At 39.6% G+C, this 60,948-nt stretch overlaps 1 protein-coding gene across 1 annotated transcript; it reads left to right on the top strand.

Annotated features, from left to right (window-relative positions):
* The first annotated feature begins 16,916 nt into the window (after positions 1-16,916).
* WDR1 (WD repeat domain 1) lies at positions 16,917-36,198 on the top strand. The gene is made up of 15 exons (XM_018067340.2): positions 16,917-16,963; positions 17,204-17,325; positions 21,119-21,209; positions 24,112-24,259; positions 25,627-25,807; positions 27,631-27,708; positions 28,474-28,554; positions 28,673-28,906; positions 29,730-29,817; positions 30,734-30,890; positions 31,502-31,589; positions 32,478-32,588; positions 33,057-33,230; positions 34,357-34,501; positions 34,804-36,198. Exons 1-15 carry the CDS (start codon positions 16,948-16,950, stop codon positions 34,911-34,913), a joined length of 1,824 nt encoding a protein of 607 aa, XP_017922829.1. The 5' UTR covers positions 16,917-16,947; the 3' UTR covers positions 34,914-36,198.
* The last annotated feature ends 24,750 nt before the right edge of the window (positions 36,199-60,948 follow it).

Raw genomic sequence — 60,948 nt, 5'->3', positions numbered from 1 at the left:
ATTTTCAAGGATTAGGTTTTTCATAAATCAGATATCACCAGAAGCTATTGTTCTCAGGGATCACTGCACCACTTGTAAGAAAAATTGCAAGTTATTTATCATCTGCTTAACAGGCATAATCTGCCAGACAGCTCTATGTTCAAATAAAGTGTATTGAGACATAAAACAGGCATTCTTCATCTGTAACAGTGGATTTCTTCATTTAGCCTTTGGATAGTTTTTCCTGAAACTGTGGCAATCCCATTATGCTTTTACTAATTTTTCAGAAGGACTCTTTCTTTCATGACTTTCTTAATGCTCCTTGGTCTACAGGCAGCACTAGCAGAACAGTATTTTGGCAGCATCTCTGACTATATCTTTAGTTTCATGGTGTTTATTTTTTATTCTCAAAATAATCCTTATGCTGTAGTGTACCTTTTTGTGTAACATTAAATATTGCCTAAAAAGGATATTTTCCTTTTGGTTCAGTGATGCAACTGGGTTTGATGTTGACCCATATAAGGATGCAGCACATTAACTTTGCTAGATTTGAAGTACTGGCAGTCTTCTTCACTCATTTCTGCAGCCAAGGGAAGGGATCTAGTAAACACCTCCACTCCAGCCATGCACCCTGTTTCCAGAAAGATACAAGAGAAGTCATCATGGGGACTTCTTCCTTTGCAGGAATGAATCAGCTTAACCAACAGGATTTGTTTTGGTACACTCTATCTAATTTGCTGGAGAGCTTCTGATTTACCAGAACAAAATGTCATAGTAACAGAGTTCGATAAACACTAGTACTTCCCTCTGCCCTAAACAAGAACGAGTCGTTGTCATCATGAACTTTCTTCTACTTCCTTCAGAGAGGCCAAAGAACACACCTTCAATGCAAGCCAAAAAGGCTACGTTTTCTGGTTTGGTTCCTGCGAGTGGAACACGTCAGCCCCTGCAGTGCTGCAGTATGACTGCAGGGAACATGACTGACCTGACTTCAACACAAGGAAGAAATCCTTGTGTTTTCAGCCTACTGTGCTTTGCAGCCAGGAGCACAGAGGTAAGACAGTTACACGCCTACTCAGGAGTGCCTACAGAAACCATGGTTCCTGCAGAAAAGCCCTAACCCAGTACATTGAGGGTAAACCCATTCCCTCAAATTTGCACTGGCCTCATGACAGAACTGCTGGTTCCCAAGCGGCTCACTCAGTTTTGTGTTCTTGGCTCCTGCCATGCTTCATGTTCTTGCGTCTTCTGCATTTCTCGGTCTCCTCACTCACATGCAGACAGTTCTGCTGGGTTGAAGTTAATATTGTATGACTGTTTTCTGTAGGAAAAAAAAAAGAAAGAAAAAAAAAGAAAGTTCTTTCTTCTTTTATTTTTAGACTATGGCACAGTTTCAGATGATCCTGGGCTCATTTCTACATAAACTGACACTTGCAATTAACCTCACAGTTCTGTAAAGAAAATAGTTCTTAAAAACTAAAAAACCTCCTTTACCTCTAGTAAAAAGGCTATGGAAGTAAGCTGAAACCCAAGCCAGAAGGGAGAGCTGCTTCTCCCTGATGCTTGCTTGCCTGCCAGCATCACTTCTGCCCACTCCCCCAGGGAAGTCAGGCTTTCTGGTAAGTGGGAGGCTTATCAGATGGTGTCTGTCTACATCAAAGATCAAAAAATGCTGTTACACAGAATACAGAGGTGTTTTGTTTTGGTCCTTTTCCATAATTTTTCCTAAAAAATATGCCATCACAGTAAGAATATAGCTTTTATAAATGCTCCTTTAATAATGGCTCATCATTCTTTGGGAAACCATAAACACCCTACTGTTTCCCTTCACTTAGGAAATTAAACATCTATTAAAGAGAGGTTGTTTATGCTTAGAAGTCTTTCAGAGTGTTAAGGCAGTGCTGCAATATATCCTGCCTTCAATATACTTCAGTGAATACAGACCAGCTCTATCATTTGAAAGCATTAGCATCTGTAGGCTAAATATCACTGTTAGAGGACAGTATATCATGCTGGATCTAACAGCCCCAGAGGTGTGGCTGCACCAGCCATGCCTCCAGATCCAACCAGTAGTGAGGCTTAGATGTGTTCCCGGTAGACCCATGTACGCAGAGGACACATATGTGAAATATATGCCTATAAACATGCCCAGACACACAGATCACAGATACACAGAGCACTCACTTGAACACTGAGAACCCATAGGAAATCTGCCTTTCTTCTTCCTTTCTTTTCAATACTCTATCCTCTTCTCTCAAGGTTCTTTCTCCGCTGGCAAACCACAGCACTGGTAACTGCCACACCCGAAGTGTCTGTGCACAACTTGAAATGCAACTGAAATTAGTGTTCCTCAAGGAAAGGCCTCATTATAAACTCAACAGTCTTCTGTTTGCCTGCCAAAAGCAGACAACAACACAGCTCTGTAAGGACTTAAAGAGCACAGTTGCCTGCCTCAAACACTTGTTAAGGCCACAGAAGACTTTGCCATGAGATAAGCACAGAATGGAGCAACAGGATGGTGCTAACTCCAGGCCTGATGGAGGCATGATCTGGTCAGCACCTCTTGGGTAATGCATCCAGACAAAAATTCCCACTGTGGCAAACTGTATAAAGAAGCAACTGCTTGTACACATATCACTGGTCAAACAAAGACCACCCCAAGTTATGGAAGAGATGGCATCTGTGACCACCACCAACCACCGAAGCCCCTCCAGTCCCAAATATACCTCCAGGGACACCTGGAACTTGGACTGTAAGCTAAGCTACCACAGTTAGAACTTGGTACTACTGTCTGGGTGTTATCACAGACCTAGGGGGAGGTTAACAAAGCTGGGGGAGAAGAATGTAGCACTGATAATGGACACAAAGATTGCAGAATCTACAGGCCACAAGGAAAGCCAACTCAGCAACTGTGCTGAAGTCAGCTCCATCATCTTGGAGTGGGTAAAAGGTAATTCTGGCAGGGGGAGATGGTGGCCACCAACTCACAACCTACTGACCCAAGAAACCCACTGACTCAAAAGAAGAGAAACACTGACCATGCAGACTAATTAGAATTAGAAGAAAGGGAATCATTTAGCCAATAGAATAAGAGGACTGTGTAGTCAATGAGCATTAACTATTTTGTTTCCTAAAATGTATAATGAAAAGTTGTGAATGACCTTGGGACCCCACCACTAAAAAGCTCAGGTTGAAGAAGGGCCATTTGGAAGACACTGGATCTGCATGTGGTGACTATCTTCTACTTGATATCTCTCTCTTTCTTCTCTCTTTTCTGTTTCTTTCTATCTCTCTACCTCAAATTCATTGTTAAATGAAATCCATACTATTGACTTTGGCATGTAGTCTTGTTTGCACCTGGGCAGAGGCATCTCTCAATAATGGGATCATAACAAGCTCTGTACTGGACACAGCTGTACTTAGGTAATGTACAGGAGACTTGGTGTGAAAATTATGGTCAGCTATCAAGTGAGGGTTAGTGGAGGCATTACAGGTGTGATGAGTGTCACAGGGGACAGAGCAGGAAAATTCCAATAAAATATAGTGAGAGGAGTGTATAAGGAGTACACAAAGCTTTAGAACTCAAGTGTTATTAGTTCCATCATTAATGTAATAAGTTGTTCTGCTGAGACTTCTGTGTAGAAAGTATGTCTTTTTCTTAAAGACACTAGAACCTCAATCTTGCCATTAGAGGAAACTTTTAATGTCATAATTTCCACCTCAGTATGCAAAAAGGGCTCTGTACTTGTGCTATCTCAGCTGGAATGCCTCAGGTAAAAGCAGACAAAAAGAGCACTTTGGATTAAAAAGCTTGCCTAAAGTATGCCTTGCTTCATTGATTGTCTTCAAATACTGAACTCCCTACTGATGTTACTAACAGGCACAAGGGTGTTGTCGTAGAACTTCTGGCAAACAATTGCAAATCCAAATTTCAAAGGTCCCCTGGTACATACAAAAGAAAATGAATAACAATATGAGTTTATGTAAAGTATTTCTTATGGGTGCATAAATGTAAAAAGCATTCTGTACTTAAGTCAAAATTGTGTCATGATTACAAGTTACTGCTTCTGTACTGCTGTGAATGAGCAGCAGCAATCCTGCAATCCTATACACAGAGTTTGGCTGGGAACCATTAGGATGCTTTCTGAAATTACTAAGATGTCAGTTATGAAACAACATTTATGCAAAAAAAAAGAAAAAAAAAGACAAAAAGGAGACTTGCAAAGCTCAGGAAGATGCACTTATTAGTCAGTGCCTATTCATGCACTGACTAATGTGAGATGTCACTTGTACAGAACCCAATGTGTCTCCACAGCCTGAAGCAGTGGAGGCCCACAGGTGGTCTCCAGACAGCTACAGACTTCCCTTAGATCAGAAAATATTCTGCTTAAAGTGGGTTGATATTTTTTACAATGCACAGTTCAAAATTATAACTGTCTTCCCTAGGGTGTTGTGTCATTTTCCTGAACTCATCACTCTTTGAGACTTTGCTGTCTGTACTCTTCCCTTTCCTCATTCTCCCATTTCTTGTCAGTATAAGGGAATAGAGGAAACCACAGATACACAATAATTGTGTCCTTGCGCTCTTACAACACAGACTGATGTTATAACCCAGAATCTCATGGTCTGGAGGCAAGAGGATCCAGATGTGCTAAATAACAAGATACTTCAGACTGAAGATGCAGGGTAACACTGAAAAAGCAAAGACAAACCTTGGATGTATTAATTACAGTATTTCAAGCAGAGACAGAAAAATATCAATGTTCCTGTGTGAAGCATATCTGCTATCTTCTCTGGGGTAATGCATATCTGGGGTAATGCATATCACTGAGACTGAAATATGGCCAGAATGACCCTGAATTCAGAGACCCTGTCACACAGGGATGGCTTGGTTTATTTAATTAACCAAAGCAGCACTGACAAGTGATATGATCATTGATTACAAATACATTGTTGCATTGTTATGAGAAGAAAATTCTCTCAGAGTGAGAGAATAATTTGTCACTACTAATTATACTCTCATAATAAATAGCTTCAGGGTAGAAAAACAGGAAAACAGCTCTGAATAAGAATTAAATTGGGTTTGTGAAACAGTCTTCCAGCTGCAATAGAGGATGCAAAAAAGATGTTAGGGCACACTTAGGGCAGGTGAGAGATCCCCAGGGGAGCCACCATGGCTCCCAAGAGCAACTGGGGGCACTAGGCCAGCCTCAGCCCTGGGAATCAAACACTTCCCTGGGGATTGGAACAGTGCAAGGCAAGGCCAGACTATGCCATCAGCCCATGGGTGGGTCTGGATCAGGGGGCCCCATGACTGGGCAAGGGAGCTGGACACCACCATCCTACCATGTCACTGGGGCTGGGATGGACCCCCAAGTAGGGGCTGAAATGGCATCCAGGGCAAGATGAGGAGAGTTCACCGTGGGCTAGGAAGGGACTACCAGGCCTCTTGGTGCCCCCAGGATCTGGTGAAAAAAACCCCACAACCTAGCTGTTACAAAATTGGGTTATGAAAGTCATTCATTTTACCATGCCTGTAGTAGTAAAGGATGATAACTGATGCACACAGAGTCATTTCCAGTCCTATATTCCCATGCAGTGTGAAGAAATGGGGCAGTAAAAAGACTCCTATGGTTAATTCTTCCCAAAATCAATACAATATCTGGATCAGACATCTAAGAAGAAAATTGGGCAAAAAAATTGGTGCCAAAATCCTCTTTTCTGCTTTCAGAATGAGTCACTCAGATGACAAAGGCTGGTAGGCATTTGTCAGTTCTGGGTACATTTGCCAGACTACACCTTGAGGACACAGACCACAGTCAGAGACCAGGCATAACATCTGCAGTTTCTCTAGAGATTCCAAAGTGCTAGTCTCCTTGATGCAGAGGAGCAGTCATCTTCTGTTGACTCAACTCTAAATCTGCCTCTGGACATTAAAGTATAAGCACTCAGTGATCTGTCAATAAATTTCTCAACAGCACAAATGATGCTACACCAGTTTAAGCACAGCCTGTCTGGAAGGTCCATTATCACCAGAAAGCCTTCCTTGGCACAGCTCACTACTCCCACTGGAACTGTACAACCACTAAGTGGAGAGGGCCCTTGGTACTCCTCACCTGACATGCTTATTTTTGTCAATTTTCTTCAGGCAAATAATATGCATGAGAAAGAGAAGAGGAAATCTACTGGCTAGTGAAACCCTGTGAAAATATTCATGACAAATTAATGAGCTGAAAGTCCTGAAGGGGGCACATAGTGGCTCATAGAACTGTTTACTCAAAAGACATATGTTCTACAGTTCCACTCTTTGCAAATTCTAACCAGACAGTCAAAAATATTGGTCATTGTAGCTCTAGAGCTTCACAGAGCATGTGTAAAAACTCTGACTAGAAAAACACTTTCTATTAAGCACGATTCTATTCTCCTGTGACAGTACCAGGTTCTTTAGAGACTCAATGCAGCAGTGTATTTGGCCACGGTAGGGTTGTCACTGTCATCGCACTGCTGAGTCCTGCAAAGCCTGATGTGCTAAATAATGGCTTTTAGGCACTGGAGGCCATGGCTGAGAATATATACAGTACCTATGAATTCCCTGTTCTTACACTGAGAGAACCAGCATCTGAATGATTTAACAATTCCATCTGCCAGAGATGCTTTTAGACCATAAAACCTACACATTCCTGATATAGCAAAGGAAAAACAAACACTCAAACCAACAAAACCCACCAACCCAAAGCTTTTAGCACATAATTTACTGCAATATATTGGGAGGCATAAACTGGATGATTTTAAAAGTTTTTTAAAATCCGTACTGGTTGCCCTAGATTATGAGCGTTACTTTAAATTTGAATGTGCTGCCTGAGTAATTTGGATTGAAGAGGAAGGGGGGTAAAGCACTCTTAGTTGCTTTCCTACATGTGTGTAAAAGCTGGGTAGCACGGCGCAAGAATGGAGGTACCCAGACAAAACTAACAGTTGATGCAAAGCCAGGTGAAAATTCAGCCTCTGAATAATTTATTAAAGTAACAAGATTCAATTTACTCTAAATTCCTTAAATGCTTGTGGTGTGATCCTGTATCCCAAGTCTCTGAGGTAGGTGCCCTCTGGACTTTGTCAGTTCGAGTTCACCAGGCTTTGACTGTTCAAATCTATTAAAACATAGGCTGGATGCAATATTACAAAGGTATTAATAAACATTTATTTACAACTCAGATGTGGTCATCAGCTTTGTTAGAACACATGGTGTTATTTATAATATCTTTTTGAATAAAATTGCAGGAATGAACATGGTATGTATATGTGCATATCTGTGCCTCTGCATGCAATTAATACATGGTTTGCTAAAGAGTAAAGAGTGCTGTTAGAATTTGGTGTCTAATGTGGATTAACGAGAGTTATAGTAGCTGACCAGGGAGGGTGAGACAATACCATCTCCAGAAGTCCCTTAATCATGTTTTTATCCAACAATAAAACTTTTTTATTATCAAATAACTATTATAAGTTAGAGAAGCATGCAGGTCAGGCCCTCAGTACCATGCAAATCCTGCATGCAGTTGTTTGTTGGGGTCAACACAACAGGCCACTGACATCTCTGACAGCCCTGGTAAGCTCTGCCAGTCCAGCAGGAGTCACGCAAGGTTCATAAAGGCTTCTGAATGACATGTGACACTGCCTTTTTTCATGGGTTACTTATGATCTCTACAGCATGACAACATTTCTTGACAGTTAACTTCGTACTATAATTCTCTGCATTTATGAAAAGTCTTTCATCAGGGGATCTCACAGAGCCTTACAAGAGATGGATTTTGTTTTTTAATATAGTAAGTTTACATAAAAACAGATTTCATGTACTGACTCTGCTGCTTTACTCAGTAGTCAAACCTATTTCTTTCTTAATAAGTATGTCCCGTTTAACCGTCTCTCATCACCAGAACTGCATGAATTTCTGTCTGCTTTTTCTCTGTTCTCTGGAGGAACCTGTCAGGAGTAGAGTAAATGACATTCATATGTGCCAAATAGCAGCACAGGACCACTCACAATCTAAACTTTCTTAAGTAGAGATCCATTGAGAACAAAAGGGTGAAAACCAAAAAGTCTCTTTCTCTGAAGAGGAATTAGTTAAACTTGTAGGGAAAAAGAAAACCAACAAAAGTCTACACAAGTAACTAGAATCCAGTATACCTGATTTTTAGAGGATACTTAAGGATAAACATGTGAGAAGCTGTTATTAGTACATGGATCTCCTTTGTCAATATATTTAATTTAATTGAGCTAACTCTTGAAATCAGCAGACCCATTTTTTTTAATTCTGGCTGAAAATACTTTTTACCATTACTATAGTACATTCTTCTCAGTAATGGGTGATTTCTGCATGGTTTTGCTATGACAGAAGTGAAGATGTGACCAAGTACAGGAAGAGCTCTGTGTCACAAATTCAATAATTTCTAGATTTTTTTCTTTTTTAATGAGGAATGTCACTTGATGTCATCTAATGAACAGGCCCCCAGGACAATTTAATGTCCCCACCAGTAAATTCTGTTAAGCTTCCTGTTTAAGACAGGCCTGACAACATGTCATCATTAACAGCCATGCCAAAATCCTAAGGAACATCAGGAAGTTCTCTTTCTAAAAATTAAAAATTCTTGTATGCTAACATCAGTCTACCATGAGGTGATCGAAAAGAGGTGTATGCTTATAGTAATTCATGGACACATAAACTGTTCCAAAAGCTATTTTTCTCCCTTTTCAATTGTTACATAGCCCAAAAGTGCCCACAGATTGCACAACAATCAATAGATTACTGGTTAAATCAGTTTAATATCTCCTCATGGTGTTTCCATTATATATATATATTGCAGGTGATGACATTGGTGCAGCATCATAGAGATTTAAGTTTTAACTTCTATTTAAAGACCTAATTGTCAGTGGTTTCAGTGGAAAGAAGGCAATTAAACAGGATTTAGGCATTTAATTCCCTTAAGGATGTAAGCCATTGTCTTTCCGAAGTAGACAGATTACCATCTCTCTCCCAACAGTTCAGTGTTGATGATTTTAGCTTTTGGCTCTACAGGCTCTGTGAAAGTTAGTTATTATATTTGATCCAGAAATTCTAGAAGAAATTTGGATCATTATCAGCTATATTTAGCAATCCACTTGTAAAGCATGAATAACTCCACCATTAGAAAAACAACTTTATCCTAATGTCTGCATACAGACAAATAGAGCTAAGAAGCTCATGTGAAACTTCCCACATTTAATTTTTGTTCTACTACTTCATATCTGTACACTTTTGCACATACATTGAAGCACTCTGAAACTGGAAAAAAAAAATTTTTCTTTTTGTCCCATCTGGCAACTATTAAATTTGCAGATGTTTGAACTTTACAGACCTAAAGTTATTGGAAAGACTCTTACTTGGGCTTTGGATTAATATCACATTAGAACTATTTCTTATGCAATAGGAAGAGTTTCTTGACATTTAACGCACTGAATCACCAGAGTGTAGTAATTTAAGAAATTGGTTACAAATGGAGTTAATCTAATCTCACTTAAGGAGCTTCTCAGTTAAGAAGATCTGATTCCCCTTTCAGTGGGGTCATCTTGCCAGACTCTACTTAAAATCAAGCTCAGAGAACCATGGAAAACAAAGGTCTCTGAAGGCTACTTTAATAGTTTGGAGTCAGATTTTGACTACATGGAAAATGTTACTAACCTGTCTACAGTTCAATTCAAGTCTATCCTCATAAGTGTTGCACAACTAAGAGTTCCCTTTGCCAGACTGAGTAATCCCCCATGTACAACATCCTCCATGAACATTTGGGTGGTTTACATACTGGGATTGAGAAAGTCCCTCTCCCAGAGCTCTGAGTAAAGCTTTTTGGATAACAACTTTTTGTGGATACATTATCACATCTTCTGAACCAAATCCTTCTTCACCATTTCAGTAGTTCCCTGTAGTTAGATGAATTATTCTGTCACTACTGCTTTTCTGAAGTCTTTTGCCTCTTTTTTGTTCCCCTTGCCTACCAGGCTTCTTTGTAATTTGCATATGTTAGTCTTTGTCTGCCTCATTTGCTTAATTAAGAATATGCTTCTGCTCTACTAATGAGAACAAAACCGAACTTCTAAAGAGCTTGTGAATGTAGAATGGAGAAATTGTCTTATGATTCTAATTCTTGGAAAGCAATCTATTCTCTGGCACAGGATTAATATTAATGTTAGAAGCAAGAACCTTCTCATGCCTCAAGATATAAGAAATATTCCCTATGCTATTAACTATGCTATAGGAACCTTGACAATATACAAGCCACCATCAGAAGGCTGAAGATCAACACTTTCAAATCTGGGTGCCTCAAGGTAATTACTTTAAGCTGCTTCTATTATAGGTCAGATTTTTATGCTGGTACCACATACATACCACACCCTCTCTTAATGGAAGCGAAGGAACATATATGTGTTCACAACACCTGAAAATGAGGGAACCCTATTTCAAGGCCTACATGGCATTCCTTAACACAGCTTTGACAATTTTAGCTTGGATTCAAGCTGTTAAAAATCAGAGCACAGCGAATTCAAGCAAGTGAATGGTACAGGAGAGCTACTGCATCCCAGAGGGCTGTATCTTACAGTGTGCATGTCACATGGCAGTCAAAATTATTCTGGCTCTCACCAGTGGCATCAGTGGTATGTTACAGGGAGCAGAGACTAGGTCATCAGCGAAACGTGACAACTATAAATGGAGTGGCTGACTACCAGCTGCAAAACCAGCATGTAGAAAAGAGCACCATGACTCAAAATAAAATGCTGATGTCAAAATTGAATCCCATATATGGCATCAAGAGCTTCAGCAAATGAAGGACACTGTCTAACCCTCAGGGGTATCCCAGGTACATCAGTGACAGCTGGAAGCCAATGAATTTTTTAAAAGTTCATGTTTGGCCATAATATCTTTTTTTTATTTTTAATAGCTAAAACTCCTTGTATGACGGGAAACTTCATTTTTCTTTGTATCCAGTATACTCTCACATTTCTCCTCATGTTGATAACAGCACTGTAACCAAATATTACAGCCTTTCTTGTCAGACCAAATCAACATTTAGAAGGGAATATGTTTTGTTTATAGCTGCACCTCACTACAGACAGTGCATAATAGATCTCCAGGAAGAACAGAAGCTTTCCTGGTTTAGAAGCTATGTATTCCTTTTGTTGTTGACTACTACAGGTACAGCTTCTCCTGTGCATGGCAGTAGACCTGGAAACATTGCTAACAAGAGTATCTACAGCATAGCAGTCATCATAACAAGTGTATAAGGTGTTCTATTACATGACAAGTCACTCTTGTAATTCCATATATGGTATAGATCCTTTTTATGCCACTTAAGCTTGTTTAAAAAGAGGGGATCTTTAACTGCTCAGCAATTGTTGCCATTGTAAATTGCCTTATTTAATTTGATTTAGGCTGCTGTGAAATACAGAGGTATAAATAGATATGGTTTCCTGAGCCTCCATTACATCTATTTCAGTCAGGATAATTTTCAACAGAGTAAAATAGAGTAACGCAAACCCTTTACAATGTTGCAGGCACCAGTCAAGCTATGTGCTCAAAGACATCACATTCAGGTAAAGCTACATGTAGGGAAATTTACAGTACTCCCAGGTGGTGTACACTTTATGCCTTTAACCAGGAAAACAATTGCTTTTCTTCTTACTTAAGGCAATTACAGAAAGTATTCTAATGCATATGCCATTTTAAGTGTTACCTCTGTAAGTGACTGAATTCAGTGAAGGAATTCGTCTGGAAGTTAGCCAGAAGCAAAGAATTCCATGGGTTAATTATGCACCATTCCTTCTATCTCTTCTAAATCAATTGCCTCTTGATTTCAATGTCTGTCCCCTTAAGAGGGTGAGAAGGATCTAATTGCCTCCCTGTGGACCACTTGTGACTGCCTATCCCTGTGAAATTCACTTTCACAGTTCAGTGCTGTATTTGCAACTTAACTTGATGGAAACTCCCTCCTTCCCCCTTCTTGTTAATTATTTTGTCATCTCCTCAGATTATTTCTGATACATTTCCTAACAAGATGTTCAAATCAGAATGCTGTATTATTGATGAAAATGCAGACTGGGCTGATACAACAGGTTTAATTTCTTTCTCCTCCTCCCCCCCCAAAAAAATTTACATATAATTTTCCTTTCTTCTAGGCACCGAAGGTACTAGAGAAACAAATTTTTGTCAATGTTACTGACAAAAACTACCTTTGTTGAGGTAGAATTTAGTTTAATAACGTTATATCCTTGTAGTACTAATAGCTCCAGGTAAAGCTATATGGATTCAAACATAAAGACAGCTGTAGCTTCTGGAGAAGTGGGACTAACGATAGTATTTCAACAGATAACCCTGTGTTTCAGAGCATCTGAGATTAACATTATATATCTTGGAGAAGAGCACAGAACTTAAAAGTCCATATAAGAATGATCCTCAGCCTAAAGAGCCAACAGCCTTTTAGGGCTCCCACAGTTTTTTCCAACAGACTGAGGTCAGAGAGAGACACGAATTCTACAACCATTCCTTATTGCTGGGGCATGTGGAGTACGAGTGGTTACTATTCCAATTGTCTCACGACATTCAAGCTTTCCCTCAGATTTTCCCTTGGCTCTCTGACAAAGCTAAGAACCTGTAAACGTGGGAAATAGCCAAGGCTTAGCTCTGTAACAGCTGAAGCTAACATAAATCTGTATTGCTGGTTTTGCAATCTTCCTGTATCCATTTAACAATATTCTTTTACTTAAAAATCAACCTGGCAACAATTTCATTTGTTTCGGTCCAGTTCGGGTCTCACATCTAGGAATGGAAACACATGAATACCAGTATCTGAGCAAGAGATGGGGGAATAAGGGGTGGCCTGGGGAAACAAATCTGGGATTGCAGTAACCCAGAAGGAGATTCTCTTAAACTGCAGGGAACTTGATCTTCACCACCTGGAACAAATTCTGTCTGATCTTACAAAGGTCAGCAGAACCAGAATTTCACACTAATTCTTAGTATGCCTTTTTATATATTGAATTATCATGTTGCTTGCTACAGTACTTTTAAGAAGATGGTAACTCACACTATTATATTTTTTTACCTTTTAGTGTATATCAGTATACTGGGTTCAGAAAATATTCATCATAGTCTGTCTTTTATCACTGATTCGATGATCAGCATTCTGACACTGACCCCATGTGAATCTAGCTGGAATAAAAATTCAGTACTCAGAGTCTTGTTGGTATTTGTAATAAATTTATTATTAATAATATACAATTCCTAAAGAATACACATATTGACATCCGGTGATTTCTAAAATGTTGTTATAATAGCAGCAGATATGATGTGTAACATTAATTCTCATTTCAAACTTCTTGTTTCATTCCTGTTTGACTATTTGGGAGCAGATTTCACTATTTAGACCTTAAAACATGGAGAAAAACCAGCTGCAGCCTGGAAGAAAAACAAAACAACAACCAAAACACAGCACGAAGAAGTATTTTATTTAACATTCCTTTTAGAAAAGCTGATGGCTACTCAGCATCAGACAAAAGTTGTATATAAATGCAATGCTATGCTAAGCGATGCGGAAATACCAAGACTGTGAATTACTTTCTAAGGAGTTGTTAACACGTGCCCGAGGCTATACTGCTGAGTTGCAAATATAAAGGGCGTGTTTTCATCAGTATTCAAGTCATCTGTTAGTGAGCAAAGGAGAGCAGTAAACAAAGGTAAGAAACCGCAAAAAGTTGCTACGAATTTTTAGAAATTCCATGTGCTGAGAAATGCAACAGCATACTCTTTGATTTTTCATTACTTTCTTAGCTAATGCTCTGAAGTGTAGCCATAAGTTCACATACTTTCCTCACAGAAACTTACATTCTTTCTGGCCCAGAGCCTTAAGCATAACATTAGTATTCAACTCTCAGTACGTGGACACCACCTTTGATATCACATGCCTAATGGTATATATATATCTACATTCCCTGGAGAACTGAGGCTGCAGGTTATGAAGCTTCTGGAATAGAAATTGATCCTTACATGTTTCACAAGCCACTGTATGTACCTCTGATCCACTAAGTAAAGAATATGAAGTACATAATAACATTTCAGCATTCTCTAAAGCAACCTAATATGATGTCCATGACATCACTGTGTATTAATGCTATGAAGATGAAGCATTCTTGAAAAAGACGTAGTTTCCAAATAACTGACACATGTTTTAGTCTGTGTCCAGCCCAGGGACAGCAGGCTTTTCCATCTCCACTTGTACGCGGGTGCAAACTGCCATTGCAGAGAGATCTGCCATGTAGGCATTCAAGAGAAGAGCTCCAGGACCACCTGGGAGCAGTAACTTCTTCAACTACTCCTAATAAATCTGCAGCCAAACATAAGTCAGCTGTGATTCCCCAAGAGGTTTAGTGCTTGCAGCTTGAGCTTGCTGAAGACGTCTGTTCAAAAATACCCAATACTTAAAACTACATGTGGAAACAGGAAAAAATTTCTTAGATCTTCTAACCAGGTTATTAAAAACTAAGTCAAGTCTTTGCAAAAGGAAAAGTAACAACTCATGAATTCAATTCTCTTAAGAATGGAAACTTCAGGAGTACCATGCTGAGTCTTATTGAGAAGATCCAGACTTGGACTTCTTGCCTCTCAAATACTTGAGGTGCCTGAAAAAAAAATCTTCTGAAACTCTGACTCCAGATTTTTCACAGGAGTTTCTGCAGACATACTTGCTGCTTCCAAGCTATGGCCATCATTTGGACTTTTATGAGAACTTAGTGAATAAGATACCTATAATGCATTAGCTACATAATTTCAAGCAATTATCAAATTTGAATTAAAAATCTTAGGAATGTAAGTAGAGGTCAGTGCTTTAAGAAACTACAAAGGCAGTCCTTGGAAGTACGTAAAATACCTTCTATGAACTAATGTAGTTGCAAAAATGTAAACAAGATTCTGGGCATGTTAAGATTTTATTTATATACATAAGAGATAATACAGCTTTGATTCACAAAAACTTCTTATGGCAAACGTAGAATCTTCCTTTCATCTTAGCATGAAATATTGACATAATAAATACATGCAGATTCATGTATTTCTGGAAGATCCTATCAGGTGAAGGAAAAAAAATCTGGTTTCATATGGCTAATTTGCTTTTTAATGGACATAAGGCAATCGATTGAGAGAAATGTAACTCTCTGAACACTGAACAAGGGAAAAACTCAAATACATTTAGCGCAGAAGTGAAAAGCACAGAAACTTCTTTCAGCAATCCTAGTTGTGAGCAGCCCTTACTGCTCCTTAAGCAGAGTGGCTGCACAGGCCAATTCAAGACAGGTTCTCAGGAAATTTCAGCATCCTTTCACCCTGAAATGTTTACACCACTCGACATGAAAGGCTTTATACCTTTGTACTGCAATGATGATTCTTTCTGCATTTGAGAATCTGAAGCTTTGCTTCTCTTCCTCCCCCCCCCCCCCCCGACTTGTTCTCCCAGCCCCCAAAGGAGAATCCCACAGGGCTCCCCCATGCCTGTTTTACAGATCAATGGGCCAAGAACACACCAAAAGCATTGCTATTATTATACACTGTATTCCCATTCTGTGCAAGGCAGTCCTGTCATACCCATCCATCCTGATGCTTTTTCCCGTTTGATATGAAAAACTCACTTTATAAATGAAGTAAGATAACGGGACAAAAGCGCAAACCAGCACACATTTCATGGGTTTCTGCCCATTAGATATGAATGGTTTGTCTTGCTGTATCATGGCGAACTGATGATATGCTCATGATTTGTATTAATTGGAAGGAGAGGAAAAATACAATTTATCCAAAGTTATATAGGAGACATGAAGGACTCTATGTGGTTCAGCTTAATTTAAGTTGACATCCAACTTGGCCTCGAGGGACAAATCGGGAGATAAACTTGCAGCTTGTAAAGCATCTCAGCAGCATCTGGAGTTGAACGACATAAAACCATGGGATATTAATAATTATAATTATATCTAAGGGATGAAGACTAAGACTGATTTAAAGGAAACGGTGTGGACAGGAATTGCCATCCAAACACCTCTGAGATGAGGAACTCAAGGATCAGAGGACCTGCATCGCCTCAGTTGTAGGAGGTCACTACAGCAACTCAAATCCCTGCTGACAGGGGCGATGGCTCACAAGCAAACACAAAGGTCTGTCCCCTGAAGGCGCACACCCGGTGTCCCCACAGCCTCCGCTGGGACAGACTCGCCTCAGCCGCCACGTCCGTAGGTGAGGCGGGAGCCGCACGGAGAAGGGCGGAGCTGGAAAAGGGGCGGCCTTGCAGGCGGAGGGGCTCGCCCCGGGCTGCTCCTCCACACCCACCCCTCAGGATGAGCGCGGATTTCCCCCCGGAAGCAGGGCGGGTCTCCCCACTCCTCACCCGCCGCCCCCCGCACAGCACCGCGCTCACGACGCGCGCGCGGACCGCCCGCGCGCCCTCGCCGCGCCCTCACTACGCACCGCGCCGGCCCGCGCACGCACCCGGGCGAACCGCGCGGGCGCGGCCGGCGCCAGCAGCCCGCCCGCCGCCAGGCCGGGCATTTTGCCGCGTGTGGCGCCCGCCCGGCCCGGCCCGCCCTGCGCGCGGGTCCCCCGGGGCGGGGCCGCCTCCGAGGCCGCCCCGCGCGGCCCCGCCGGGCCCGGCCGAGCCCACGGCATTTCCGGGGGAGGGCGCGGCGCGGGGCTGGCGGGGAGCGGCGCGGCGCGAGCAGAGTTGACTATATATGGTCAAAGGCAGGGGAGAGCGGCGCGCGGCGCGGGCGCTTCCTGGTTGTGCCGGGGCCGAGCGGGCTGAGCGGCCGCACCCGCACAGGCCGGTCCCGTCCGGTCCTGCCCGCGCCCGCCGCCCGACCCTGCCCCCGCCTACCCCCCTCCGCCGCCGCCCGGACAAGCGCTCGAAGATGCCGTACGAGATCAGTAAGCTGGCAGGGGGCCGGTGCCGGGAGGGGAGGGGATGGGATGCGGATGCGGGTGGAGCGCCCGGCGGCCCCGCGGGATGGCGCGGAGCTGGCGGCGCCTCGCTGACAGCAACAAGTGACGGCGGCTGCCGGCAGGGCAGGGCGTGTGCTGGTAACGGGGAGCACCTTTCCCTTTTCATTTATTTATTTTATTTTCCTTTTATCCCCCTTTCTGCCCCCTTTTTTTTTTTTCTCGTAGAAAAAGTGTTCGCCAGCCTCCCGCAGGTTGAACGAGGCGTTTCCAAAATTATCGGAGGTGATCCTAAGGGCAACAATTTTCTCTATACCAATGGAAAATGTGTCGTCATCAGAAACATTGATGTAATGTATCCTGATTTATTCTGCTTCCTAGTGTAAGGCTTTCCCTAAGTTTCATTTTGCCTCGATGCCCCTCCTTTAGCAGCCTGTGCTTCGTTCTCTCTGGGTGGTTTCAATCGAGGTCGCAGATCTGTGATCAGCAGCAGGGGAATAAGCAGCGTGCATGACTCAGGCATAAAACCATGGGCAGTGGCTGTAAAAACCTGTAGAAAATCTCAGTAAAATGTACAGTTCTCTCCCTCTTTGCATAGGACTTAGAGATGAGAGACAACTAGTCTATTCTGGTTGGCCCTGTTTATCTTCTTAGGTATCACTATTATGAAGTTCAGTGCCGTGTTTGCCTAATAAATGAACTCTTCCCTCTTTGCCGTTTTGGGCCTTTAGCCTGTAAGAGAGGCATGTAAATACTTGCAAACCCGTGTCTTTAAAAGCGTTAGTCCTTTAGCTTCTTTCACCCACCACCCCAGCCCCGAACTCCGGCAATCAAAACAGTTGTCAGTTGTTGGACTCCATGACAAGCTGAGTGTGAGTTCCCAGCCCCGGCCACAGGGAATTTTACTCATCGATTAAATATTGGAATGCCCCAGTTAATGTTTTCAGTAGTGTGGAGGTTTGGGTGTTTTTTTTTTCTTCTCTGGTGGCATCCCTATGAGATGTATGGAGGAAGCATTATGTGTCGAGGCTGTTGTCTTGCTACTGGTTTTCAAAAAATACAGTTCTCCAAAGTGATTGCTTGTTCTTTAGATAATCAAATTCTTCCCTAGATTTACTTTCCTACTGCAGATTTGGCCTGCAGTGGGGAGAGCTGCAGGGGGAGGGGCAGGACATACCTCTCTGGAATTTTTAGGTCTCCACAACAATGGATTTGTTTATGGCTGCTTCTGTAAATCACCTTTGTAAACTGAGCTGATTCCCTGTTTTATCTCATCACCCCCCACTATATTCAGACACTTCTTCATTGTCATGCCATAATAGAGAAGTGCTGCTAATAACTTAATTCCTTGCAGATTTTTTGTTTGCTATCAGTTTAAATTCATCTACTTAAAACCAAATAAAGCTCATGCTCTGGTTTCAGTGTCTCAGTATAATGTTGTTGTAATAGTGTTTTGCTCTTGGTATCAAGAAAAGTTCGAGTTTCTGAAACCAGAAGCCTCAGTTAAGCACTGTAATGGCACACAGTGTGATGAGAGAAGAGAGAAAAGCCACTCTGCTTACGTTACAGTTTCTGCCCAAGTCATGCATGCTGACCTCCTCCCTTGCAATGTCATTAATGCTCTTCTGAATTTTTTTTTAACCTCTTTGGAGGTTAAATTGAAAGAAAGCAATTTGATTTTCCTGAAACAGCTCACTGAAGATTTGCCCAATGCAAATGTGAGTCCCAGTATGAGCCAGGGGTGTAGGGCACCTTAGTATAGGAGAGGTGGGATTGTGGGAGTTCAAATGTAGACTGTTAAGGTTCTTGAGGGAAGTTGAGGATGGAAGTCGTGAATCTTTCTGTTTTATTGTACAATTCTTGCTGATATGCAGACTTGCCTAACTGGCAAGGGGAGTCTGCTACTGTTAATAATTGACGTGTGACTACAAAATGTGTTATAGTAGTGACACAAAAACTGATAAAACCCTGTACTATGGCTTATGTGTTGGAGAATGTTGCAATTTGTAACCTGACATGCATGTCCACTCTTAGTTAAGAGCCATGCCTTCTCTAAATACTGTATGTTATAATAGTTTGCAACAACCAAATGAAATGCTGGAAAGTCTGTGTAATCCCTCTGTGAACAGTTCTCCAGTGGGATGGTCATGCTCTAATTAAAAAAACAGGTCATCAAAATGCAGTGATCACCTTTCTCTCTTAAGTCTAAAGCTATCTAGCATTAGCTAATCAGTGGTGATGAATATAGGATTCAGGGTTAATGCCTGATCTTTGAACATGATTTAGAGACTTCCTTTAACAAGTAGTTCTGGAGCAGCACTGGAAAAGCACTGTGAGAAAGACTAGTGATATTTGTAAGGTTTCATACATCATTAATATTTTATTGTCTTCATGGGTCTAAGACTACTTTGAAGCTTGGAACTGAAACTGCTCACTTTCATATGTGGCTCTGGTTTCAGTGTTCGAAATAAGGCACATAAGCTCACTCTGCTTGTTGAATCTAGTATTAGGTACTGCATTTGTCCCAGTTCACATTATAATCTTCTCCTAAAATATATTTTTAAAGTGTTCTTTGCGGGGTGGGCTTGATACGAAAGACATACAAGTTAGAAAACTGACTTTACAAGGAGAAATAATGTTACCAAATAAAGAACATATGATTTGACAGCTCTAATTTATTACCTGGTTTCTGGAATCTATACCATACCTTAAATTTGGGACTCTTATCTTTCATTTAACTCTTTAAGTCAGCCTCAGCTTAGTTTTCTGGACTCTTTAAGATTCTTGCTGTAAAATATCAGCTATTTATAACAAAGCATGGAGGGTTTTGAGCTCCCTGAACATGTAGGTAATGCAGCTATAGAGTAGGAAAAACATTATCTTGTCTTGGTTAGATAAAATCCAGTTGGACACAAAATGGAGAGGGATGTGCATGCTGTAAATGCAGATGGTTGTGACTTAAGTAGGGCTGTAATGCACTCAGGCAATGTATAAAAACAGGAATGAAAAAGAGCTACTTCTTGCATAAGCAAGCTGTATTCTGTCTCCTGAGATGTAACTAATGCAACGGCAAGAACTTGGTTTGTGAGCAGGAGACTGCTTTCTAACACAGAGCGGGTGTTTTAGTTTTTCCTGATTGGATGACTGAGTCATACCATAACATCAGGTGGTTTTCTGGTTCAATTGAATAAATCTGTATTAATTATAGCAGTTAAAGTGGAATTTTGTTTTGACCATATGAGTCAAGTTTCTGAAGCTGTTGGGGAAAAAACATTTCTGAAGAGTAGTATATTACTGTTGTGGCACTACATTTAGGAGGGATGCAGAATGGCTTTTTATACAGCTAATTTGAAAACAGTTTTTGCCTTAATGTCATCCTTGTTTTGATTTGTGTGGCACCTCTGTCATGTAACACTACTGATCTGCTGACACACTGAGTCAATTTTATTGTCCAGTGTGAAGCATCTGAAAATATGGTTAAGACTGAAGAGATAAAATTATGATGGAGTGCAATGAATTCCTTTCCGAATTCCTGTACAGCTCTAGATACAAGGGAGAATGCCTTTTCCTGTGCTGGTCTGCTGGCTTTATAAGCAGATTGCAATCAGCAGGAAAGAGCAAGCCTGATACACTTCATTGGTCACTAAATGATTTTGAGTACATGGTGATGATTAACAGCCATGTGTTATGGTTAACTATATGCTTAACTTTCGTGCTTGACTACAGTAGAACTTTGGATGTGTGCTGCAAAGCACAGTTCATGTTTAGTATTCTACTTGGGTAACTGCTTTATCCCTGGGCCAGCCCCAGAAAAGAGCCTGACACTTGGCCTTTTATTTTTGGAGAGAGTGTTTGTCAGGTATTGGAGAGGAAAGGGTCCCAGCATTTCAGGCTGTTAAGAGGAAATCCTTTAATTGTGTCAGTTGTTAGAAATTATTGTGTTGTTTCAGTGGTACTGGAGAGGAATGTTCTGCAATGTGTATTGCACTTCTCAGTTTTAGACAATTACTCAATTTAAGCTGGAAGGGTGTGAGAGAAGGAGCATGAGGAGTAATTCTGAACTTTATCTTTGAATTTCTGATTTTATTTCTTTGAAAATGAGAAAATACAACTCTGTAACTTTTTTCCCCCCCTTTAAAATAGAATCCTGCAATTGCTGACATCTACACTGAGCATGCCCACCAGGTTGTAGTGGCCAAGTATGCTCCCAGTGGATTCTACATAGCATCTGGAGGTAAAGTATCAGTGTGTGTGCTGCATGAAATGTGTGGACAGAGATATTAAAGTTACTGGCAAAATAGTAGTAACACTTTGCATGTGTGTATGGAATATGCAGAGTCAATGTGACGTGCTTTAGTGGAATTTTATATACACACCTGAAGGAGGAACGATTCCTGTAGTTGTTCCTCTAACCTCTTTCTCAGGCAGTGAATTTAGTGACATTCTTGGTATTTTTAGAATTTATTATTTAAATAAAAAAAGAACCTGGAAATGAACTCTAATTACTTAGTGTGATGAAGACTTGTGTAAATGAAGCAGAGTGAAAAGTTATTTCTGAAATGCTATTGTTTCTGTTTGTTAACAAACTTTGATACTTATCGACCAGGGGAGGGATTCTAAAAGAGTGTATACTTCTTTCTTCCTGACCAAACTTGGCAAGACTTACAACTTTTGTTACCTTTGTAACCTGAACTAAAAAATATTTCTTTGATAAGTTAGTAGGGAAACAGGCTAATTCTCAGTTTCCATATAATGCACGTGAATCAATAGTTTGAGAATGGGCAAAATGAATTTCTACAGTATGAATTTCATGTATTGTTAGCAGAAATGACTACAATTTTTGACCAAAGAACTAAACAAACCCTTTTTAATAGAAGTTTGCTTCATATAATTAATATTTTTTTCAGGAGGACTGATGTACAGTTGAAGAATATTGATAAATACAATACTATAATTTGCATTTTAAAAAAGTATCTGCAGCTAATGTATGGATTTTTTTAAAAACGGCTTGTCTTTGTCGATTAGAAATGCTTCAGAAGCAAGTAATATGCCCAAATACAGAAATATTTAAGTAATATATCTGAAAATAAAACATTCTGAATATGAGCTCCTTAGAAAGGGAGCCCACATTCCTGCAAAGGTCCTAGTAGAATGGGAGTTTCTCTGTAAGCAATTTCAAGGGAACAATATTTTTTAAGTGTAAAACATTCTGTCCTTATTGGCTTCCTTCATATCAGAAAGCTGTATTAGAATAGGTATCTTTTGAGTACTGAGGAACCTTTAAGAACACTGATAGCACAGCTTTTTTTGCCTTTTTTTTTTTTTCTTTTTTGCACATTCTTGTCTGAAAGGAACCACAGCCAGCATTTTCTTGGCTCAGTCTTGTGTGTGGACCATGTGTCAAATTGAAAACCTTAAAATCCAGTTTGCATTCTGTGTTCTACAGACTTGGTGCTCTAGGTTTGTGCAGTACTTAATCCTCAGAATAACTGTCTAATTTGTTCTTGTAGTCCTTGTAGATTTCCAGTCCTCTGTAAAAGAACAGTAATATATACATAGCCTGACCTGTGATGGGGGGAGTATTTGGTTGACTTTTTTCAGAATTTTTCTCATACCCCAGTAAAGGAGTTTAGGTTGCAATGTTTCCCTTAAAAAGTGTCTTCTGTGTGTCATTTATAAATAGTTTTGTGATACTGCTGAGCATGAGGTCTGAAGATAGTACCAGGCTGTTTAAGCTGTTTCTAAGTATAACATGTAAGATTCATTTCTCTATCTATAAATCTGCATTAGCCATGCAGCCTGCATTAATACTTCATGTACTTCATGAGACAGACCTTTGGCAGTATGCTTTTGGCTTTTATGGTAATTTCTCTTACTGCAGTCATAGCAGATGTAGTAATGGGAGATACCGCAGAGTTAAAGCTCTACGTGTCCTATCTATTAATAGATGGAGAAAACAATTAGATTTTCAAGTCCACCTTAAAATTCTACTTTAATAACAAATTCTCTGTGTAAAAAAGGAGGATTCTGCATCTGTCCTTTTAGCAGAAGTGAAGAAAATGAGTCTATGATCAGGTCTTAAAGATGCAGGGTTGCTGTATGTTTAAATTGAACTGTAAAGATGCACCAGTAAATGGTGAACAGAACTCAAACATTCTGCTGAGGTGAAAGACGCATATTTTAGCACATGGTTTATTCTAAAACAGTGACTTTTATGATGGGTACAATACACACAGACTTTGCTGTGTGGGTTTCATTAGAGATGTGTAAATTTGTCTGTGTATAGAACAATTCCTCTGGTTACAATGCTGCACCACAGTAATTGCCCTGAATAGAATTAAGCTCTAGGGTTGTGCAATACTGAGGGGAAGCAGTGACACAGAAGCTTGCATTATCTTAAGTCTTACATTGTTACTGCTTGTTCTGTGTTTGCTGCTTTTGACATTTACTGTTTCTGAGTAATCTGTTGTGTAGTATTCCAGATAGTGCAGGTATCCACACTCAACATGAGTGTGTATGTTCATGCTTCTGCATAGAAAGAGTATGCTGATAAGCATGCATGAATTGAGTTCTGTGGACAGAAATCTTTGTACATCTACATATGCCTGGTATTTGTACGCAGAACAGGTTTCCTTTGAAGGTACAAAAAGCCTGAGGTACAAATTGTAGTGCATCAGCCACTGTTCACAGGACTGCCCTCCTATTGTAGACATAGGGTGGCTTACTTCCCAATGAAGGGTCTGGGAGCTGTCTTGTAGCTGCTGGGCAGGGGGGCTGGTTTGGTTTGTTCTTTGTGTAACACAGCTACTTAACACATACCAACTGATAACATTAGAGTTCTTACCCTGTTAATGTGCAGATTTTTCATGTGTCTGTTTGCAAATGTTGTCTCCCTATGTTGTATTTGGTGCTGCATGTCTTGAACCATAGTATCTGGTTATAAACATAATTTGGTGAAATGTATATTGTCTTCAGCATTCCTAAACAAAGTGATTTATAGTAGTTGTAATAGGGTAAGATAGTAGGTCCCTAGTACAAGTGTTCAGTGTAGCTGAAAATCTGTATCCTGGCAGATAACTGAGTCATGTGACTGAGTCATGCTGGAACAATAGTTATGTTCTATTTTATTATGGCAGATGTCTCAGGAAAGCTGAGAATCTGGGATACTACACAGAAGGAACACCTACTAAAGTATGAGTATCAGCCGTTTGCAGGAAAAATTAAGGACCTCGCCTGGACTGAAGACAGCAAGAGAATTGCTGTGGTTGGAGAAGGAAGGGAAAAGTGAGTAATTCTTTTGTGTTTGTATGTATGTCTATATATAGATACATACATTTACTGTAAAGCTCTGTGTCCTAACAAAGCAAGTTCTTGGCAGAAAGTTTTTAATTCTTCAAGGGAGGAAAATCATTGTTTCTTCCCTGTTTAGACTTCAGGTTGCCCTGTTCTGCAACAAAATTCTCTATGCAGTGTTTGACAGCTATAAATTAGTTGGAAAATTCTGTTCTCTTACAATTGCTCAGTTTAAAAATTATATGTGTTTGTTTATTTCTTAGAGGTGGATATTATTTTCAAGGATAGCTGTTTGATGGATTTTTTTGACTAATTCTGATAGAGTAGGAAGGGAGAAACACAACATAATTCTCCCTCTTCTTTCACTTATTCTAGTGATGGTCTTATGCAACTGATTGAATAAGAGTTTTCTCCCTTGGCAACATGTCTGTATTTTTAGGCCCTTAGTATGGTAATTAAATGAAATCACAAGCACTTGTCCTTTACCTGACTAAATGAGGTGCCCATTCAGGTTTGTGTCCTTCCTTTAATGTTCAAAGACTGTCAGAACTTTAAGGCAGAGACCAGACCAGGTAGTCTTATGCATAAAGGACTGAAAAGCATTGTATGTATGGTCCTGTTCCTTGACCCCCTGCACCATTTTTTAATAATTATCTTGTACTGTGTCCTGATATTTGAGAGAGATTCTTTGTACTTCATTGCTCACTACAGCTCCATCTGCCCCTGGGTAGATACAATTTAAGTTTGCTCTCCTGCCTCAAAATTTCAGCCAGCTTCCTGTTAGATGGATGTATTTTCAGTCTAAAATATTGCTGAAGTAATTCTATGGAAGGCCTTTTCAACAGCAGTGCTCTGTTAAATGCCATTGTTGTGACTGTACTGATTGATTTTTTTTTTTTTCCTTAAAGTCATTTAAAGTAAGATCTGACAAATGCTGTTAAAACTCTTCTTCCTTAAACTTTTAAGTAATAATATTTGTAAAAATGATGGTACCCAATCTAGGCTGAATAGGAATATAATGATGAAATCAGATCTGTTATCCAGCATTCTGTATTCTGTGTAGTGACTAGGCAGATTTACTGCTTTCTTTTATAAACCAATAGTGTTATTGAAGAATGTGTGTCAGATCTCTGGATTTTAGAAGCTTTACACACCAAACTACCTTGTTTTTCCCCTTCTGTCTCACCAGCAAGATCTCAAATAGCCCTCGGGGAACTATGATGCGCTTGCATGAGATTAACGAGATGACCTAATTTCTTTTCTTTGAGCACACTCAAATCTGCTGTTTGCAGATGTCGGAGGAGTTAATCTACGTGTGACTTTTATGAATTGTAGTTATTGTGTGCTTTCCTAACTAGATTCGGAGCAGTGTTCCTGTGGGATAGTGGCTCTTCTGTTGGTGAGATTACTGGGCACAACAAAGTGATCAATAGTGTGGACCTTAAGCAAACGAGACCGTATCGTCTGGCAACTGGCAGTGATGACAACTGTGCTGCTTTCTTTGAGGGACCGCCATTCAAGTTCAAGTTTACACTCAGTGTGAGTTTACGTGTGGCTCTGTTAAACTCTGTGGCAGGTTGACTTTAAGCTTTCCAACAAGCTTGCAGTTCTCGTCACAACTAGCTGTTAGAACAAAAATTCTTAGTTCCCCATTTTGAGGCACAGCTGGTGTCAAGTGGCTTTCTTAAACCAAAGGCTCGTCTCAGGCCAAGAAAACTGAAATAAATGATTGGTTAAAAAGAAAACCTGAAGCACTTTTTCCAGTTTTTTTTTTGGGGGGGCTCCTAAGTTATGGAAGGGGATGAACTAGAATGTTTTATTGGCCCTATTGGTGCTCTCTGAGCTCTGCTTTCCAGTGCAGACGTGTAGAATTTCTTAACACTTTCCAAGGTGCTTGATTCAATAAATGTGGTGATTTTAATGGAACTTTACAATCAGCTTAAGAGTGCTCAAATCTGAAATCCCAGGGCTGCTTAGAAAGGGTGAGCGTAGATGTTTGAAAGCATAACTTGATTTCCACAATGTGGAACAGGTGTGTAACTTGTGTGGTAAGTTTCGTGTTTCTACATTCCTTTTAACTCCGTTTCTTATTGTACTAGTTACAATCTCTTACATAAATGAAACAAAGCCTGGAACTACCACAGTTAAGGCATTCATTGTTGCTTGAGGCCAAAGAAAATAAAAAGCCACAAGCTTCTGCAGCTGTTTCTGATGTCAGGAGACATGTCTCTTGCCTCAAAAAAACTATTGCAAAGATACTGGATGTATTGCAGTAGTAAATTCAAAATGTTTAGTTTGTATTTTATTTTTAAAAACAGAGTAGTAGGCCTCTTATTTTCTTACATATGAGCCTTAAGTAGTCTTCATACCCTGACTTTAGTAAGAATTCCATTCCAGTTCTAGAAAAGGAATTGTTTTGAGCTCTGCAATCCAGTGAAATGATGTAGTTGCCTAATATATTTCTGAACTTAAGTTGATACTTCCATTTTGCTAAGCTGGTTCTTTTGGAACTCTGAAGTCTGAATTGCTTACCAGTGTTCCTTAGACTGGTATATGATGCAGTCTTGCTTTTAAAATAATATTTGACTTGATATATGGGATTCTGGTATGGGCTGTTATATGATTTATATTAGAGCTTGTAGTATCATTAGGGGGTAAAAAAAAGTATAGTTAAAGAAAGTAGGTTAGAACTTGCTTTTCATAATACTAAAAATAGACTCTCAAATCTCTCTTCCTGGGAGCTTTGGCCTCATTGTGGTGCTTCCCTATTTAACACTTGTTTTCTAGTTTGCATGGTTTGAATATTCTCCTACTTGTAAATAGTCTATTTGGGAAGTGTGCATCAGTCTTGCCTCATTACTTCACAGAACTATCACTAATGCAGTCTCCCAGAAATGGAAATCCAGTAAAATAGCAATTTCTTCCTTGTGCTTGTATTTTTTTAAAATAAGAAGGATAAAGTAGTTTTCTGTGTATAAAGCTTACTGTGCAATGAAGTAAGAGTTGAAATCTAGAGAATCTTGCAGAAGAATTCAGTGACTAGAGGGGCAGAATCTTGTGTTTGCATGTAGGCTGCAGCTGAGAGGTTTTTCCTACTTATCTCAGAAACTGGGTCCTCATTCTCCTGCTGTGTGCTAAGTTGTTTGAATTACATCAGTTTTGATGTCAGAGTTTCTTCTGTGGACTCTTCATGATCCCCATGATCCTCTTCAGATAGAGGCTAGACTTCCTTCTAGAGCAGGGGTCTCCTATACAGCTAATTTATGGTTCACATATAAGAGAAATTCATTTTTACTGGATTATCTTCTATGTAAAAGCGTCTGTTCTTATTTTGTTTGCTGATTTTTACTTTTTTCCTGCAGGACCATACACGGTTTGTGAACTGTGTGAGGTTTTCTCCTGATGGGAACAGATTTGCTACAGCTAGTGCAGATGGCCAGGTAAAAAACAAGGACTCTTTGTAGTGATTTTAGTATGAGAAGATTTTTCTGTGCATTTGGGAATAGGATTATTACTATTATTATTGTAAAATCCATGTTGCTTCTTTTTTCATGCCAAGAAATGACTGGTTTAAACTTTTAACTACTCTCCTATAAATCTGTGATAGCTAATGTCAACCAGATTATTCTTACTCAGCTTTTTTCCCCATTCCATCTGCCTAGCATGTTCTCTTACAGGTTATTTTGGCAGGAACATGTTAGATTTTTGGAATATATATGTCTTTGTTATGATCCTGAGAAGTCTAGCTGGAGTAGTCAACTAACTCACAGATAACAACCCAGCTCCATGTGTATTCCCTACTGATAAGGCCGCGTTTCACAATTACAGTGTTGCCATAGGTAGCTCTTCCTTCTAAAGAAGGCAGATTCCCATGACAGCAGTGCTAAGTAGCTGCCATCACAACAGGAGTCAAAAATGTAACATTGCAGAATTTCAAATGTCAGGATCCAATGTACAGAGGACTTAGTGTGATTATTTACAGTTTTCAACTCAGTCATTTAGTCTTAATTATTAAATGCAGGATAGCTTGTGCCTCTCCTTAAAAAAGAGTCTAATGTATCAAACACTATCTAGTGTTTGATAAACCTACAGGCTTGCCACATAATGAGTGATCTGTGCAGTGCAAGTAACAGTGTATTAGTTCTTGAGTTTTTTTTCTATTACTGCTTTTCCCTTTAAGTTGTATGTCTGTGTGATCTCTTAAGATTTTTGTCTATGATGGGAAGACTGGAGAAAAAGTGTGTGCACTTGGTGGAGGCAAAGCACATGATGGAGGTATTTATGCCGTAAGTATCACTTCATTTGTGTAAATGATCTGTAATGTTTCATTATCCAGTTCATGGGCTGTGAAGTCTTGCAATAATAAATGCATTTACTCTCTTGTGGTGACATTTGTTTTTACAGATTAGTTGGAGCCCTGACAGTAGTCAGTTGCTTTCTGCTTCTGGAGATAAAACTGCTAAAATCTGGGATGTTGGTGCTAACTCTATTGTAAATACTTTTAACATGGGATCAAACGTGTTGGATCAGCAGCTGGGTTGCTTGTGGCAGAAAGACCATTTACTGACTATCTCCTTGTCTGGCTATATCAATTATTTGGACAAGAACAATCCAAATAAGCCTTTACGTGTCATAAAGGTAGGTTAAAGTTCTGTTGTTGCACCAGTTCCTGCAATAAATGACTCATTGGTTGAAGTTGTTTTGATGGAATAATAGCTATTGAAAAATAGTTTTGTTAAATTAGCATTGCCAAACAAGCTATTTGTGACTGATTCTTAGAAGTCACACGAATCAAGAAGTTAAAATGTTACATGTGTGAGAGTGTGCTTTGTACAAATACACAGACTGATTTTTTTTTGTTGTTGTTTTAATTAATGTTATCATCTTTCGTTGCAGCTTTTAAGCATTCTTGAGATGAAAAAGAAATACAGCATAGATAGAAAACTACCAGTGATGTCTCATTCTGCCAGAACTAGTGTATTGTGAACAAGGTGACTAGGGTTACTGTCCAATTGAACTTTAATTTTAGGATTTAGAGTTTGATGACACAACACTCTCATGGGAACTTACATTTTTACATGAACTAGAAACAGATGTCCCAGATTTTTTGCCATTGCTGCTATAATTCTGGCAATTGGTGTGGGTACATGACCATATTTAGTCCCCTTCCCTGAATCATAAAGTGCCTGAAAAGCAGTGATGAAAAGACCATGAAAGTATTTTAGCCCATCAGGCTAATAAGGATATTCATAGTGCTTATGGCTTCTCTTCAAGGACATAGAAATAGCAGTGCTGTAACAGTGAAATGACTGCACTGTTAAATAGTGATCTGTATTTTGGGTGACTTCTAATGCTTGTCAAATATTTATTTTCTGAATAACCTATAATTATTTTCAAATAGGTGTTTACATGTGTTAAGATAAAAATTACTCGTCAATAATTATTTGTGTCCCATCCACAGGGTCATAGTAAATCAATTCAGTGTCTTACGGTGCACAAAAATGGTGGAAAGTCCTATATTTACTCTGGAAGTAATGATGGTCATATTAATATCCTTTGATAGAAATATTTGTTCTAGCCTTATAGTCCAAGAGAGCTCATGAGGAGGGGGGATAAAAAAAGCTTTGCCAAAGAAATTTAGCATGTATTGGACACAAGTAAATATTTTATGTCTAAAGAAATTTATTTTGCTTTCCCCTAACACCTATTTTACTGCTTGCCTTCATGCTTTTCTACTAAGTGTAAGCCAGCTCTTAATTTTTAGTTTTCACTTCTTTGTGGTATGTAACTTGTTAGTGTGAGGGAGCAAATAAATAAGTTAACTTCTTGTAACATCAAGAAACAGCGATACATATTTGCATATATGGCAGAATATGTTGAAAGTTATATTTCCAGCATTCTAAAGCTTAAAACCATGGTCTTTCCTCCTGCCTGTTGTGATATGTTACAATGGTGCCATGTTGCATAAACTGTTATAAATGTAGGACTTGTTTCCTTACAGCCCTGTAGTACAGGGTTAGTAGTTCAAACTGATGTTAACATACAACATCAGGGAAAGCCAGTGTTGCAGGACTTCAAACTATAATTTTTAAAAAGTATTTTCTATTCTCATACTTAAGATCTAATTGTTCCACTTTTTACTACTGTTTGTGGTAGGTCATTTGGCTCACTATAGAACATCAGAAGTTCATTTAATAATTTAATAAATATTTTGAGGGTACGAGGTTGTTCAAACCCTGGTACAGGTTGCCCATGGAGCTTGTAGAGTCTTCATCCCTAGAGATACTGAAAACTTTGCAGAATGTTCAGCCTGTTGTAGCTGACACTGATCTGAGCAGCAGGCTGGACTAAGCAATCTCAAGAGCTCCCTTCTAACCTTAGCTATTCTGTCAATTATTTAACTCATCATGATGTGGTATCTGACTGCACCAGTATCTTCAAATGTTCCTTAATTCTGTTATGCACATTATTGGGATTCTGAAACTGGAGAGAACGATGGCTTTTCTGGGAAAGGCCATACAAACCAGGTTTCTAGGATGGCAGTGGATGAGATGGATCAGCTGGTCACCTGCAGTATGGATGACACTGTGCGCTATACCAACCTTAGCAAGAGGGACTACAGGTTAGTTAAAGTGTTGCCTTTTGTTGTATAATTATTTTACAGCAAGAGTTGTTGATTTATGTGTTTAAAAAAATAATGCTGCAGTTTATTTAGGTTTTATGTTACCATGGAAACTGTAGAAATGATTGCTGTACCACCCTTGCTTTTTTTCTATGACAACAGGAATTGCATCCCAGGCTTTTCAATTTGTCTTATCCCTTCCACAGGTTGGATAGAGATCTGCTTTGTATCGGGTGACTTAGTTGGGGGACTGTAGGAAAGGTGTCCACTTTGTGTTTCATCAGTACCCAAAGATACTGATAATAAATATAGTTAGAAGGAGTGGGACATGGCTGTTTTTTCATGGAAACCAGAACTGAAGCAAAAAAACTTTAAGAATTCTATTAAGATTACCTAGTTAGTTAAAAAATTCTAGGGTAATAACATTTCATTTCAAAGGTATGCTTCCTCATCAAGATAGTCAAGTTTTAAAAACTAAACAATAGGAAACCTTGCAGATTCTTAATTAAAAATAATTTATGCTTGTGGGTGATTATTTAAATAGGTGATTTAAAATAATTTTTTTCTGCTTTGTGCTTCCCACTTCTCTGCTTTGCCATGCCCTCCTTCAGTGGCCAGGATGCTGTGAAAATGGACGTTCAACCAAAATGTTTAGCTGTGGGTCCTGGTGGTTACACTGTAGTTCTATGCATTGGACAAGTAAGTATTAGCTTGTGGATTATCAACACAATTGCTGTGTTAGTAATGCTGTGTATGGTAACATGATGGTTTCTGACAAGTCTATTTAGTGTGGGATCGATTTGCAGATCTACGTGATTTCCTAATAAGAGCTACATGGAACATAATTGAGCAGGATACTTGATAGCCTTGCCTCTGTGTCCTGTACCAGTTTCACGCTTACATATAGATTTAATTTCACATTGTCCCTCGTGTGGATGCATCTGTATTTGTTGTCAATACAGCTTTGTGCTGTAAGGCTTACACCAGTCACAATCATGCTCTTGCCAGATTTGTCAAGTGACGACTTTGGGGAAAGGATGTCATTCTCCTGCATTTTATTTTTTTTGCAACTGATCAGTTAACTAATGCTGTTGTAGCTTGCTTGCCACTAGTATTCAGATCATGCAAAACCAGAAGGATTGCACCAGGGCTTTCTTGTATCAAAGCATGATTACCTTCTAATGATTTATGCCTTCTGTACGGATTCTGGTTACATGCTTGGGGTATTTGATAGTGTTGTCTAAACCTCTTTTCCGTGAGAGTTATAATTCCAGTTGTCCATAGTCTAGAACTGGATAGGAAATAGCCCTTAAAATTTAACATTGAGGTATTAACTTGCTACTGATTTGGTCCTGCCTCCCTTCCTTTACGGTGAACCACGAAGAGAGTAAGCATTGCTAAAAAATACTGGTTTGCACTTGTTTATTTCACCACAAATGACTTTCAAACCAAATGAGGCAAAGCTGAAGGCAGTGAAGAATGCCCTGCACTACCTAATTTAGAGCCCAAGTACTCCAGTACAGCAGTCATAGGTTTTGTATTAGGTAGTTTGAAGAAGGGTCTTAGTTTCTGGTTTTCTATTTGCAGATTGTCTTGATGAAAGATAAGAAAAAATGTTTTGCAATTGATGACCTTGGCTATGAGCCAGAAGCTGTAGCCATTCACCCCTCAGGAGGTACAGCAGCAGTGGGAGGAGCGGTAAGGTTGCACTTTCTAAAACTGTACTATTTTGAACACTGGAACTAGTAACAGAACCATTTAATAATAGAAGGTGTGCTCTGTTGAGAAGTAGTAGGTGGCTATTTGTAACAACAGCAGTATTGTAACGAGTAAGCTATACTTTATTCCTGGGCTTTCATTCTCCAGGTTCTGCCACAATTGTGACCTAATGTCCGTTTCATTTTTTTTTTTTATCCTGTATTTACTGTTTTAACTTGCCAAGCATACCCACTATATGCTTGAAGTTGGCAAATTCTAGAAAACAGATCTATTTCCACACTTGATGGATTGTAGGCAGCATAAATGACATATTATTTAAACTATTTCTTAATATAAGCACTACCAAATAGGATTGGTGCAAAAAGTTCCATAAACTCAGTAAGCCTTCCTCTTTCTATTGTAAAATGATTTTTCTACCTTTCCTCCTTCTTCACTATTAATTTGCAGGATGGGAATGTCCGTTTGTATTCAATCCAAGGAACCTCTTTGAAGAGTGATGATAAGACTTTGGAAGCTAAAGGTCCTGTTACTGACCTGGCATATTCTCACGATGGTGCCTTTCTCGCAGTCTGTGATGCAAACAAAGTTGTCACTGTCTTTAGTGTGGCTGATGGCTATGCGGTAAGAACTGATCTTTCCAGAGCTTTCTCTGTTTAAAAACAAATTGACTTACAGCTCATGTCTAAATATTTTGTGAAGCACACTGTAGCTGGTGAAGCTTAATTGTAAATCACTGATACAAATATCATGCTTCTGTGACACTGTTTGCCTGCTATTTTGGGCTAGTATTGCTTTTCACAGCAGCCTGTGTGAATCCTTCAGCTTGTAAGAATAGTTGAGGAAATGTGCAGCATAGATTGGCTACTGGAAAAACACTGAAACCCATGTAGTAACAAATACATGGTTAAATGGGGAAGGAGCTGAATTTCCACTATTTCCACACTGTAGTTAAATACAAAAGATTAGAGTATGCAGGTTCCTTATGTGGGTCAGCTGAATCACTAGTGTGTTAGTTTGGGGTTTTTTAAAGGAATAAAGTCAACAAAATAGTTGCCATGCCTGTTAGTGAATACATGTGCATTGTTGTAAAATGGACGAGAATGGATAAAAATCATGCAATACAATAAAATTTAATGAATAAATAAAGCAGACTTAGCAACAAAATTCTGCTGGCTGTGCTACACAGTTCCATGGTAAGGGATAAGCAATGAAAGAGATACACGGGCAGGGAATCTTATCTGTCAATCTTCTGTCTTAACCAAAAGTCCAAAAATTGGCAATTTCTACTTTTCAGCTGAGCAGTCAATGTGTATCAGCCTGTAAAGTCATTAAGCTTTGACGAAAACCACACTGAAGCAAAAATGCAGGATGACATTCCACAAAAATATTTCACTTTCTAAGTAAAAATTGAACAAATTTTTCTTTGGAAACATCTGTGAGATTATTTGCTTAGAGAAGTCTCTAAGGAAAGAGTCACTGCATATGCACTTAACAGGTGCAGCTTTCATAGAAAAAAAAGTCAGCATTTTTTTTACAAAAGGTCTGTATTTTATTGGCCTAATAAGTGTTTAAATAAATAACATAAAATGAAGCCACCACTTGGTTTGGTTAGTGCATCCATCTGCACCTGAGATATACCCTTAGGAGTCTTGCAGTATCTTGTTCTGATGCTGCATGTTGAAAGCCAGTGATTTCCTGAAGTAGCTTAAACTAATGGAATAACCCTTGTTTCTCTAACTCTCAAAAGGAACATAATGTCTTTTATGGACACCATGCAAAAGTTGTTTGTATTGCTTGGTCACCGGACAATGAACACTTTGCTTCTGGAGGCATGGACATGATGGTGTATGTTTGGACTGTGAGTGATCCAGAGACCAGAGTCAAAATACCAGGTATGTTTCCTTCAAAACAGTACTTTTGAAAGTTGCTGATTGTTCTTGAAATCCAACACAGCTCCTGTTTTCTAGAGCTAATGGTAAGCAGGCTTTGAATGTTCCCCAAATAATTCAGCCTTTATGCTAATCTCTGCCTAGCTACAACAACCAGAATTTTTCTGTTACGTTGTTTTTGTAGTTACTTTTAAAATCCAGTACTAGTATTTTATGCAGCTTAAAATTACAGTTGGAATATGTGCTAGTTATCGTGTCAGTCTGGCCTTCCTAATTATTTTCTGTTATTTTTCACTGCCATACAGATGCTCACAGACTACATCACGTAAGCGGCTTGGCATGGTTGGATGAACATACTCTGGTAACAACATCCCATGATGCTTCTGTTAAGGAATGGTCTATCTCCTACAATTGAAATAAGCCCCCTCTTTGGAAGGACCTAATCAGGGACTAGAACTACTGCAGTGGAACATAGCATTTCTCTTAAAGAATCTGTATTGGCCTCTGGGTCTGCTATCATATCCTCATATCTTTACAGGGTGTTCATATCTGTAATTAAATGTACTTTGAAAGCTTTAGCGAGTAACAGTTTGCACATGAAAAGCACTTAAATTATGTCTGGAGCTTAACCTTTGTGCTGAACATTCCAGAGGCAACAGCCGAGCAAGTTGGTGTGCAAGGTTCAGGCGCAAAAGATTCAAACTCAATCAGTTGTTCTTTTCTAACCAAGAAACATAAGACTGTACAGCATGAGAGTAATACTTCTCATTTTTTCTAATTACAGAACATTTCTGTACTAACGGTCATAGTAAGAGTATTTAGTTGTGGTCTGAAACCAATCAAGCTGTGTGCAGCTACTGTATATTGCTTTGCTTCTCTATACTGCACCAAACTGTTGCCTCAGATTTTCTCCTCCAGATAAGAAGATGGGGTACATGCATAATAAACTTTTTATGTATTTCATGTCAAATCTTTGTGGTTTATTTTAAGGTGGAAGTGTGGGATTTTAATGTACTTACTGTTGTGGGTATAATGTTTACAAATAATTGTTGTGGCAACTTGTTCCTCCAGAAACACAATTGTTACTTTCATGAATTAAGACTGTCTCGTCATTTCAATGTCGGAAAAGAAATCATTCTGTTACAAAGATTAAAGATTTTCTGTTTGAAGGAGGAGAAGCATGTTATTGTTTAAAAAATATGCAGTACTTCTACCACCTTTTGAGAAATACAGGAATTAAACAAAGTGAAGCGTCGTTATGAGTTGAAGTGATTTTTGAGAAGATCGTGTTTGCTCAGTAAGTTTTATGCCTTTGCATGTGCAGAACAGTTGCATGGAAGTGTTACCTCATGCGAACAAATCCTAATGTTGTGTTTAGTTCCTTTCTCACACTCCACAACACATTTAAGTGATTTGAAGCCTGCAGTCCAACAAGGGTGGAGGAGGACACTCTGATGCAAAGTAGTAGGAAGATTTGTTACCATCTCTGATGGCCAAAAAAAAGTTGTTGCTGTCTAGAACTTCGGAAAACTTAAAAAAACTTTTCTCTGCTAAGTCTCTACCACCACCACCTTTTCAGTTGTCTTTGGTTTTTATTAAGCTTTCCTTTCTGTATGGACTTGGGTGTTGTTTTTTTTACCAATCATATTTCTAATGACACTAATAATACAGCAAATAAAATGCTTTTGCTGCTTCTCGTATTGTGGACTATTGCTCAGTTGCTGAAATATTGCCTTTCAAAAATGAAATGTTTGTAAAACTTCTTTTAAAAAGGAAAAACGTTGATTTCTTTTTAGGAGTGGTGATCAGATGTCTTCTGACCTGCAATCTGTTTTGGAACAGTTGACATAGATTTTTGTTCTTTTTTTTTTTTTCTAGGAAGCAGAATATTTTGCATCATGGTTTCTTTGTGTTTACTATGTCTCTCCATTAGCAGTTTTGCACGTATGCTTATTAACAATGCAAGGACAAGAGGAGTTTTGGAAAAGGGCATATTTGAAATAAGGGATCCAAATGAACAAGATTTCTCACTGTCTAACCCCTTAAATTTGTTGTGCTATTACATAGGGACTGGCACAGCAAGCACTTCCTCCATTGTTCCCTGAGTCTCATCTGGAAGAGTTGCTATTGAATCTGCTCAGTGGGTTTGTGTTGCAGTTGAATCCCTGTCGTTTAAATAATGATAAAGGGGGGTGGGGGGAGTTAAGCAGTTCTCAGAGCTTGTGCACCATGTCTGAAAGGTGGTGTGTAGGATGAGCTATTTTGTGATACTGCTCCTGCAGAATGTCTTGTTAGCTAGAAACCTTGCACTGAGTATTTTAATACTAGTTTAAGCTGTGTTCAAGCATGGCTCCTCAAGCCCCATTGCTCTTAAAGGTTTGTGTCTTAGGCATGAATGTGCTTTTGAGCTCTAGCTGACAGTCACTGGAAAGCTGGTTTCACTTCACTATGGCTGGCAGTTTGCCTGCTTTAGAGTGAAAATGCAGCTTAATTAGGCCAGGGATAGACTGGGAGAGTTAACATGACCAGTAATTCCTCACAAGGCTGTATTACAGACATTCCTCTCCCCTCCCCCTTTAACTGAGATTTAATCCTGGTTGCCTGTTCCATTTCTGCCATGCCTGTACAGCACATTGGCCTTCCAAGAAGCTGGTCTGTCCAGTCAGCCAGAAACTAACAGCACCTGCTCTGTGGAATATCACCAAATCCTAAATGAGACTCTTGAATTGGCAGTGGGCAGAGGGGAAGGTAAAGGACATCACAAATCTATTGTGATGTTGTTTGTTATGTTGGATGCATAATAGAATTATGGATAAACCCACAATAGATGTTCTGGCACCTCTGTTCCTCTGCCCAATGCTTTTGCTCTTAACTATTAGTTTCTCAGAGTGAGCGTAACTGCCTTAAAATTTTACTTACATGAACATTTTTGTGAAGCAAAATGCCAAAGCTGTGGCATCCTGCAAGCTGGAATTGATTTTTTTGAAGGTACCTTTCTGAGCAGAGAACCCAAGAATTCCACCTACTGCACGTGTTAGTATGTCACTGCAGATACAGTTTCATGGCTGTGGCACAAGGAAGAATTTGCTGATAAAAATTTTTCCTACAACAAATTTAGCCATGTCTGTCTCTGTGATGAAGGTATACTGAGGAGAAAAAGGTGCCTTCCGTGTGCCCAGGAACAAAATGATGCAGTTAACTGGCTGGGCTGAGCACAAATCACAAATTCTCATATATACAGCAGGTGCTTGTTCTAGGAGTGCAAAACTCCACAGGGAGGCTTGGGAATAAAGCTAATCAGTGAAAGAATCATAGAATATCTCAAGTTGGAGGGGACCCATAAATATCAGACTGAGATAAATAAGTGCATGTGTTTTGCATACTAAAGGCAGTTCCTTTAGCATACTAATATTTTAACTGATAGGAATGAAATCAGTCACACCAATTCATAGGTGTGTTGGTGGAAGGACACTGAAGATCTTGTCTCATATATGAGACAAGGGCTGTGAGCCCTTGTAGGGCTGTGATCAATACTAGACCAGGTCAGCTGTGTTTTGTTTTCCAAGTCAGAAGAAACTTAAAGGATGGAGATTACACAGCCTCTTTGAGTAATCTGTTCCTCTCAGGTTTTTCCTAAAATCCAACCTGAGACTCCAAGCTGTACTGTGTGACCACTTGTCCATATTATTTATTACTGGCAAGAGAAAGTTGAACACCGTGCCCTTGGTATTGTACCCCTGGAATACTTTCTCTTGTTAGCTGCTGGCTACCAGCTGGATGTTCAGTTGTTGACTTCCTCCAGTCTACATACCTCAGCTTTTAAGAGAGACTGCTGTGGGAGGAGGTGTCTGGAGTCTGGATGTGCTGCATCACCTCCCTCACTGCATTAAGATGCACAGTTATCAACTTGTCTTCTGATTTGCCTGTGCCAAGTCCATGTTGGTTATTCCTTTGTCCTGCAAATATTCAGGATTAAATTCCAAGGGGAAGTGTACCTTCATCCCTTTGGGAATTGCAGTGGAAGCAAACTAGCCCCTGTTCCCTGAGTTCCCCATCTTCATAGATGAGGTGGTGTGTTGGGTACATCAGCCTTTTTCCAGGGATCGGAGCCCCTCCCATGATAAACATGTATCTTTCATGGATAATTAACTATCTTGTACATGGGCCAACCACTTCTACAGCTCTGGGTGGGTCCCATCACAGCCCTATGGACTCGAATACATCCCATTTTTAGGTAGACCCTAACACTGGTTACTCCTGATGGTTGGCCCTCTCCAAAGCACACTGGCACATGCAGAGGTGTGGGAGCAGACCTGTTTGTGAAAACCAAAGTCAAAAAGTGTTGAGTACTTCAACAAACCTGGTGCCACATTTTTTCCCATGCTTAAGAACAGGGCCCACTTTTCCTTGAAACATTTGAGAGAAAAAGGTGCATTGTGCTCAGCTATAAATACTTGCAACATGTTTCTCTGTTAAAATAGGGACAGTAGAAGAAACTTTGTTTTGTTGCCTTGTTGCTTGGGACTTGCAGGAAGCACATCAGGTTTGAGGAATAAGCCTCACTTTCGAACTCATTCTGAACTACCCATCTTTATTTCTGAAATAGTCAATCCTGGAGATGTAACAATTACGTTCTGATGAGAGGAGATTCACAGATGGCTGCAGCTTCATGAAGCTCTACACACTAGCTCTCTATGAGCCAGGCTAAGAGAAACACACACAATAGGCAAGGCAGGCTTAGCTGGGTTGGCTGCAGCTGAGTAAACTGCTTGTGGAACCAGGAGCATCTGCAGTAGGGCTGTTTACTGTTGGCCCAGACCAGCCAGCTTGCACTGTTTGCAGTCAGCACTTCCCTGTCTCCGAGTTAGGTTGGTCAGTTCTGATTTGCATTAGAGAAAGATGAAAGTTTGAAGTAAAATTTACCGTGACATCAAAAGGGGTTTCTTCTTTGATACCCAGAAATGCTTGTCATTCCCAGTTGCCTGGTCTGTATGATTGCCAGCAAGTCTGTCCCACATGAACACCCATATTTAGCAACCCTTGAAAACATGGCTTATCAACATTATTCAGGCTGGGTTGTCAGAGGATCTGAGTACCTGAAAGTTGTTTAACATGTCAGTCAGGTGTTTTCCTGCTGATTTGCTTTATTCTATAAAGCTTGCAGGCATTTAAAATAGAAAGAGGGAATCTCCTCAGGGTAGCCAGATGTGAATATTTTTGCCAAATAAATATTAATAGATGTCTATGCCATGGTTCACGTGCTCTGAAGACAGCTCAGAAATGACACAGATTTCTGGGTTGATGTATCTAACCTTTGTTTCCTGGACCCTCTTACCTATATGTGGTGTGTAACCAGTGCATGGCCTGTACAGAACACATGGGCTTGCTGCATGTGTTGCCTCTGTGTTGCCTCTGAAGGTCCATCATATACCCACTGACCTGCAGAGGGGAAGCACTGGCTGGCGGCTGCTGCTACTGTGCACAGGGACACAGTATCACTCTTAGTGAGAGACTCCAGAGGTGCCATTGCAATCAGGTACAACTCCATTAGGCAGGGGTAGTGGTTTCAGGATGGGGAAACTGTGGGGAAGTAGCTGCAGTCAAGTAAGTTGAAGCATAAGGTATTTAAACAGTCTTTCTACAGATTTCTTAACAGCACCTATTTGGAGGTGGAAAATAGTCCCTTCTGCTGAGTATTTTTGGTAATCTTCATGGATTATCCACTTCCAAGCAGTTAAAAACTAAATCTTTAGTGCACACAGCAGACTAAGCTGTGCCTCAGTTTACAACTATGGAAATACCTGCATCATATTAGAATGTTAAATAGAAACATTATGGTAAGGAAGGGGTTAAGAACACACCTGAACAGATCATACATGTACGTACTTGGTACTTTTTAGACTTAGACTTTAAAAATTAAAATAGAATCATAGAGTCACAGAATATCCTGAGTTGGAAGGGACCCACTAGGATCATCAAAGTCCAACTCCTGGCCCTGCACAGGACAACTCCCAGTATCACACCATGTGCCTATAAATGATGGGTAAGTAGCAGTTATATCTTTGCAACAAGTAGTTATCACATTCTAGGACACGGTTTAGTCACCAGGACTGCCCTGTGCGAAGGGGAATGATATTTATTAGTATTAAAAGTCATACAGGGGTACAGAACGTTTTTTAGTTCCATGGTGAATGCGTTTCCCAGATTTCTGGCTGTGCTGCCGGTGGTGTTGGCGGGAGAGACGCTTGCTGCAGGTTCCCCCCAGGGCGGGATGACATGCAGGAGGGAGGAAGGGAAGAAGGGAAAGAGGGAGGGAGGGAAGAAGGGAGAGAGAGAGTGAAGCAGTAGAGCAGCCGCGGGGACCGGCGGGACGGTCCTCCGGCACCAGGTGGCAGAACAGCACTGCTGACGGCATCTCCCGCTCCATTCCCAGCTGACTGTCCTGTCCAGACTGACACTTTGAAATTACTTTTTTCGGGAATGATTTAGCTGTTCCCGTGTGGGATGGTAACCTGCAGCCCACCCAGGAAGAAGGGCAGCTTACAGCCCCGGCCGGACCGTGCTCACATCTCCGTGCGGTTCCCACATGCCACCCAGCTCTGCTCTCCCGCTGCTGATCCCTGATCCCTGCCTGTGAGCGAGGTCCCACGGCACAGAGCAGCGTGCTTCTCTGGAAACAAGGCTGTTTGGCAAGGAAGTGATAGCCAGTACGTCGTCTCAGATCAGCACATTACAGTGATGACAAAGACTATTCTTTCTATTGCGTACTATATAGAAAAGGGCCACTAAGGGGGCTAGAACTTAAGGAGGCAAAAAGAATCACAGAATCATAGAACAGTTTGGGTTGGAAGGGACATTAAAGATCACCTAGTGCCAAGCCCTCTGCTATGGACAGGGACACTTTCCATTAGATTGGGTTGAAATGAAGAGGTGAAAAGGTAGGCAGTGTCAGAAATACACATTCATAAATCTTTATTAAATTTACATACCTATGTTTAAGGGAAAATTTGTAACTGTATTTCCTTAGAAGAGCAGAGAAAGTGATGCCCGATCTAACTTGAATCAAAGACAAGCTGATAATTCCTCAGTCTGCAAGACAGGAGGACCTGGTGGAAGAAGATGCATGCACTGGAGCTTTGGCATCTGTCAAAGTGGGCACTGTAGGAGTTGAACAGTGCTAACAGAGTCAATGAGGTGCTTGATCAGTTAAGAACCATGCACAACCGAAAACAGTAGAGGTTTGTATAGTGGTTTTGATACTGAAATAAAATATGTACAAATAAGCCTTTATTTATGAGGCAACCAGATTTACCAACAAAACAAGTTAAGTCAACTCCTCTGTATTGTGGTCAGCACAATGTCTAAATTAACAGTCAGTGACAGCAGTGTATAACAAGGCAGGAAAATCAATTGTACAAAGAACTGGAACTGGAGAGTTGCTGACCCTGTGACCATGAACACACAGAAAACATCACAGCTGGACTGTGCAAGAGTCAGTGACCAGCTGAGCCAACAAAGGACTGATACGAAGGGGAAAGTGAGATTACACTCCTTGGTAGAGGACTGCTGCTGGGTTTTGCAGCAGCCTACCGAAGCTGGTCATGCTGCAGAGCCAGTCCTGCACTGGCAGCATGGGCAGGTTCTCAAGGGCTATGAGGGATGTGCCATCAGCAGACTGAGGGGCATAGGGATAACCTGGAAGACAATACCTGACATGACTTAGGTCTCCCAGCAGTATAGCTATCTCTGGGCTTCTTGGTGATACAGATATGCCTGAAAAAATCTGAAACACAACAATCCTACATAGGAAATGACTGAGAAAACTGACGCTTGCCCAGTGCATAAACTGCTCAAACACTGTTGTTCTCTTTCTCATAGGTGGTCAGAGCCACCAAAAAAGAGGAAGGGCTTCCATGAACAGTAGTCTCCCTTGATAGTATTGACAGTTCAACCTCTCCCATGAGCATTTCTGACAGAGCAGTGGAGAGAGGTTGACCATCATCAGTGATTCCAGCCGCCATCTCAGCATCCTCCCAGAACAGTTCACCCTACTCCAAGAATACATCAGCCTAGAGATATGTCAGGCTGGTGGTCATCTGTCTTAGCCTCCAGGTCTGCTCTACAATTCCAGTTTCTTTTCAAGGATCCTTCTTGTAAAAGTTTATGACATTGGGAAATCAACTGTTTTCTCATCTCTGAAGGTGTTCAGGAGGCTTCCTCTGTACCTGGTTAAGGAATACCAAAAAGGAAATAAGGCCAAGGCCCACACTGGGTACAAAGAAACTCAGCTGAGTTGAGTTGTCAAGGTCAGGTCCAAGAGAGCACAGCTAAACACTGTGCTGGACGATAGAGCTAGTTGACTTGTGTGTCTCGTGGGAACAAGGGTTAGTGTCACAGGACCTGGATGGACAGCAGGAAGAAGGTTGCCAACTGGCCCTTCCTGGCCCATGGCACTCTGGTCCATGGAGAATACACTGGTGGGATGGGGGGACTATCCACACCAGAACTGGAGGCACTAGGAGAGCTGGAGATGGGCACATGGGCTGTGAGCCTCACAGAGAGAGTACCAGAGTCTGCAGGGAGAGAACAGAGGGAACAGAAGCAGACAGTTTTCCCATGCATACGAGAAGACTATGTAGAGTTGGCTGGATTTGTTTACAAATATTTTTCATTCCACCTTTTCCAGAAGATGAAATTTCTTTATTTGAAAGTCCATAGTTTAAAACTGTGTTATAATCTAGAGTCAAAGCTCTTTCCATGTGCCAGCTGTGTGCATTTTAAGGAAGAAGCACAGGTAGTTGCATTTTTGAGCCAGGTTCCTGTCACAGCAACTGGGATTTTTCTAGAAAAACAGTCACTGGAAGCTTGGTGGGCACCTATATCATCAACTGCTATCAACTCCCACTATTTCAGTTGTTAAGAAGTTAAACAGCCATTTCTTCTCAACAGTTGTCCACCTGCAGGCATCATGGCACACCTATATGGACAAGTGACTGAAAGAGCATTTTTAACAGCAAGTAGCAGAAAACATCTGGCTCAGCCAGGCAGACAGTTCTGTCCTCTCTGAGAAGTTATTGGATTTCATTTTACAAGGTTTCCAATGCTTACTATTATAAAAATCTTCTACTTTTTGCCAGGCTCTAGCAAGATTGTGGCTTTTGATTAGTGTATATTTGAAGAGAACATCCCCAACAGCTGACCAAAAGAAAATTAAGCCTCAACTTCTAAGGCATTTCTGCTAGACCCATGTTTTATCCCTTATTTGGATCAGGTGTATAGCTGGATGTTCATGTGGCTGCTCTCCCATTCCACATGATTCACTAAGAGGAGGAAGATCTCACCAGTCAGCACTCAATAGCTCCAATGTGACTGTATTGGTTCCCAGAGGGCCTTAGCCTGTCATGACAAGGTCCTGCTAGACCTTTGGTAATGCTGTCCTGAGATAGAAGCTACTTAATTTGAATTCTTTATGTCATTGCATCCCTTCCTGTTCCCCTGGAGTAGCTGCTGAATGACCTGACCAATGAACTTTCTTCCATAAGGTAATGGATGGACAGCACAGATTCCCCCATTTCTGCTCTGAAGCTGTCAGGCTTGTGAAAGGAAAACTCGAGTACACCATGCGCTCTTGCTGCTAGTTTTTCCCAGATTCACAGAGAGTTTAGTAAAATGCAGCATCCACCCAGCACTGTGGGCCAGATACCACATTTATGGGCTAATCCTCTTCCTTGTACCTGGTGATATGCACGAATGCAAGAGTGGCTTTCAGTGGTTATTCACAGAAAGGTGGGTTGCTTTCCCAGGTGTCACTACTCTCAAGCCTCTGAACTGGCATTAAATTATTATGACTATTAGCCTCTGGGACACCTTCATTATATATTAAGTGGTAGTGCTGCAATATTGGATTATAGTAAAAAGTGTGTCCATCACTTACCAAAATTGATCCAATTTATGCCAAATATTTTGAGCTTTCTGGATATTTTTAAGGAAAAGAAAAGCAAGTTTGGATAATGGGAACCTGCATGTCAAAGATAACATCTTCTAGGAGTGGTTTTGTAAATGGTGCCAGATCTCCATAAAAGTAATAGATACTCTTTTTGAATATTAATATGTCTGTCTGTTTTGGTGTTGGGTTGTGGAGTTCACTTTAAATCATTAAACTTTACATTATCAGATTATGATGGCAGCATAAAAAATGCTTTGAGGAGGGATTAATATATAAATCATAATTGTCCAAATTCAACTCACGGTGGTTAGATTTCTCTGTAAAACCTACAATCTTAGAGACAGGCTGTAAAGAGAACAACTAAGTTATATTTTGACTACTTTTCTAGGTGGAAGTCAATAGCTTAAAATTCTTCACCTGTAAAATCCTTCTTCTTTACTATGACCCAAGCAAGCCCTGTAATAACAACAATGCACTTACTGGTATGTAGATTGGAACAGAATTCCTCTAAAACAGGAATACTGTACTTGAAAATTTTCTTCCTCTGTTTTTATATGAGTTTGTCCATTATTGGCTAATGCATGACACATCAAATACTTAGGTGATGTTTTTTCATGACCATCAGTATGTTAGTGCAGTGCAGTATGTATTATTGAAAGCGTATAAAACCGGTTTGCACTATTTATTTATCCATTTAACTCCTTGGTTTGCTCTATTATTTGTCTTGTTTATTATCAGTACTTGCCCTTTCAAAGGAGAAAGAGAGCTCAAATGACCACCAACAACCACATAGTGAGTATTTTGGGAGCACTGCCCTTTAGAGATGTGCAGTGTGCCCACCTCCCACAGCACAAAGTGGTTTTCAAGTTGTTTTGGTAGAAGTGGAGGTAGAAGAGGAGCCTGCAGTCACTCAACATCAGTGTGTGTCCCCACTGAGTCACACACGCCTGCTTCACGAGTATGGCAGGATTGGTACTCTGCCAGTATGATACTTTGCCAAAATTGTGTTCTGTGCAGTATAAGTGGCCATTCATCAAGTGCAATTGATGACATCCTGATGATTAACTCAGGTTTATTTGATTATAGAAGAGACTTTCTCCTTTCTGTGCTGTGAGTGGAACAATTTCCTGTTTGCTATACAACATGATCACAGTTTCCATGTCTCTTTTGCAATTCATACCATCACAGTACACCTAAGATAATGTCTATATTGCAATCATTGCTGAATGCCAATAGATTTTACAGGGGTATTTTACTTGATGTCATGTTCCTGTTACCTTATTTAACACAGTTCTCTCTTAGTACTTTTTTTCCCCATAAATTGTGTAATTTCTTTTCTGAGGCAAGAAAAGGCTTCTCCTGTCATTTATTACCTGAGAAGATGGAATGTGTCATGCCAAAAAAATTGCTAAAGGAAACAATTCAAGCCACTCTTCTGTGGGTTGTAGCTCACTTCCCAGTGCCCCCTGGTGAGACACCTCCCTACGCTGCATATCTCATCAAAGTTAAGGTCAGAGGGAACTATTAAATCATCAGATTTGGCCTGATACATATCAAAGGCATTTAAGTTTCACCCAAGAATGTCTTGTTTGTTACATATTAAGTTTTCAGATGATAAAAATACACCATTGTCTAGTTCTTAGGAGCGGCTGAGGTCACTTGCTTTATTGAGCCTGGAGGAGACTGAGGGGAGACCTCATCATTATTTACAGCCTCCTCACGAGGGGAAGTGGAAGGACAGGCACTGATCTCTTCCCTCTGATGATCAGTGACAGAATCTGAGGGAATGGCATAAATCTGTGTCAGGAGAGGTTTAGGCTGGATATTAGGAAAAGATCTTTCACCCAGAGGGTGGTTGGGCACTGGAACAGGCTCCTCAGGGCAGTGGTCACAGCGCCAACCCTGCAAGAATTCAGGAAGCATTCAGAGAACACTCTCAGGAACATGGTGTGATTATTGGGGTGTACCTGTGCTGGGCCAGGAGTTGGATTCAGTGATCTTTGTGGGTCTCTTCAAACTCAGAATATTCTGTGATTCTATGGCTTAACAAGATTGACCCCTCCCCGTACCCCAGCTGAAATATTTCTTGTTCTCACCAGGATCGAGAAGCCTGGAGGTTAAAGACTCTGTGGCTGCATACAGACTGTAAAATCAAGCAGGGCCAGCTACAGACTGCAAGATAAACTGGGTGAAAGTGGAACAGTTTGCTCCTGTCCACACCACACAGTGCTTGAATTTGTACCTCTCTTGAACATTACAGTTTCTGAGCTTCTGGGGCACAATATTGAGTTCAACGAGTCTGAAATAAAGTGCTGTGTTGCAACCCATTAGGGCACAGTTTGATAACATAGCATGACCTGGGTGTGTTGCATACCTTCAAAAATTGCCTGAGGGTACAAAGTCTGCTGGGATGACATTGGAGGACTGTGTAGGGTGCAGGAGCCAAACCTGACACAGTTTTGTCCATAATGCCTGTTGTGAATGGTCCTTGTAATGTGCTGTCTTCCAGACTGGGCCATTATCATCTCATAGTGGACTAACTGGGACATATCAAAAACATGCCACATACTGGCAGTCCCTGCCGTGCTATTTGACAACAGACCTAAAGATTACCACATCTCCCTATTATTTAGCAGAATTCCCATGTCTTGTAACTGCGTCAAGCAGCTCTTCTTATTTAGGGAGAAGGTGATTACAGCTCAAATTAAGTATCAGTACAGAAATGGGACCTAGATTCCCAGACCCAGTAAGATCTGGCATGTCTTTTCACCCAGAACTCACAAACCCATGAAGTCACATACCTTCCTGGAAGACATATATGCAAGATTTTTGTTGACTGAAGATGGATTTTCTTGGAACAGTAATTTTTTGAATAATGAAAATTGGATGGTGATGGAATAAGTCTGTCTTTTCGTCTTGAAACCTACTTACACATCACAGGAGATTCCTTGATTCTGTAACAAACTGCTAGATGAGGAACTGGCTAGATGTAGAATCCCCCACGATGTCAGAAAAGGCTGATTTCAATCGAGTTGTGCTGACATAAATACTGAAGGAACAGAGCCATCAGTCAAGCAAAAACACAGAGGCAATATTTTACTTGGTTTGATTTCCTCATGCTCTTTTACTGTGGCTTCGCCACGGCCATTAAAACTTCTTGAATTTTAAAAATAATAATTATCTTTTCATATGTATAATATTTTTACAGAATCACAGAGTTGTTGATGTTGGAAGGAACCTTTGGAGATCATCTGGTCTAAACCCCATGATCGAACATGGCTGCCTACAACCAGGACTGTGTCTGGATCATGTCTAGACATCATAACAGTAGCACAAATATTTCCTTCTGACACCCATGCATGACTTTTAATTATAATTTTATCATTGGATCTCTGGAAAGCAAATTTATGCTTTTCATCATCCCCAGCCAAACTCTTTGAGTGTGAGTAAGACTAATAACTTCACAGTAGCACTGATCTTGGGAGTCTGTGTATTCCAAGATTACATGTTAGAGAGCCCAAAGAAATTATTTACCCACTTGTGGAGTACTGTTTGCTTTTTAAAGTTGTATTCATAAAAATATTTTTAATTTCTTTGTCTGGGAAAACAATTTCGGAAACATAGACTAAGACTATTATGGTCTAGATTGATCTTTCTGAATCTGTCAGTTCCTTGAAAAAGCTGTTCACTGACTGTGAACTACCTTTTGGGATTCTTAGCATTACAGGCTACCATATTATTTAGTCTTTCTTTCCTGATAATTTGTAAAGACCTTCTTTAGCAATGTATCCTAAATTTGCCAATTCTTATTCAGTTCCAGCTTGACTCATGATAGCACTCAACACAAAACATTGTGACCAAATCAAAAATGTGAACTAGCAACAAGTCAATAGAATTTAATCTTTGGGTAAGTAACCAGAGTAGGGCCTACAAACATGTTATTCATTAAAAATGGAGGGATTCTTCCCTCTGAAAGTCTTGCTACTGCATACCACAGCCTTCCTGGCCTTCTCCTATACTCAAGGACTCTGATGAAGATTGCAATCCAGTTTGCCACGTCGTAGATTCTGAAATGTTTCTCACAATTGTCCTTGAATATTAAACATCAGAAAGGAGTAAAATAGAAGAATCCCTTCCCAACAGAATCAGAGCATGATGTGTCCTCTGCAGCCTGGTGACCAAGCAGGACAGGACAGTTCACTGGTCCCTGATGCCCCAGGCACTGCACAAGGGATCACCGTGTCTTCTTTACAAGTCCAGGTATTTTGTAGTTTAACACAGTTTTAAATAGCTGTTTGGAATCCTGCTTTCACTGCTATGAACACAGATCATGCAGCTCTTAACAAAAACAATTATCTAGATATAACAAGAAGTAACACCAAGAAATTATTCTCTAGAGCAAACCAAGCTCCTTGTCCAAGTGTGGAGATTGTTTTTCAGCTGCCTCAAAAACATAACAGCAGAGCACAACTCTGAGGTCTTCAATGTGAACAAGCAGCAACAGAAATCTGATATTAAGAAAAGCTATTGTATGTTTGTGCAACCATGGCACAGCAAGGTTAAGACAAGCATTGAGGTGAAATATGTAGTGGCAATGCCAAGACAGGTTACAGGTTAAAAAGGGTCATTAATTTTGCAACAGAGGTACTCTTTGCATGTAGGTCAGGAGAGTACATGTTAGCTTTAACTCATCCCACTTCAGACCTTCAACTGCAAGGGACTCATAACAGTAATGAACTGTTAAATTAAAAACGCGAGGGTAAGAGGAAAAGTTTTAAAAACTTGGACTTTTAAGTACAATTAGGATTCTTGTACATTTTTTAGTAAACCAATACGCTATAACATTTTTCCTTGTTGCCTTGTCCAGTCCAAGACTGTCCCTAGTAAGGGGATAGTTACATGACAAGATACAAAGGTTTGGTACAGGCCACTTCACTGCCTGTGCAATTAAATCACACCCACTACAGAGTTTTTGGTTCAACAATTAAGCTGATACTGCTGAGGCCTTATCCTAGGTATGACTAAAGGACACCTACTCCATTTTCTGTTTTTCTTTTTTTAAGAAAAATTAGCGCAAATCAGCACAAATGCTAAGCCTTTTGAGACAAGAGTACAAACACCAAGGATTTTGAAGTTCTGTTCTTAATCCTAAACAGGGAACCTCACTGGCATCTTTGGAGATTACACACAGCTGCAGCCAGCATTTTTCTATGTATTTATACTGTGTTATTATTCTCAAAATTTGTTAAAAAGGAGAGAACTGGCATATATAATGTCATACCTTGTTATCATGTAAACTTTGCTCTGTGTAATTGACTGGACCCACCTCTGTGGTCTCACTTGGTTCTAACATATGGGATAGTATCGGAAAACTGGTGAGATGTGGGGATTCTCTGCAGTTTCCTAACATAAGTTCTTCAGTAAAACATCTGGAGTCAGATGGCCCTTTACTTCTGACTGACATGGAAATGGCTGACACATCTCCGAAGAGACTCTGAACCCAAAGAAATATACTCCCCGGACAAAAGGATTTTTTTATTTTTGGAGAGAACTTTTTGTGGAAGTGCCTGAAATGACACTTTATTTCCTCTGTGCAAATAGCCACTCCTGTAAGAGTAGGCAAGGAATCTTCTGAAACCTACCTTCTTCCTTTCCGTTTTCAGGGAGGTAGAGTATGTGTATCTGGAATCCTGTGAAGAAAGCCAGGTATCTGCAGAAACAAGCCTGTACTTTGCAGCATTTAAAAGTTCATGTGTGTATATGCTTATATGTTAGCTAAAAGGATGTAAAACTCAATGAATAACTTGTATCAAATTGTTTAACTAAAATAGGCCCATAATTTTATTATGTTTTAATTCTTTTTTATACCATCCTGAATTTTATGGGTTCCGCTTAATTGGCTTTAACAAAGAAGAAAATAAAGAAAGCTCCAAACTTGCAATTTATTGAGTTCTTTTCCCATTACTTCTCAAATTGAGCTGAAAGATTGCATTTTATCTGAAATGTAAGAAAAGATGCAGAAGTAATTAAGTAACTGGTGCCAGTACCAAATTGTCCAATGGTTTCAATAGGCCCAGGATTATTATGAAGTAGTCTGATTTTCATTCATTTATATTTCATTACCCATCACAAATCATGGACTCACAAACCTGAGGTTCTGTTGTTTTAGATGCTGTACAAATGAAAAAGATCTGTTCATTTTCTGTCTCTCTCCAGAACCACATTTCATAATTATATGTAAGATACCGATCTGCTTAAAAGAGAATTCATTGTCTTGTGACTCAGAGATGTAAGGGACAACCAGGGCCATGTTTACACACAGGTAAATTCTTTATTGTTAGGAAACTTACATTATATTTAACAAGTTCCATAATTACAGTGAAGATGAAGACTGGGGTCCACCTCTAGTTGTTTTGGAGCCTGTGTGGAGCCACATGCTGAACTTGATGATCCTTGTGGGTTGATTCCAACTCAAGATATTTTATGATTCTATGAAATTTCAGAGAGTTTGCTCTAAAGGGTAAATTTGAAATTTAAAACAGGTCAAAAGCCCCCATTTTCCAGAAAATTGTTCAAGTTAATTAACAATAGATTTAAAGCCAAACTCAGCCTTTGAACTGATGAATGCTGTGATGGGAGCATTTCCTTGCAGAGCAGAGTCTTAGGGCACCTAATCTGGAGAACAATCAGGAAACCCCATCATATCATGGAGTATTTGATTTAATCCTTACTAATGAGTCAACAGGGATTTTGCTAGAAGAGACTGTGTTGAATTAATTTATTCCTAGCTACACTATCCATGCTTTCTGGCCAGCAGCACTCAATTGTGAGGTCTTATGATTACATCTGACCTTCTGATTCTGTGGAAATTACCTACTCCTGTTACTGCTCAGCCTCTTCAATCCTGTGTCTGTCACAACAGCCATTTGGTGCAGTTAGAGAGAGAATATTCCTCATCCTGACAGAGAATATGGACAGCCCTACACTAACATCCTATTATGTTAACATTTGTCCTCTTTTAACCTTGCTTTTGCTATTTAAAATGCCATTTTCATTTAATACAAATTAGAACCTAGTGAAGCACGTAAACTTCAACTAAATGTGAACTCATGAAAATTTCTTCTTGTTGAGCAGCACCATTTGAGCAACATAGAAAAAACAGAAATATTCACGATTTCCAGTTCACAGAAAAGAAATATCTAACTTATGCTTTCTTGTAGTCTCTTTATTTTAATTCTGTGTTCTTCACTTTCCTTCAAAATGTTTATCCTTAAAGGATGGCTTGAAGTGGATCTGAACTGTGATATATACCAACTACCTGGTAGAGAAAAGTCTGACTCACACCAGATCCAGAGAATGGCAGTAACTTACTTTGTTTCCAGTGTTTTCTGGAATTTTTGTAATATTCTGATGGCAAAAAAGTAATAATAATTTAGACAGGGAGTCACTTGCTACCCCTGCCTCTTGGCTGCACAGCCATTTTGGCATCAGCAGATTTCTCCTTAACAAGATAAGAGAATAAAATGAGACCTGTTTGCTGGTAGGATTAGGATTCATAGGTCAAAGCCACTCAGAGGGTCTTGACGTCATGATATACAGCTGCAAGAGCTTCAGGGTTGTATAAGGTGGAAGAAAAGGTTTTCCCCAGGCACTTGTTTCCTGAAACTAATATGTTGACTTTGTAATAATTCTGGGAAAAAGGAGCGGTTACTTTTTGTTCCTTTGATGTTTAGATTTGTCATTTGTGTCATTTACTCTAAGGAAGCAAGAGGAAGGAAATTCAAGAAGTGATTTGGTGGAAATGCCCCAAGGAAAGCAGTGGAGATGGATGTAGACCTGAGTCACAGAATCACAGAATCACAGAATAGGTAATGTTGGAAGGGACCACTAGTTCAACTTTCCTGCTCAAGGAGGGGGCATGTTGCTCAGGATTGTGTCCAGACAGCTTTTTAACATCTCCAGGGAAAGAGACTCCACAATGTCTCTTGGCAGTACTTAGTCACCCTCACAGTAAAGTTCTTCTTCATTTTCCTGTGTTCAGAATTATGCTCTACTTGTCTGCTACTGTTCTATTAACTCAAAAAAATTGCTATCATTTATCTTAAAATATGGTTAATTTTAATTTTCTGGATTACTTCATTTGCTCAGTAGTATTTGGCAGGAACACTCTGATAGTTTGTCTTTAAACTGAAAATTTCTGAAAATATGTTCATTTAGACTAAACTTTTATTGAGAACCATGAGAAAACGACAATGGTAACTCTCCCTGCCTTGCCTGTAGAGGACAGACCACAGTACAGTCACTGGAGTGCTCTCTAGGTTATCGGAAACCACTGAAGTGGTTCCTTGTTAGTGTAAGAATGGCAGGAGATAAGAAGGTATATTAATGGAGAGAAATTCATTTCAGGGAGAAATCACGTGGCTAAGGCTTGTACGAAGCTCTAATCTCTTCACCTGGACTCTCTTCCAACAACATTGCAATAAAGCATTCTTGACATTGTCATTCAAATAATAGACCCAGCAGCTGAAATAGAGGATGAAGAATTTAGTTATTTCTGCAGCATCTCTGAAACTCTGAAAGTGCATTTTCAATGCAAATAGAGTCAAAGGCAGTGTTCCTTTTTTTTTTTCTTCCCCTTAAATCATTTGTTTTTTAGTTTATTGCTATGTATCTTCAGGAGTATACTATGCTCATTTGAACATTGAAACCTATTTAAAGCTCCACAAGTAGCAATGTGAGTGGTTTCCCCCCTGTTTACACCATAGATTCTGCCCTAAAAGCTGTGGTCAACTTCTGTCGTTTATAAAGAGTTATTCTACAATTAAGAAGCACTTGATTCTACATGTATTCTTTGAAGGCAGGCTGTGAGCATCAAATTATATCTTTGCTTTGTGTTGAAGTATCGCGTTTCTGAACTTGCTTTTAAAAGACTCCAATCTGAGTTGATGTTAGCTATTAAACCAAGAATCCATGGGTCCGAATCCATTAAAAAGTGATAGAAATGCCTGCTCCAGTTTATGCTAGCTCTTCATAACTCCTGTGGCCTGTTCCATTAGCTGAGAACTGACTGCACTAGAAAAGCATTTTTTCATTCCTTTCCCCAGAAGCTGGATTTGGGGAAAAAGAAGAGGAGCTCTCAGGAAGGAAATTCCTCCTGAAACTAGAATATAGAGCCAGGCAAAGAATCTTACACATCACTGCTGTCTTGGTCCCTCAAACAGTCTATTGCTGCCACCTAATTTACAGCAATATCTGTTTACATTTGTACTTTTCCCATGATCCCTGAGTTCTTCTTCAGTTCCAAACCCCATAACAGCCCCATTTAAGGATTCCGCTCCAGTCATAGTGGAACAGTACTCCTACTTCAGGAAAAAAAATTATTAGTAATTGCACTGTGACAAAGTACCTGAATTGATGGGAGTTGGCATAAATCGGAAAAGAACCTCAGAAGAGGTCTTGGAGCAATAGGACATTATCAAGATATGAACAAAGAAACTAGATGTTAGCAGGGAAAGGAATACATCTTGCACATAAAGACTCTGATGGGAGAGAGAAGAAATAATAAAGGAGGCTTAGTCCTCAGCCAGACAAAAGTTCAGCTAAGCTGTGCTTACAGTAACCTGATAAAGAAGTGGGGACCTGGTTTTTCTGAGCTTCAAAAAGAGAATCAGATGTGAAGGATGAACAGAAAGATTATTGCATTTTGGAAACAGGATCATTTCAAAATGAACTTTACTTTCTTGTTCCTATCAAAAAAAAAAAAAAAGGCAAAAAAACCCCCAGCAGAAACAATCTATCCAAACTCCATCCAAAGACTGTCTCTATGCACCTGCTTGTTTACATCAGTCATCCATAAATCAGAGATCATCAGAAAATGAGAAGATTCAAATTTTTAAGGGGCCCGTGTTAGTCTGAGGGGTTACTGCTAGACCTAGGGATCAGGAATTGGATCAAGGACTCTTGTATCTCAGGTGGCAACTGGAGACAGGAAAGCTGTTTGGTTAGAGAAACCCTCACAACCTGGGGGCCTGAAACTTTCTTGGGAGGTGGTGGTAGTATCTTGTTAAGGAATATTCAGCAAGGGAGTTCATGCAGAATAATGAAATGGTAACCTGGAGAACCAACATAACGATAATCTCTTTGTGCTATTTTCAATGACTTGGAGAAATGTTTCCCTGTACCGTAAGGTTGAAAAGCATAGTTAACATTGTTCCTAAATCCTTTTCATTTCTGTCTTGATCTTTTTAGAACCAAATGAAGTTAAAGTAACAGGCAGAAAATTGTAAGACTCACCCAATAGTTTGAATTCTGCAGAGGAAAACTGAAGTTATATTTCCTGGAATAAATTGTAAAATAATACAATTTTTATTGCATTATATAAAATATATAATGTATTTATATAATGCAATATATAAAATGCATTATGAAATGTAATATGTAAGTGAATTATACATTTTAATATTGATTAGACTTGCAATACATTATTATTATTATATTAATATATACAATAAATGTATATCATTTATTGTCATATACAAAATGTGGTGATGTAGTAAACCATAGAAAACTATAAGGCTAAAGAATCTGACATGCTAAAATGCTGTACCTAGTTTCTACATGTGGCAGGCTATTCCACAAGGTGATCTTTTCAGACCTGAATTGATAAGAATTCAATGAGAATGAATTAGTTACTTTATTAATCATTATTTTGCAGAATCTAGAGGGAAAGTCTAGTATCCACTACTTAATAAGACTTTGATGATAACTGTGGCCTCCATGAGCTTCCAGTACCAAAACACTCTGGTATCTTCCACCAAAACTGAAGGACAGTGCTTATTTTTAATCTGGAAATAGGAGATGGAGGTCAGCTGCAGTCTGTGTCATGGATAACTACACATGAGGAATCACTTTTTATGAAGCAGAAGCTCAAGTGTAGTTTGAATGTGTGAATATTGATGCCAAACAAAAGAATTTAATATAAAAGGAAGTTGTGACACTTAGAGCAAACTTTATGGTTTTATTGTCTATAAACTGTGGCCTAGCTGTTTATATAAAAACCAAAGCACTAACTCTTTTCATATATGTTTCAATGCATAAATGTTATAATATTTTTTCTCTCTGTGAGCTCTATTACAAGAATGTTTTGTTGGGCAATACATACTATCAAGTATATTTTATGTTCTGCCAAAATCTGTTGATCCCACAACAAACAACCATTAACCATACGCCTTGCATCTTAACATGTAATTTAGAATTTTCCCTCTAATAATAGCTGTTTTTGGAAAGCTGTTACCAGAAGAACAACGGATAATATAAAAGTCCAGCTTTACACAAAATGGATGTGTGTTATTCTTGTTATGTGACAACAGCAAGCAAGACTTTACTCAAAATGGGTGTGTTTCACTTGCATGGCGACAATAAATCTGAAGTGATAGTTTGATGATCAAAGGGCTGGAAAACCTGCCCTATGAGGAAAGACTGAAGGAGTTAGGTCTTTTTTCCCTGGAGAAGAGAAGACTCAGGGGGGTCCTCACTACAGTATTTCAGTTTTTACAGGGTCATTACAAGGAGGGCAGAGGCTTTCTCTTCTTAATGAGTCACATAGAGAAGACAAGTGGCAACAGATATCAGTAGATCCAGGGAAGATTTCTTTCTTATATTTCAATATAAGAAAGAAATCTTTTTGCTGAGTACAATCAATCACAGGAACAACCTCCCCAGGATGTGGCAGAGTTCCCATCACTGAGGTTTTCAAGGTGCAATTGAATAGGATGCTAGACAATCTCATTTGGGCTCCCTTTCCCATGAAAAGCTGGATCAGGCAGTCTTCTGAGGTCCCTTCCAACCTAGGCTCTTCTGTGATTCTCAAAAATTACTTTTTTTTTAAAAAAAAGCTCTCCTGGTATTTAAGAATTTTTTTAAAAAATATGTTTGAAAGTTCCTGGGCAATATGACTGAATGATATATATCTGCAGGTATTTTCATTTTCAAATTTGTCAGTCATGAAATTGTAACAGGCTGAAAAGAATAGTGATTCATAAAGCCATAAGGCACTATGAGTAAAGACATATTAAGACCACTAATACAAAGCCAAGACTGGAGGGAGACTGAGTCTCTGTAATGTAGAATTGAAAGAGTATATGATTTTAGAGTTAAAGACTATGCCATAGTACATATAAAAAAATCTCCCAAGAATGTAAGTAAGTACATTTAACATTAATTTCTGAGTCTGAGTAGTTGAGTATTTTACTGTGCAATCATAAGGTACAGGTGAGGTGAGGGAAAGCACAAACTATCCTTACTCTTCTACACCAATAGCTCTTCCATATGGGCAATTTCTCACAAATCCTCATGTTCATTTTCCAGTGGAGGGAAAAGGGAGAGGGTGGTTCCTCTGGGGCCTTGTCCTTCTGTGCATTTTGGACGTTGAAGTGAGTGAATACACAACTGATATTGTCAGCTCTGAGTTCAGGCAAGCAAGTAGCCCAGCCATCACCTAACAACAGCATATGCATTTTAGGGAATCTTAAGTGTTTCCAGACCAATAATCATACTAACTTGTGCTGATATGCAATTATTCACAATATGATTACCAACCATTAAGAACAGTTAACATTTCTAGTAAACATGTTTTTCCTATGTCTTTACAAATGCCAAATCTGACTAATCAGTCCAAGTTCTAGAAGGAAGTGAATATCATGACTGATGTGCTCGTAAAGTGCCCTAATTTCCGATGAGTCACATCTAGAAATAATCAAATGAAATCATCACCTCTCAATTGTACCTGTCAAGTACAAAAAATAGGCCACTTGGACTGTATGGATGAGAAGTGCATTTAAATCATGAAGAAGCTCCATGTACAAGCAAGACACTGAAGTGAGTGGAAGGATGACCGTGAGTTACTCAGGGGTGGAAGCAGCCTGCATAGCCTGAAAACAGAAGTGAGTGGAGTCTAGACTCCAGTCATTTCCTGGCATAATCTTCCAGTTCTCCTACTCCACCTCTATCCTTAAGGGAAAAATCAGATGTGTTACTCTGCATGGTGTGTGAGAAGGGATAGTACCCTGGGAGATTTCCCTTGGAGCAGAAAACTACTTCATGAAATAGAAGGACCCCTTTCTGAGAAGAAAACAAAGGAAGAAATTAGCGTATGAGCACTGACAGCACCTAAGAAAAATAATGTAAGTTCACAAGAACCTGAGGAAGAATGCCAAGGATTTCTCTAAAAACCCTGTTTTGTGCAGTCACCAAGACTTGAACCTTTAAATGAACTGCCCAAGCTATCATTTTCTGATGAACCAGGAGAAATCCAACATACACAAACCAGAGGAGCAGGATTTGAAAGGATCCCAAATGTGGACTCCAAATCTCTGTTTACTTTTTTCCCATTTTAAAACCTCATGACATATTGGTACAGTGCCAGGTAACTCTCTTCCCATGAGAGAGGTGCTGGGGTGGTCTTTAATGAATGGTAAGCATTTATTCTGGCCTATACTTCAATTTTGAACAATAAAATTCTTTCTTAATCTGAGGGTCATATTTCTACCTTTGGCTTTCATTTTGCTTTTTTTTCATATATTGTATTTTACGTTTATTTCTTTTCTCCAATTTTGAGATTGAACTTAGATTTCTGGGGTTTTTATGTGCCCAAAAGAGACACTTTAAGCTAGAAAGGCAGGAGAAGTCAGCGTGGAAAAAGTGCTCTTAGCCTTTAAACCTCTGTCCAGTTAGGTTTTTATATAGTATGGCATGATAGTGAATGTCAGAATTGTTGACTTTACAATTGTGATGCCTCAGTTTCCTCATCTCTAAACAAGGTTTGATGATAAGGGTAAAATTATTCATGTACTTCAAAGACGTGTAAATCAAGTCTCTAATATCTGTATAAACTCTCAGCCTGAAGATTTCTGGAATTTAAAACGCACCTGAAGGTCCATCATAGATTCATTTCTATCAGAGGGAGAAGTTTCCCTTCAGTTCTACATTTTTACACACAAAATCAAAATATTCCTGCTGGCAAGCTTCTGGCTGAAAAACACAATGCTGGGAAGCAGATGAGACACCAGGGACCTCAGCAGCTGTTTAGTACAGAGTAGAAATGAGCATTTAGATGCCAGCACAGATTGGGGTTGGCAACAGAAGGTACTGAACCTCCGAAGAGAAGCAAGCTGCCCATGGGCAGGACAAGACTTCCAGAGGACCAGAGAGGGAAGGAAAGGGGAGATGGGTAATTAAGAATCAAGCAAGAAAAATTAAAGGACTGTAAGACTCATCATGAGCAGAGGGCATTGGGTGGCCAAGAGAATCATCATCCCACCTTTCCAATCATTTAGATTGGAAAAGACCCTTAAGATCATCAGGGTCAGGGACAGATGGCTAAAACACTGCTAGAAAGGTCAGGAATTCAGTGAACTAGGGCTCCTCCTGTGATATGTTGGTGCCCATCTCCAGGAAAGTATGGAGATGTGGATGTGGAAGTAGTATTAAATGTAACTGGACTAGACAGAGAGAAGACTAAAAACACAAAAGCAAGGAAGAAAAGATAATGATAAATAACTACCCAACTGAGTAAGCTATATAGTCACAGGAGAGTAAACCAGAAATAAGCTAATATGAGGTGGGAAAAGATCTTGACTTTCTTTCTTTGAACTGCTCCAACTCATGATCTATATAGTCAAAACAAACTTGAAGAGGAAAACAATTAATAATTATTACCTAACTTCAACATTCAATTTCTAAACTCTTATCACAGGCCGTGTTTACAGACTGTACCAACAACTGGCTTTATCTGCAGTGCAATCAAGCTACAAAATGGAGCAGAAACAAAACATTATTTAAGGTCATGGAATCCCTGTTACACTTAAAATTTGTCACAGAGACGTCAGACACAGTCAAATCTATATGAGCTGTTAACTCTAATTTTCAGTCCCCTTCTGCCCAAAGCTAATTGAGCTGAAATTTGTTGTCAGAGGAATCTATTTTTGTGGATATACGTCCTGATCCTTCATCTCCTACACTTTAAAGAGGTTTCTAGTTTAAACATATGATCAAATCAATTACTTCTAGAATAATGTCGTGAGTTGCCTGGAACTCACTCCTCAGACTACTGACTTTATGAAGGCTATGGAGCTGCTGAAAAGAGTTCTAAACTTTTCACTTGCCATTGGCAAAGTTCAAGATGTAAAGAAAATATGACTGGGAATACACTTGTTTTAAGCATATAATGTATGACAGAAATAAATGAAAAAAACAACTAACAACAAAGTGTGATAGGTGGAATATTTTTGGAAGAATGAGATTTGGTAATAGACAACAAATTAATCATTTATTGCAAATTTGGGAAGTTCTTATGACAATAATCTTTTCATTGGTGTTGGCTAAAAGTCCAGCAGTTCAGATTCCAGTGGGGAATAACAAATAGCCTGAATTTTTCTGTTGTTGTTAATGTGTTTTCCTAAATACTGGATTTCATTTCTACACTTAATCAGAAATATTTAAGATTTGTACATGTATTATCCTCATGTTGACCACTGACTGGAGATTTGGACTGGAACTACAGGAGGCAGTTGTCAGTACAAAAATGTCTTAATTGGTTTTATTAGTTCAACTGCTTTTGTGATCTTTATATACAGGGGAAGGCCTAAAATAAAGCAAAGTATGTCAAGTAGAAAGAAAGCTTGGTAGTACAATTTAAATCCTTAAGGGAATTTGTATAATTTACGTTGTCACAGGCTATATCTATTAAAATTCCTCTGTCATACAACCATGAAATACTGAATAAAAGGCAAAATCTTCTGTGGTTTTTTTATTTAAATTGAATATAATTCATGTGATATTTTAATTTTTTTTTCCCAAGAGCGTTATTAATGGCAAAATGCTCAAGGAAGTGGTTCCATTTTTCCCAGCTGTCATAAAGTGTGAATCTTTCTCTTAGACTTGTTCCCCTTCCAGGAACACTTGAGCAGAGGAATGCAGCTGAACAGCTTTGCTTAATTAGTCAGTTTATCTGAATTAAGGATGGACTAACACTCCTAGGACGAGCACTATAAAAGAGAGTTGGCAGTGGTGAAGAGGAAGAACTGAAGATTTGTTGGAAGAATGACTAAGAGAACAAATTTCAGCCTGAATTAAAACTGTAGTAAGTAGAAGAATATATCTAATAAAAAACAATTTTTTTCTCATATATTTATGTGTGGTACAAGCTGGGATGTTGAATTGGGGCGTTCTGAGCTAGCATGTTAAGAGAAGAGTGTATGTGTGCAGTGGGGACGTGGTGGTTTGTGCCCTCTTCACCTGTACATAATTACAGTATATATATGCTGCATAAGTTGTGATCTCTTTAAAGTTTGTATGACCAGACTCCTTATGAGCTAACTAATAATGCTTCCTTATAATCACTTGGATGCCTCCATAGTTATATTTTTGTCTTGTATTTAAGGCAAGTGTTTAATTTATGGGATGTGCATTTTTTTTAGTGTATCTGCTACAATTATCTTGGACACAT

The sequence above is a fragment of the Manacus vitellinus genome, unplaced genomic scaffold (genome assembly GCF_001715985.3).
Source record: "Manacus vitellinus isolate BGI_N305 unplaced genomic scaffold, ASM171598v3 scaffold_0_pilon, whole genome shotgun sequence".
NCBI classification, from domain to species: Eukaryota; Metazoa; Chordata; class Aves; order Passeriformes; family Pipridae; genus Manacus; species Manacus vitellinus.
This window is presented reverse-complemented; position numbering and strand designations above follow the sequence as displayed.

Excerpts from the sequence above, each read along its gene's own strand:
- WDR1 (XM_018067340.2), top strand. Across the intron at positions 28,555-28,672 it reads ATGATGGAGGTATTTATGCC|ATTAGTTGGAGCCCTGACAG; the intron begins GTAAGTATCACT and ends TTGTTTTTACAG. Across the intron at positions 30,891-31,501 it reads CTTAGCAAGAGGGACTACAG|TGGCCAGGATGCTGTGAAAA; the intron begins GTTAGTTAAAGT and ends GCCCTCCTTCAG.